Source organism: Marmota monax, unplaced genomic scaffold (assembly GCF_021218885.2).
Source record: "Marmota monax isolate L192 unplaced genomic scaffold, Marmota_monax_Labrador192_F-V1.1 WCK01_AAM20220418_F8-fsc00046, whole genome shotgun sequence".
Taxonomy (NCBI): domain Eukaryota; kingdom Metazoa; phylum Chordata; class Mammalia; order Rodentia; family Sciuridae; genus Marmota; species Marmota monax.
In genome coordinates this window covers 11,263,763-11,324,282 of record NW_026692486.1, presented here as the reverse complement: position 1 = coordinate 11,324,282, position 60,520 = coordinate 11,263,763, and the positions used below count along the sequence as shown (strand labels likewise).

The 60,520-nt window shown below is 36.2% G+C and overlaps 1 protein-coding gene across 2 annotated transcripts; it reads right to left on the bottom strand.

Annotated features, from left to right (window-relative positions):
* Nucleotides 1–302: 302 nt before the first annotated feature.
* LOC124091925 (calcium-activated chloride channel regulator 4) lies at nt 303–30,055 on the bottom strand. 2 transcript variants are annotated; one of them, XM_046443148.1, is made up of 14 exons: nt 29,897–30,055; nt 25,543–25,683; nt 25,253–25,400; nt 20,856–20,964; nt 20,042–20,219; nt 19,390–19,608; nt 17,160–17,387; nt 14,745–14,922; nt 12,911–13,017; nt 10,385–10,600; nt 9,597–9,864; nt 7,693–7,863; nt 1,194–1,447; nt 303–845 (listed from the first exon to the last, which is right to left on the bottom strand). In XM_046443148.1, the coding sequence occupies exons 1-14, from the start codon at nt 30,053–30,055 to the stop codon at nt 405–407; spliced, it is 2,817 nt and encodes a 938-aa protein (XP_046299104.1). In that variant the 3' UTR covers nt 303–404. The 2 variants fall into 2 exon arrangements, with proteins under 2 accessions (XP_046299104.1, XP_046299103.1); XM_046443147.1 differs by having other exon boundaries at nt 303–853; nt 1,205–1,447.
* Nucleotides 30,056–60,520: the final 30,465 nt, after the last annotated feature.

The following is a 60,520-nucleotide window of genomic DNA, read 5'->3' as shown; positions in this document are numbered from 1 at the left end:
GGTATAATGCCATCAGTTTATACCAATGGCACCAAAACCAGTGAATTTCCACAAATATCATTTATTTGATTTTTTGTAATTATTAAAAAACTACTTAAATTGACAATTTTAACTTTGTCATGAAATTTGAAAATATTATTTCTGAACATTTTGCATCAGAAAAATAATACACAGCTGGGGCATCAATAAGAAAAAGGTCTTTATTTATCACTACATATGAAAAATCAAATGAATGAATAAAAGTATTAACTTTAGTATTGACAGTTTTTCACAAATTCATGCATGTTTATATTTAATCACAGTATTCTTTTGAGACCTCTTAAACTTATCTTTTATAAGTATAAATTCATACAGGCTGAATTTAGAATTTAAAAATTATCCTTTACTTATATGTTTTTGTTTTTTTAAAACTCAGTTGTAGGTCTTTTTGAAGAGTTTCTCTTCTTTAAGATACAAATAGTGGTACTTAAAATAATACTAACAACCACAACACACCCCACCACTGATAGCACCACTGTAGAAATATTTACTCCAGAATTAGGATTAGGATGACTTTCACCAGGATTAGGATTTGGTTGGCCTTCATCAGGACCAGGATCTGCTTGAGGGATAAACAAAGCCACTTGTGCAATATTGGATACTTTTGATGTCAAATTGCTTTTGTCTACACTTTGAATGGCAATGAATATGTGGGTTATGTTTTCTTCTGAGATGTTTCCTGGTTTAAATGCAAAGGTTTCCTTGGAGTTCGCCTCTTTTGGTGATAGATCGGTAGTGTTCACTTGAAGTGCATCATCAAAATTGTCTCTTAGATCAATGATACTTCCACTTATTCTTATGATATACTCTTGGACTAAGAAAAGAGTTACAGGCAGTTTAGTAACTGTAGCATAGATACCATATAAATTTCTTTCCATTTACTCTCAAAAATGTTGTTTACTTATGCATAGTGTATACTCACAAAAAAAGTTACTGCTTTTTAAATAAACCTGAATTCTGACTTTTAAGCTCTGCCAAATGCTACTATATTTTAACCATGTTAAAATATCTCCTATTTGATTGATTGAAAAATATCAGATTATAAAATTAAAAGTTCAGTGAGCTGTCAGTCAAAAACTGTTCTTCCCTAACCTGCCCATACACCCTTGCTTTTGCAATGAGCACCTTTAACTTAAGTTGAAACCACATGATACTTTATGCTTACCTGTTCCGACATCAAAATTATCTCCTGGCGCTGTCCATGTTAGGTTGATCTGATCCCGCTCAGATGTGGCATCAAGGTCTGTGATTTGACTTGGAGGGAACAGGTCAGGCAAGGGAACATTTGTAGAGTCTGGAACTTGTGATACCACAAATGCACCTCCAGATGCTGTTCTGCTGAAATTCTCCAATATTGTCTGAGTATCCTCATTAGTTTCGGGTCTTGGTGGGTTCACTTCAATTACCCCTGCATTAAAAATTCACTAGTTCAAAGTTAGCAAACAAATCACCTTCTTCATCCCACTGGTTTTTCCCCGCTTCATATGTATAGTCAAATTTTTACTAAGTCTTCTGACAGAATCATAAGCACCAATTGCTGGGATAATTCATGTTTTAATATCCTTTAGGATAAAAAATTGTTCTAAAATGAGGACTACACTAAACAAGAATAAAGCTATATAATAATTCAATAATTCAATATATGTCTTTAAAAAGTGTTGCTTTATTTCTCAAATTATCTTCAGGCTGGAATATACCTGCGGAAAAGCCAGTTTCCTTCCAACCACTCCACGCTGCAAGTGCTAAGGAATAATATTTATGATGGTATTCTAATTGCTAAGAAAAAGCCCCTAAAAGTCACAAGAGAAGTAACTATGCAAAGCAAAGTTAGCAAAGAATAAATTCTTCATGCTTATCATCACCTTGTTGTACACATTTTTTCTTTTGATTTAATGAAAACATTAATGACAAAAGGACAGTTAGTAAAATAACACTCTGAATACACTTTGTGTTAAAACTCATAGGAAGGATTGTTTTTACCGAAATAGACTTGTAGATCAGTGGTAGAGAATAGAGGACACAGAGAAACCCACATAAATACAATTATCTCATATTAGACAAAGGTGCCAGAAACATACATTGGAGAAAAGATAGCCTCTTCAACAAATGGTGCTGGGAAAACTGGAAATCCTTATGCAGCCAAATGAAATTAAGCCCCAATCTCTCACCATGCACAAAACTCAACTCAAAGTGAATCAAGGACCTAGGAATAAAACCAGAGACCCTGTGCCTAACAGAAGAAAAAGTATGCCCAAATCTCCATCATATTGTATTAGGTCCCAACTTCCTTAGTAAGACTCCTGTAGTGCAAAAAATAAAATCAAGAATCAATAAATGGGATGGATTCAAACTTAAAAGCTTCTTTTCAGCAAAAGAAACAATCAGTGAGGTGAATAGACAGCCTACATTTTGGGAGCAAATTTTTACCACACACACATCAGATAGATCAGATAGATTATATAATCTCTAGGATATATAAAGAACTCAAAAATATTAACACCAAAACAAAACAAAACAAAAACCCCAATCAGTAAATGGTCCAAAGAACTGAACAGACACTTCTCAGAAGATGATATAGAATCAATCAACAAATATATGAAAAAATGTTCAATATCTCTAGCAATTAGAGAAATGAAAATCAAAACTACCCTAAGATTTCATCTCACTCCAGTCAGAATGGCAGATATTAAGAATACAAACAACAATATATGTTGTAAAGGATGTGGGGGAAAAGGCACACTCACACATTGCCAGTGGGACTGAAAATTGGTGCCAATATGAAAAACAGTATGGAGATTCCTTGGAAAACTTAGAATGGAACCACCATTTGACACAGCAATTCCACTCCTTGGTCTATACCCCCAAACAGCATACTACAGTGAAGCAGCCACATCAATGTTTAAAGCAGCACAATTGACAATAGCTAAATTGTGGAACCAACCTATATGCCCTTCAGTAGATGAAGGATAAAGAAAATGTGGTACATATACACAATGGATTATTACTCCACATTAAAAGAGAATAAAATCATGGCATTTGCAGGTAAATGATAGAATCGGAGAATATTATGCTAATCGAAGTAAGCCAAAGTCTAAATATTTTCTGATATGTAGTTGCTGATCCATAATGGGGATGGATGGGGGAGCATGGGAAGTATGGAGGAACTCTAGATAGGGCAAAGGGGAGGGAGAAGAGGGAGGAGTTTTGGGGGTAGGAAAGATGGTGGAATGAGATAGACATCATTATCCTAAGTACACATATGAAGACACGAATGGTGTGACTTTACATTGTATACAATAAGAGACATAAAAAATTGTGCTCTATATGTGTACTATAAATTGAAATGCATTCTGCTGGGCCTCCATAACCATCTTTAGTTGCGGCAACTGCCAGTTTAGAACATCAGATAACCAGGTGGTATTTTGTTTATATTGGGATCTGTTAACATTGTCCTTCCCCTCAAAGGTGAGGTATTGGAACCCTACAGGGGCACTACAAGCCTATAGGGTAAACATGGGAATGCCTCAGATCCACAGAGCTGGAAAGGAAGATACCCGAACAACATGGAAAGACAAGGGAAAAAAGTGCCCCAAACAAATCAAGATACCACATTATTAGAATCCATGGCCAGAACAACAGATGAAATTACAGCAAAGGAGTTCAGGCTGCACATAATTAAAATGTTCTGTGAATTAAAGGATGATATAAGAGAGCAAATATGAGCAGCAAAAGATCATTTTGACAAAGAGTTACATAAACAAATTCAGGAAGCAAAAGTTTACTTCAATAGGGAGATAAAGGTTCTAAAGAAAAACCAAACAGAAATCCTCGAAATGAAAGAAACTATAAACCAAATTAAAAGCTCAATTGAAAGCATAACCACCAGATTAGACCACTTGGAAGACAGGACCCCAGACAATGAAGACAAACTATATAATCTTGAAAAAGAATGTAGACTGCACAATGAAAATGGTAAGAAACCATGAGCAGAACATTCAAGAAATATGGGATAGCATAAAAAGACCAAATTTAAGAATTATTGGGATAGAGGAAGGCATAGAGTTCCAAACAAAAGGAATGAACAATCTATTCAATGAAGTACTATCAGAAAATTTTCCAAACATGAAAAATAAATTGTAAAACCAAATTCAAGAGGCGTACAGGACACCAAATGTACAAAATCACAACAGATCCACACCAAGGCACATTATAATGAAAATGCCTAACATACAGATTAAAGAGAGAAACTTAAAACCATGAGAGAAAGGAATCAGATTACATACAGGGGAAATCCAAACAGGTTATGTGCAGATTTTTCAACCTGGACCCTAAAAGCTAAAAGATCCTGGAACAACATAGATCAAGTTCAGAAAGAAAATGGATGCCAACCAAGAATCTTGTAACCATCAAAATTAAGCTTTAGATTTGACAATGAAATAAAAACCTTCCCTGATAAACAAAAGTTAAAAGAATTTACAACTAGACATCCTAAAGGCTATCTATCTACACTAAGCCCCAGGCCATCATTCTAAATGGAGAAAAATGAAGGCACTCCTTCTAAAAACTGGAACAAGACAGGGATGCCCTCTTTCATCACTTCTATTTAACATAGTTCTTGAAACACTGGCCAGAGCAATGAGACAGATGAAAGAAATTAAAGGGATATGTATAGGGAAAGAACTTAAATTGGCACTATTTGCTGATGATATAATTCTATACCTAGAAGACCCCAAAAATTCCACCAGAAAACTTCATGAACTAGTAAATGAATTCAGCAAAATAGCAGAATACAAAATCAACACCCATAAATCAAAGGCATTTCTGTATATCAGTGACAAATCCTCTGAGAGGGAAATGAGTTAAACTACCTCATTTACAACAGCTGCAAAAAAACAAACAAACAAACAAAAAAAAACCCTTGGGAATCAACTTAACAAAAGAGGTGAAAGATCCATACAATGAAAACTACAGAACCCTAAGGAATGAAATCAAAGAATACCTTAGAAGATGGAAAGATCTACCTTGCTCTTGGATAGGCAGGATTAATATTATCAAAATGACCATACTTCCAAAAGCACTATACAAATTTAATGCACTTCCAATCAAAATCCCAATGGCATTCCTCATAGAAATAGAAGAAGTAATCATGAAATTCATCTGGAAAAATAAGAGACCCTGAATAGCTAAAGCAATCCTTAGCAGGAAGAGTGAAGCAGGTGGCATCATTGTACCAGACCTTAAACTCTACTACAGAGCAATAGTAACTAAAATAGCATGTTATTAGCACCAAAACAGACTGGTAGACCAATGGTACAGAATAGAGGACACAGAGACTAACCCACAAAAATCACAATTAACTTATATTAGACAAAGGCACCAAAAAACATGCATTGGAGAAAAGATAGTCTCTTCAACAAATTGTACTGGGAAAACTGGAAATCCATATGCATCAAAATGAAATTAAACTGCTATCTCTCACCATATTCAAAACTCAACTCAAAGTGAATCAAGGACCTAGGAATACAACCAGAGATCCTGCATCTAATAGAAGAAAAAGTAGGCCCTAATCTCCATCGTGTGGGAATTTGCCCCAACTTCCTTAATAAGACTCCTATAGCACAAGAATTAAAAGCAAGAATCAATAAATGGGATGGATTCAAACTAAAAAGTTTCTTGTCAGCAAAATAAACAATCTGTGAGGTGAACAGAGAGCCTACATCTTACGAGCAAATTTTTACCCCTCACACATCAGATAGAGCACTAATCTCTAGGGTATATAAAGAACTCAAAATTTAAACACCAAGAAACAAATAACCCAATCAATAAATGGGCCAAGGACATGAATAGACACTTCTCAGAAGAGGATATACAATCAATCAACAAATATATGAGAAAATGTTCATCATCTCTAGCAATTAGAGAAATGCAAATCAAAACCACTCTAAGATATCAGCTCACTCTTGTCACAATGGCAGCTATTGTGAAGACAAACAACAATAAGTGTTGGCGAGGATGTGGGGAGAAAGGCACACTCATACATTGCTTGTGGGACTGCAAATTGGTGCAGCCAATATGGAAAGCAGTATGGAGATTCCTTGGAAAACTAGGAATGGAACCATCATTTGACCCAGCTATCCCTCTCCTTGGTCTATACTCAAAGGATTTAAAAACAGCATACTACAGGGACACAGCCACATCAATGCTTATAGCAGCACAATTCATAATAGCTAAACTGTGGAACCAACCTAGATGCCCTTCAATAGATGAATGGATAGAAAAAATGTGGCATATATACACAATGGAAATTACTCAGCAATAAAGGAGAAAAAATCAGGGCACTTGCAGGTCAATAGATTACGCAGGAAAAGATAATGCTAAGTGAAGTTAGCCAATCCTAAAAAGAACAAATACCAAATGTTTTCTCTTATATAAGGAGGCTGATTCATAGTGGGGTAGGGAGGGGGAGCATGGGAGGAATAGATAAACTCTAGATAGGACAGAGGGCTGGGAGAGGAAGGGAGGGTTCAGGGGTTATCAAGGATGGTGAAATGTGATGGACATCATTATTCAAAGTTCATGTATGAAAACACGAATTATTGTGAACATAAATTATATACAATCAGAGATATGAAAAATTGTACTCTATATGTATAATAAGAATTGTAACGCATTCCACTATCATGGGAGCAAACACTGATTTTCATTTTGATGTGAGCTACTGATGTGTGTATAACTTCTGGCTGTACTGTAGGAATACTTCAATTCACTGGGAACATGCTTTCTTGCTGGTATTTTAGTAGTAGAAATCTGACAATGAACCTTCTGAGAAACATGCTTGGTGTATTCTGTTGCTTTATGTCTCATTTTAAATTGAGCATTAAAGGAATGGATTATTGTAGTTGTAACTTTGCCAATATATTTATCTAGAGACCTGTTATCATTTCTGCCTTGAGTGAAAATTTTGTCCCAGGAAAGGCAGGATTGCAATTTTTTTCTAACAGAAGGTATTTCCGTAGTGTATTCTTGGTTATCAAAAATACTCATGTAGCTTAGGGATTTTAAACTGGTGAATATTCATGATACACAGAAAAGCCCGATGCACAGTATGATTTCAACCACACAAAATGAGATATTGTATACACACATGCAGGTTCTGAAAGGACATGTCCAGCTAAGCTACTTGTGACTCCATGACTTTGTTCTTTGCTTGTGTTTTTCTGTTTCCTATAATGTGCATATTAACTTTTAAAATATAAAAGCAGTTTAAAAGCAAACAAACCAGAAAACACCATTACAAATAAATGTTTATTTTTAATAGCACATGTAATCTGAGGGATAAATTCTGCTTATACTTAGGCTCATAACATATTGATTTGTTTTCATGTCCTGAGATAAAAATTTGGCATATTTTTATTGATATCATGAAGGTTTCTCAAACTGACATAATGCTAGCTAACAGTTTTTAAGTGTTTACTAGGTGCCAGGCATTATTCTAAAGCCTAGATTAATTTGGAGACAATTAGCTAAGAACTTTATTCTAGAATTGGGAAAAGCTATATTTTGAGTTGTAAGATGTTTGAAGCCTCAATTATACCAAACCCCCAATATTGTTCTTCTATCTATGCATGAATTCAGACACCATGAGCTACTCACCATCTACCACCCAGCCTGGTATATAGGCAGCTCTATTCAGTGGGTGTCGCAAGCTTCGTCTGGCAGAGTCTGTTCCTCCATGAGCTCGCACTTTTAAGTTATATCTGCCATTTTCTGAATAAGATGTAAAGTACCTGGAGTAGACCCCGTCATCTTTGAAAGAATCAGCACCTTATCATAGAAATGAAGAAATAAATGATTGTAAATACAAAGAGAAATTCATGCATTTTCCAAAACAACAAGCTGTGGCCTCTATAACATGTCCTCTCAACCAAGCTTCATATTTAGGGTTTGACCTTCTGGAGAATATTTCCATTATACTCTGTCAGCTCAAAATATTATTGAATTGATACTCAAGATATTTTTGTACCTTTATATCCATATACCACATATACACACATTTAAATTTGTGTATGTATAATAAACATAAATACCTCATATTTTTATCATTTATCAATTTAAATATATTTTATGGTACTACTCTTATCATTTCTCTGCCATTTGCTTTGTTTTCACCTTAATTTATCTAGTCATATTAATTTATCTAGTCATATGTCATCCTTGTATTTAAATAAAAAAATGTCCACAATATGAAAAAAAGTGACTTTGTGTAGCATCTAATTCTCACTCAAGCCAAGTACAATTATTTGTTTTGCTTTATCTTCAACAACTCTTTCTTTTTCTTTTCTCTGGTCTTTGATGATCCATTAATTTTCTGTTCTGACATAGAAAAATCCCATCTGCTATTGGAATAAAAATTGGAGGATTTCAGGAACACTATATCATAAGTATACTTCTTGATAACACTAGCATTCCTGTCACCTGTTATATTGCAAAACATGTATCTTGTGGAGTATAAATTCTAATTCAGAGTGTACTAAGTGAGGTCCTTGAACCACCATTATCTGTATCTCTATAAGTGTAAAGATATTTAGACATGTAAATTTCTCATACTACCTAGGGAAGGGCCTTGGCATTCCATATTTTAATCAAACTCTCCAGATGATTCCCTGTATGCTAAAGTTTGAGAATGCCTACACTAAGCCATTGTTAATCACCAATGTCTTCTTAAGTGAAGGCATTTCAAACTAGATACTTCCCAATTAGCTAAATATTCATCTGATAAAATGCTAAGAAATCAAACAAGATATAGATAGGTTTTATATACTGCAGATAGTTTTGTGGAAAGGGAAAGAAAAAGCAAAGGACAGTGGTCCCTGAAGAAGGAATTGAGTTGCACGTAAGAATAATTAGCCAACTCTAGTTGAAGACAGTATTATCAAAAAAGTGAATAAATTACATTGTGGAAGGTACTGATTCAAAGCTGTAATAATTCAGATGTGAATCAAATTGCTTCTTTCCTTGCTCACTGACCTCTTATCAGAAGCCAGCACAGTTCCTTCTTTCCTACTTGTAACACCTGGTATCTGATGCCCCAGTGAGGAGCCCTCCTTTCTTCAGGTAGCTCCTGCTGCCCCTGCGCCTCAGCTCTCAAAACTCTGTTATTTTTTTTTTTTCAGTTGTTGGCAGTTACTCTTGCTTCTCTCCCTTTTCCTACCAGGGGCCCAGGTAGTACCACTAGATCTCATCTGACTGCTTGTGCTTAACCGTCTCTAAGCAGACTTTCTTGATGATGTTCCCCTATGAAACACTTGCCTGGCATTGCTGATGCTGTCCTCAACTGTCTGAATGAGATCTACTTAAATGGTGAAGGCCAATAATAATAACAACAAATAACATTTATTGTCAACATTGATTACAGGTTTTATCTGATAGAATTCCCTGCAGGTTCTGCTATTTCTCCATTCCTTGGGTATCTATCTTACTGCCCCATTTTGACACAGGACCCTTACCATATCCTGAGTTTTGAAAATATAGGCTTATTCATAAAACCAGTGAATTACCTGCACCATTGTCCAAAAGTTCCAAAACTTGTGTTTTTCCACTGTTTGATTCAATGATCGCAGTCACACTGGCTCCAAGAATGGGGAGATACCCTTGGAGAACTTGTGCATAGACGATCATTGGGCTGGGGAAGCTGTTTGTATCTTTGTTCATTTTAGCATTCACTGTGATTGGAGGCACAGAAGAACTTGCTGCCCGAGAAGTTACTGTCATGGTTAGTGTTTCTGTGTTTGCTTTGGCCTGAAGACTGTAAGTCCAAGTGCCCACCTAAAATTTCCAGTGGAAAGATAGTAAGTTTCCAGAGTCAAATCATATTCTGGTTTCTATTATTCAAATCTACAATAAATCTTTAGAAGTATGAAGTATGATAAACAGGGTTTTGATGGCTTGAGGTTTTAAAATGGTGTGAGTTGGGGTTCAGGCAGGTACTCTGATTATTGTCATGTATGGTGTCTGTATTTTATGACATCCTCATCTGGAAAAAGTAATTACTGGACAGTCTGCCTTTGGTCTTATTCATTGACCTCAACAGCAGTCTGCACACTAACTGCACAGAGTCTTCCCATAGTTTTTCCTGAGAGTTCTTGTTAGACTTTCTCCTGATGCAAGAGTTCTGTGTTTCATTTTCCTGCTACCTACTATAGTTTTTAGGGTCACAAAGTCAAGGAGAGTGAATCACAAAATAATTTTGTAGATGATATGATCATAAATACTCACACTTATGACATTAAACAATTTATTTTCAGCTTTCAAAAATTCAGAGGAAGTCTAAAAACTGATTACTTACCTGTGCAGTTCCTGGAATGCTGAGATAAGCCATTTTGGAAAGAGTGTCCCGTGTGAAAGCTTCTGTCAGTGTCCCACTGGGATTCCAGAGTGAAATACTGGGAGGCTGTTTTTCCCATGTGACAAGAAAGAATGTTTCCTTTCCCACAGTGCTATCGATTATTACAGTGTCATTCATCCAGAGATCATTGTCCAGGGTTAATCCCTTACTTTCGAGCTGTTTAGATATATTTTAAAAATCAATGATTATAGAATAGAATAATTTTATTCTTTTTCTTTTAAAGATCAGTCTCAATTTCTCATCTAAATACAATCTTATATATGGCCACCTTACTCTTGGGATCTTTCTGAAACTCATTGATATGTAGCAGTTGTTAGCTAGAATGTGTGGAAATAGAGGATCTGAGAGAAAAACAGGATATAAAAGAGCTGTAGATCAGGAGAATGAAATTACAGTTGGGGACAGGAAGTGATTATTTTTTTCCCAGATCCATACTAGTCTTTACTATTAAAGGGTACTATAGACAGCGAAGGACTATTGGGGGTATGTATGTGTGTGTGTTTGTGTGCATGCATGTTTGATTACCCTTAGTTTACCCATTTTCATGATGATCCAAGAAATGATGTTTATGGATCATTCGAGCATTTGACAGAGAGTGAGAGCTTTACAAATAAGGACCATAAATCATTGGGAAAAATGCTCTCATGGATATTTTCCTGATCTGAAATCTTGAAATAGTTTTTCATACAGGATAGAGAGTGAAGCTTTGGAGAGCAAACACAAAAGGGGAAACTGATGTGTACAGGATGGAATCTTGAGACAAGACCAAGTAAAATGTAGGACCATCTCAAGGAGGAACTTTTAAGAAGCTATTCAAGTCTTTGTGGGTAGCACATAGTCTAGGAGAGCCCTCTTTTGCTTAATTACTATTTTTTAAAGTGACAAAAATTGTATAAGTTTATCATGTACAACATGATGTTTTGAAAAGTGTACACATTATGGAAGGGCTAAATCAAGCTAATTTACATAAGCATTACCTCACATCCTTGTCATTTTGTGTGTGTGTGTGTGTGTGTGTGTATGTTTGTGAAAGGACTGAAGTCCTCTCAATGAGGATGTCATTCATGTTATTAAGTATCATCATCATGTTTGTATGATAGATCTTTTGAACTCATTTCTATTTAACTGAAATGTTGTATCCTTGTCTAACATCTCTCCAATTCCTACATTCTACCAGTTGTTGATAATGATCATTCTACTGTTTGCTTCTCTGAGTTCAACTATTTAAGATCATACACTTTTGTCTTTCTGGGCCTGGCTCATTTCAGGTAACATAAAGTCTCAGAAGGTCCAACTTGATCCATTCACTACATGCTTCCTAAGTTGAGCCTTTTCAGAACAATAAGAAATCTCATCTCTACTTCAACTTACTCCACAACAAAACACACCCTCATGCTGATAAAAGTGAGTGGATTCTACTTGAAGCATCATTGTTATAAAAATCTTCATCTCCTATTAAGTGAATATGTCTTTGATTTAAGAAAGTATTATTATGCTGTAAAATCTCCAAACCAAAATGTAGCCACAGGCTACAGCATCTATGCTCTACTTATTGTTGGAAAATAGGTCTGTCTAGGTGATCATGATAAGTTTTAATGTAGCGAGTAACATGATGAATAGAAAAACTGAACACGGAAGTCTTGACATAAGGAGGTATGATATAGACTTTTGGAAAGAAGAGAATTTTTTTAAGATTTTGATGGAAATAGCCTATGTTGACATCATAGATGGGATCTGAATTAAAGAACAATTGCTTAATCAAAGTTCTTGAATCTAAGTTACAAAAAATGATGGTGCTATTGTAACATAGATGAGAAAAAGAGTTGAGTTCAGAAGAGAGGTGAGTAAAATAAAATGCCAGCAAAAAAATGTGGTTGAAAAGGTGGGAGAAGCCCTAGCCTTGTAGATACAGAATGATCTTTCACCCTTTCTTTCTCCTGTTTATTTCCAAGATACACTTCTTATGTTTCCAAATTAGGCACTTGAATTCATTTGTCTAAATTTATTTTATAAGAGTGAAGGATAAGGAGAGCTTAAAAACATGAGTTTTTTAAAAAATACATTCATTCTAAAATGGTTGCTTTTTTAAAATGAAGTCCTTTGATGGAAAATGTATGTAATTAGGTTTTAATATTATTTCTTAACCAAATTCTATGGGAATATGAAAAAAAATCTAAGCTCTCTTACCATTTATTTTACTCTTTTTTTCATTTTCCTCAAAGGTTTATTATATTTTTTTCCCAATTCTGCTCTTTCTTTTTCTTTCTTTTTTTTCTGGTATTTTCCTCTGATTTTAGCACTCAATTGGGTTGATTATTTCTAGGATAATTTCTATTTCTGGCAAAAGTTTTGATTTTAATTAGAAATTTACTTTGAGATAAACATAGAACTCAAAACTTAAGACTACAAATTCTTTTCAGTTATGGTAAATGCAAGCAGAAAAGCCCCAGTAGTGGGAACTCTGACCTGAAATGACTTCTGGGTGGGATCAGCATTTTCTGATGTAAGGGCCCCAAAAGCATCAATGAGGCCATTGTTCTCAGCATTATCTGAAGCATAAATATGTTTTCCTCCTAAAATGTAAATGCATTAGTTAGTTTGCTTTCTAGAAAATAAGTACATTTAGTGATTAATAAGGTAACAGTTTAAACAAAATCAGTTTCAGTACATATTATTAAAATAGACTAATGTCAGATAGCTATAAGATTTAATTCTGAAATGCCAATTTAAAAATATAACTAGGAAGCAGAAGCTACTTTAATACCTCAACATCAAAATATCAGCTACCTGAAATACATCAAATAATCATGGATGATGAAAGAAAATGTTACAGTTCCACGTGGTTAAGCTTGCAGTCTTTACACAACCCTTTTGGGGAATTATTCAGTTTTATTTAGGATATAGTTCTATCAAAGTGGTTTTTATTTTTTTTTTCTTTTTTTTTTTTTTTTTTTAAATTTTTATTGTTGGTTGTTCAAAACATTACATAGTTCTTGATATATCCTATTTCACACTTTGATTCAAGTGGGTTATGAACTCCCATTTTTACCCCGGAATTACAGTAGAGGGGGTAGAGAGAGAAGAGGGGAGGGGAGGGGAGGGGAGGGGGGATAGTAGAGGATAGGAAAGGCAGCAGAACACAACAGACACTAGTATGGCAATATGTAAATCAAAGTGGTTTTTAGATATTGCAGACAGAGTAGATCAAACAGAAAATTAGAAGATAATATATAAATTAGAAAGATATTATGTACTAAGGTATCCTGACAATCATTGACAGGAGATAGAAGAAAAGTAAGTAGTAAAGACAAGTTCAAAAGGTACTACTACTCAATGGAATACTTGGAAGTGATTTAAATTTTGCATTTGCTATAAAAGCACTTTGGATGGGCATGGCAACTCAGGCCTGTAAAACTAGCTACTTGGGAGGCTGAAGCAGGAGAATTACAATTTTGGAGCCAGTCTCGGCAACTTTAGAGATCTGTCTCAAACAAAACACCAAAAACAAACAAAACAAAACAGAAACACCTTAAAATGATGAGTTTATACAACTAACAGCAAGCTTATATTTGTGCCATTAAAGCCAATTTGATAAAATATTTAGCACTCATGTTGTGAATTATATTTTTTCTGTTATGTTTAGAAGATATTAGAAACATAATCTGTTTTCATCACATCTTTGTATCTAAAATAACAGCTACTATTGTTAATATTTATCTAGAAATTTCTCGTTATTTGGATCTTTTGGCTGAGCTAATGTCAGTTGTTGCTTTCTACCTCACAGCCTGCTTCACAGATGGGCACCTATGCTCTGGCCTCACAGGAATACTATTGCTTCTTCAAGGAAATATCATTGCTTCCATCACATTGTCCTCCAACATGATTTTTTTGGTTCATTGCCTGATTATCTTCTCTTACCCTCTTTCCTTCCCAGGGAAATTTAATACCTTGTTCAAGGTCTAGCTCAGAAGTCACCTAGTTGCTGAGACCTCCTTGCCCCTATACTCTACAACCTTGGGAGAATTGATGGCTTCCTCTGCACACACAGAATTTTATTCTTGGATAGTCCTACTGTTATGAAGGAATATTATATGATTATGATCTAATTTGCAGTTTTATTTGCCTCTCCATACAACTGAATTCTGAGTACTGTGAGAACAGAGATTGGGTCTGGTTTGACTGTGGTTTCCAACTCTTGGCCCAGGACTTGCAAACTAGGAGTTTAAGAGAAGTTGTTGAGTTGTCAGCCTCTTTATATACATTGATATTAAAGGTCTAGAATGTACAGGTCATGTTTTACCTGTTTCATTGCTCATCTGTATTACTGCTTGTTCAGCAGATGGCCCCAAAGCAATTAAATGAATGATGGCCCCACTCTGTTTCACAGCATCAACACATCTCCCTGTAGTTTTGTCCTCCCCATCTGTCAGCAGCACTATTTCAGATCCATCTATTTGGGGGTTTAGCTTTTCAATCACCTGAAAGCATAATTCAGAACACAATTACCATCCTAGATCCAAAAGACAAAAGGGAAATTAGATGAGAAGGAACCAATGGTTAACATATAAGGAAAGCATAAAGTTCCTTGGAAAGAGGTGAGGAAAAACTGGATTATTCTAAGAAATGATAGAATCTGGTGGCACTGGAGAATTGCAAAGGAGGAGGTATGAAATATGGTTGGAAAATTAGATGATGGCTAAATAATTCAAAGCTTCAAAAAATATAAGAGAGTTGTAATTTGTTTTAAGCACAACAGATGCTACTGAAGGATTTGAAACATCATCTTTCAAGTCTTAGTTTATATGTCACTTTTTAGGAAAGCCTCAATGGTCTCTTTTTCTGCAGTGATTCCTCCTTTCCCAGTTACTCAAAATCACCTTGTTGGGTTCTTTCACAACACTGTCTCCATAATGTGCATTACTGTTTGTATTCACCTATATGGTAAAATCTGTTCCCTATACAGCAAATACCACAGAGGGAAGCAGCTTTGATTGGCCCATACCAGCTAGACATTAAATACATGTTGAATAAATGAAAACATAAACAACCTTATGTGCTGGCTTTAATTATCCCATTTTACTAATGAGGAACTGAAGGACTAGAGAGGTCAAGAATCATGTTTAGGGTACAAAGCTAATAGTGACAATTGATTTGAATGCAGACCTTCATTTGATAAATCTACACTTAAAATTCCATGTAATTCATAAAAGAGACTATATAGGGTTGTGAGGGGCAGAAAAAGCTACAAGGAGAGAGATTTTGAAGAACTAGTAGAATTTTAACATGTCAATGTGGGAAAGAAGGATGCATTTTAGGTAGAGGATTTGCATGTTTATAGGTACAGGGACAGCTAGCATACAGTGAGGATTGGAGAAAAATGTGCACAGTAAGTTCTTGGGATATAGAGCATCAGGAGGGGAAAACAGAGAAAAAAGGCTGGGAGATAAAAGAGGGCAATCTTAGTGTTTGTAGACTTGGAGAAACTTCAGACTGAGGAATTCAGACAATTTATAGACTGTGAAGGAGTAGAGAGTGTTTCTAATTAGGGAAGTGACAATTGATACTAATGCTGTGTTAAAGATGACAATTTGCATAAAATTTACTCTATAATACAGTAAAGATCATTATAAGTATGTAACTGAAAAACTTCACTTCATCTTCAAAATGATCTTATGAGATTGGCATTCCCATGTCCTCTAATTTATAGAGACCAAAACATTTGCCTAAGATTACAAAGCTAGTAAGTGGCCAAGCCAGTACTCTGACATGAAAGTTCATACCCTAACTTCCAGGCTTACACTAGATAGGATTAATATTCAGTATACTCCGTCTGCTTTAATAGATAGGTGTAACTTTGCTCTGTCCAAATGCCACATAAACAAAAAGGAGACTTGGCCTAAAGTGGAATCACACCAAGTATTTTGCTTCATTGTCCCCAAAGTTGATGACTTTTCTGTCCATATACTCTTTTTTGCTTGCAATTTTTAAATTTTTTTATTCTAATTTGTTATATATGACAGCAGAATGCATTATAGATCATATTATACATATAGAGCACAATTTTTCATATCTCTGGTTGTATACAAAGTATGTTCACACTATTCGTGTCTTCATACATGTACTTAGGGTAATGATGTACTTCTCATTCCATCACCTTTCCTACCCCCACACACCCTCCCTTCCCCTCCCACCCCTTTGCCCTATCTAGAGTTCATCTATTCCTCCCATGCTACTCCTTCCAACCCCACTATGAATCAGCCTCCTTATATCAGAGAAAACATTCAGCATCTGTTTTTTGGGGATTGGCTAACTTCACTTAGCATTATCTTCTCCAACTCCATCCATTTACCTGAAAATGCCATGATTTTATTCTCTTTTATTGCTGAGTAGTATTCCATTATGTATATATGCCACATTTTTTATTTACTTAACTGACGTATTTAGCACCAACTCTCCTATTGTAACAAAAGCAAAGTCCCTGACTTATTGGGTGTATAAAGTAGTGGCATTTTTATACTTATTTATTCCCCCACATTTTATTCATTGATTTGCCAATCCATTAAAAATCAAAAGAATTTTTTCTGTGGTCCTATGTCTCCTAAGATTAATTATGTCATAATTAGGCTGCACATATATGCAGCAGCACTTCACATGAAAATATTCTGAAAACAAATAACCAAAAAAGAACAAAATGTATTTGAGGTATGCTTTTCACCTGAAATGCAGCTTCAATTCCAGAGCAGATAGAAGTTCCTCCAGAAGCTTGCGTAGGTAAACTCTCCAAGAGCTTGTTTCTTTCACTGTTACTTTTTATTTGGATTAGCTCACTTTTAACACTGGCTACACTATCAAAGTGAACCATCCCTACCCAGGATCCATTTTCAACAGTCTGTAGTAGGAAATATTTTGCTGCTTGATTCATTCGATTGAGGCGACTGGAAGTCTGAATAAAAAAGGATAAGAAAACAAACAAGTGGTTTTCAAATGAAATAATAGCTAATAATACAAAATGAGTGCATGAACTTTATTGGTAAGAAATCTCTACCAATATTAACTGGTAGTATTGAAGAAAGCAATTATTCAATTAGTAAAATTGAAAAATATGACTATGTGTATTATGGAACTCATACAGTAGAGTAAGGAGCTCATATTTTTTTTAACTAGAGCTGATTCCTGCAGCTAAACATTCAAGTTAGAGATGGAAGCTAGGGAGGTTGATTGAGTTGCTAGTGATGATACACATTTCAGAGCCTCTCTAATTACTCCTGGGAGTCTCTGTGCCTGTTGTCCTAGGATGAAATCACACCCCAGAATTCACAAATCCAACAGACTATCTTGACTTCCACCCAGGAACTGAAATGGTCCATTCATTGGGGACTATTCTACCCAAAATGTGAAACTTCCTTGAGCTAAAGCTAAATACCGAGAAGCCCAGTACTAACCCCCCTACTTTCCTTTTCTCCAAACCTTTCCCACCACTTCTTTGACAATGGATCAATTGGAATTGGTTTTTTGGTAACCCTTCAGTACTTACATCCTTCTTCCCTGGCATTGGATTTCCAAGGATATATACATTTGTTTTTACCATCCCTCATCACCATCCTTCCTCCCCCAAACTCATACCCAAGTTTCCCTCTGAACTTCCTGAACAAATTATAGGAAAAAAACTACTATACCCCCCAATTTTAGTGCTCTCCACCATTTTGCTTTGACATTAACACTGAATTTGCCAGAAACCTGTCTATGGGAGACTATTCATCTGCCAATCGGTAACCTCTTCTCTCCTCAGTGACATTTCCTGACCACTTCATGGGCTACTGTCTAGCACTTTGCTGCTCTCTCTGAAACTGTGTGTTATTGTGGTTTATTTCATTAATCTGTGTCTTTCTCTGCCCTTTTTCAATAACCACCCATATTCCATTTGCTGAAGCTTTTATTCCTGGCCTTCAGCATGCTTTGTTCTGCCTCAAATATGCAGAACATATGTTCTGGGTGCTTTATCACATTGCATCTTCTTGTTTTAGTCAATTAATTTCAACAATTATTATTTATCACCTTATGTGATTAACTCTGTTATAAGCTAAGGGGGAAGGTGCTTCAGACAAGATTCCACTTCCTAGAAGAACTCCCAAGCTAGTTGGAAAAGACATGTGTGATTTCAATATAATACACAGTAATAGAAGTATGCATAGGGCAGTGTTGGGAATCAACGGATAGGCCTACAGCAGCCTATAAACCCAGAGCATCTCCTGGGTGAGTGCCTCAATTTTGTAGAATAAATATAACTTGTTCAGGTAATGAGAAAAGGGAGAGAAAATTTTTATGTTGGACTCTGAACTTCTGATAACATGGACATATATTCTCAGAGCCGAATACAATGCTTTCCATTCACCAAAATATAATGGAATGAATGGCTGCCTCTAGATAGATATTCTTTATAATGATTTTTCTTTGTGTTTTTGAGCATAAAGAGGTAACTTGTATAGTTGATACAAATAAAATAAAGGCCTGTTCAGATTCTGCTGAAAGCTTTTATTCTTTGAATTGGAATGGGGTTTAGTATCTACTAATCCACTCTGTCTTCACATCTCTGAAGCATTTTCAGTACAAGGACCATGGTTAAAAATAATTTCATCTTTCAATCTCTAGTTCTAACATTTCAAATAAAGCTTGATTAAAGGATTTCAGAGCTTTTCCAGTTTCTAGAAAAACCCATCCATTTTCTGGAAAAAAAAAACTAGAGATCCTCAGATTAGTTCTTTACTGACATCTTGATTTGGTTACAATATTTTGCTGCAACAAATGAGGTCATGATTATAGGAAGTGATGGTGTTTTATGTCACCATGTGATTTAGAATAACCCAGGTACAGGTAGAGTTCAGTGTGTTATTAGCATTTAATTACTTCCATGCCCACATTGAGAAAAAAAGGACCCATGAACTTACAGTCATGCTTCCAGACTTATCAAGAACTAAGCACAGAATTCTTTCACTGGTCCTCAACAATGAGAACACAGGTGGAGGAGGTGGTGCTGCCATGGGTGGGGTGTTTTTAAAATCCTCAGAATTGCTGATTACCTCCCAGGTACTTCTAAAATTGCACTTAATGTTTTGTAAACTTGGAGCTTCTTGGTTATGGTTTTCTTCATTACAGAACTCCAACACCTAAAGGATTAATAAAATGAAAAAATAATTTACTATACCCTGCACTAAAAAAGCCTAACTACAAAACTGGAAGAAATTTAAAATACACCCTGAAAATATGCTTTTATTGAATAAAATATAATGAATGAGAATCAAGTAGCTTTACCACAATAGTGATAATGATAACGGATAACATTATCTGAGTTCTTTACATATGTCAACCAATGTTCAAAGAATTCTTTCTTAATATATCTAATCCTTATGTCACCTGGACAGATATATTAAAATAGGGTATGTGGGGCTCAGGATGTAGTTCAATGGATAGAGTACTCAGTTAGCATGTATAAGGCCTTGGGTTTGACCACCAGCATCACAAAATAATAAAAATAAAAATGAATAAAACTAGAAATGCCCTTTGATTATAAATTCTGAAAATAATGATTGACATACTTACAGAATCAATGCTTTGCATGAACATTATGGATGCTTTTTCTGTTTGAACTTTATCAGGGAAGAATTGACAGTCCTTTTCATACAATTTTGTTGTAGAATTAGTTCTGCATGATCTAGTTATACAACTGCCTCCTTGACACTTATAAACTCTATTTTTGCCAGTGATACCTGTGGAACACCTGAAAAATATGTGACAGTTCATTTTGAGGCAAATTAGTCATTAACAGTTTGTACTTGTGTTACAAGACCCTATCCCTAGCAGGACATTAATCATTGATAACACACTCAATTTTAAGTGGATTCCCCCAGCCACTTTGTTCTCCTAATCTCAGAATCAAGAGAATAGTCTATTATTAACTACCATGCTACACTGATATTCCAAAATAACCTTTATTTATCTCCAAGAAGTTACTAGTTGGTTTCTTGGAGTGTTTTCTTTCTTGCTCAGCCCACATTTAGCAGTATGTATTCATTTTTGTTTAAACTTATACAATAGAAATAATTTTGATCAACATGTAGTTAGTCCATCTATGTAGTGTACACTCTTAGTCTAAATGAGTTCTGGAAGTTATGGTAGATAGGTGTAAAATACATCAAAATATCAGTCAAATAATTGCCATCAAAGTTATGTGTATTTTAGAAAGTCAACCAACTACTCTAAGATAAATTTCCCTTAAAAAGAGGCAGTTTTGTAGTGTAGCATCTAGTATTTTCATTGAGACAAAAATAAATAGTTATCATTTGAAAGAATGTGAAATAGGAAAATCAACTAGCTAAAAGCCCGAGGTCGTCTAAGAGAATATAAATAGCCATGCCTTGTTGCTTCAATTTTCTTTGACTTAGCACTATAGTAAGGTTGATCTTCATTGTACTCATCAAACACTCCCCAGCGGAGATGAGCCCACTCATGGACAAACAGTCTACCTGTAGGAAAATATTTCAAATGCATGATCATAATTCAAGTGACAAATTTTATATCTAAAAAATGTTAAGGTCTTCTCATTATAAATTATATTTAGATTGAGGATCTCCATAACTCCTAACATTTTTGTTTCTAAAAAGAGCTTATGGCATTTAATGAGTATATTGTTAAATAGTATATTGTATTTTTATTTTCCTATATGTTAAATCAACAAAACTTTTAAGGAGTATATGCTATGGTCAAAGTCAATGAAGATTTGGATATTGGTAGTTTATGAGTAAAACGATAGTACAACGGCTTATGGCTCAAACTTTAACTCTACCAACAATGTAATCAGACATACAGTAATACTATTGTATTAAGATGCCATGAGATGTAATTAGGAGAATTTTGTTTAAAAATACTCTTGAGAAAGTGGTAATAAAAATATTGATAAATAGTTATTCTTTACACATTAAACTTTAAAATTGCTTGTTTGAGATGTGGGAAAATAGGACCTGGTTAGTGGGAATGGAATTATAACCTTCAGTAAGGGAGAGAAAAGCCCTCATATCAAGTGCTACTAAAGACATTTGGTGAATTTTTTAAAAAATTAAAACTTCCTGCATCTGTGACTGTCTTCTTAGACAGGTCCACTATTTGACTTCTACCCTCCTCAGGTTGCTCTGCTTCCCGCACCCACCTGAAAAAGCAGCCCTTCTGACTTAAAATTCCATTGCCATTGAAATCATGTCATTTCAGCCTACTTTGCTCTCATTTCTAATAGAATTCTACTGTGTGTGTGTGTGTATGTGTACATATGAGCATTTTTAATATCTGCTATGGCAGCCTCTAGCCTTATCAAGTTGCTGCCTAGTCCAAATGATCTTTATAGACACTATACTACTGTTGTTGGTATGAAATTATGTAGATTTTGAGGGCTGTCTTTCTAATCTTTTTTCCCAAAAGCCTTGTTGTTTTTAGAGGATGGTTTAGAGAGTGTGAATTTCCTTTTTATAAACACTTATATCAAATTACATAACAAAGAACTGTCTGAGAGGATAGGTAGGACTGTCAGTAATGGAATAGGTCTAGATTATAGGATATAAGGAAGGATCAAGAGCTGAAATGGGTAAATTGGATGTAAAAATTGTAAAAGTTTTTCTTTTGTATTGCAACTATATAGAGGAGGTGGAAAGTGGACACGAGTTTGAATGACCAAACAAAAAATAGAGACTTCAGTTGCTCATTAAGGCATCTGAAAATTGGAGTGAGAGGAGTGGCTAGAGATCTTGAGAAAAATGGTGGATTCTTTAAAACAGCTACTATGGGAAATGAGAAAGGGAACTGAGAAAAGCCAAGTAAGAATATTGTTAAATAGATTTGAGAGCATAACTGAGCTTAGAAACTGTGTGTTTGTAATGATGCCAATTAATGTTACACTTAAACAGTCTGGGAAACGTGTAATAGAAGCAAAAAAGAGGCAAGATCATACAATATAGGAGATGTAAATTAGGATAAGAGTGGCTGGAGAATTGAGCTATTTGTGCTGGTGGTTGAAGTGACTAGGTTTGCTGGACATGCCAGGGTAGAAAGAAGGAACATCTAGAAAGATGAGAAAGATTAGAAGGGCCAAAGAGAGCACTTCTTGTCAGGATAACATATGGGAGAGAGATGAGATTGGGATGGAGAGTATTATGGAGCTTTCACAATTAGAGTAGGAAAGTGGTCCAGATATTGATGACTAAGGCAGCTGTGTTGGCAGACATGAAGACTTAATGAACACTCACTGAACAGGCAATAGGAGAGGGAAAGGCAATTCTGAGTCTTCAGGTTTCATAAAACTTTTCATTGAATAGTGACCTATGAATTGGACTCTCCTTTAACAGAAATTTTCATTTTTGCCTGTAAAATAATTTATTTCATTCATCTGAACAAATTATCTTAACATTTAGATTGAACTAGATGAAATTTCCATTTTTAATAGGCCAAATGATCAACTATAGACAATTTCATCTGGTGCAAGCAAATAGTTAAATGATAATATCACCAACTAATAGCCTATACATTTTTCTCTTGATCAGTAAGTGGCATCATGGCTCTCTCCAGCTTGATACACATCAGGTTTCCAAGTAACATATGTGTAATTGATTAATATACAAATGTAAATCAACTTAATGAAAGAAGTGAAAGACCTCTACAATGAAAACTACAGAACACTAAAGAAAGAAATTAAAGAGGACCTTAGAAGATAGAAAATCTCCCTTGTCCTTGAATAGGTAGAATTAATATTGTCAAAATTACTATACTACCAAAAGTACTATACAGATTTAATGCACTCCCAATCAAAATCACAATGACATTCCTCATAGAATAGAAAAAGCAATCATGAAATTCATCTGAAAAAATAAGAGACCCAGAATAGCTAAAGCAATCCTTGGCAAGAAGAGTGAAGTAGGTGTCATCACTATACCAGACCTCAAACTATATTACAGAACAATGTTAACAAAAACAGCATGGTATGGTACCAAAATAGATTTGTAGACCGATGGTACAAAATAGAGGACACAGAGACAAACCCACATAAATACAGTTATCTCATGCTAGACAAAGGTGCCAAAAACATACATTGGAGAAAAGATAGCCTCTTCAACAAATGATGCTGGGGAAACTGGAAATCCATATGCAACAAAAAGAAATTAAACCCCTATCTCTCATCATGCACAAAACAACTCAAAGTGGATCAAGGACCTAGGAATTAAACCACAGACCCTGCATCTAATAGCAGAAAAAGTAGTCCCAAATCTTCATCATGTCAGATTAGGCCCTCACTTCCTTTATAAGACTTCTATAGTGCAAGAAATAATATCAAGAATAAATAAATGGGACAGATTCAAACTGAAAAACTTCTTCTCAGCAAAAGAAACAATCAGTGAGGTGAACAGAAAGTCTACAGAATGGGAGCAAATTTTTACCACACACATATCAGAGAAAGCACTAATTTCTGGGATATACAAAGAACCCAAAAAACTTAAAACCAAAAAAACACAAATAACCCAATCAGTAAATAGGCCAAGGAACTGATCAGAAGATGATATACAATCAACAAATATATGAAAAAAATGTTCAACATCTCTAGCAATTAGAGAAATGCAAATCAAAATTGTGCTCTATATATGTACTAAGATTTTATCTCATTCAGTCAGAATGGCAGCTATTAAGAATACAAACAATAAGTGTTGGTGAGGATGTGGAGAGAAAGGTCCACTCATACATTGCTGGTGGGACTGAAAATTGGTACAACCAATATGGAAAGAAATATGGAGATTCCTTGGAAAACTTGGAATGAAACCACCATTTGACCCAGCTATTCCATTCCTCCGTCTATACCCAAAGAACTTAAAAACAGCATACTACAGGGACACAGCCACATCAGTGTTTATAATAGCACAATTGACAATAGCTAAATTGTGGAACCAACCTAGATGCCCTTCAATAGACGAATGGATAAAGAAACTGTGGTATATATACACAGTGGAATATGACTCAGCATTAAAAGAGAATAAAATTATGGCATTTGCAGGTAAATGGACAGCGCTGGAGAATATTACACTAAGTGAAGTAAGCCAATCCCCCAAAAACAAAGGCCGATATTTTCTCTGATATGTGGATGCTGATTCATAATGGGGGTGGGAGTGGGTAGCATGGGAGGAATGGAGGAACTTTAGATAGGGCAAAAGGGAGGGAGGAGAAGGGAGGAAGCATGAGAGAAGGAAAGATGTTGGAATGAAATGGGCATCATTACTCTAAGTATATGTATGAAGACAAGAATGCTGTGACTCTACTTTGTGTACCACCAGAGACATGAAAAATTGTGCTCTATATGTGTACTATGAATTGAAAGGCATTCTGCTGTCATGTATAACAAATTAGAATAAATAAATAAATTTAAAAATATATATCCAAATGTAGAGAACTGGAAAATCAAAATCTTAAAAGTATGACATAAAAAAAACATTTTTTATGTGCTCTGTCCAAATTTCTGAAGAAATTCTTGTTACTGTATTTTGTACATTTATATGAATTCTCTATTTTGATATTCATAATATTTCCACAAGATCAAAAACTCCACTGTTCACCATTTCACCAGACATAAGCACACAGTATGTGGTCACTTGTTTAAGTTCACACACAGCAAATAAACAGAAGAGCCAGGATGTGAACCTAAAGACTTCTGCTCCAAGGCTGGTTCATTAAACCCAGGAACAGAGATGCTTGTTTAAAATGAGATGTTTAAGCCAAATTTCCTACCTGATGGTCCATATTCATTTTGTTTTTTTCCCAGTATGAAGTCAGGGGTGAAATGAATATACTCTGCTTTCTCTCCACATTCTGTGAACTGCCTGGTGTAGGGTTCATCTCTGCCTGGGAGGGCTGGTGCTGCAACTCTAACATCAGCCTGAGAATATTTCAAAAGATCATTAAAACATGAAGAACACAAATGGCAATATTTAGTTAGACTCTGAAACAATCAATTTGTGGCAAAACTGGGAAACATCTGAAAATATTCTTTTTCTCTTAGAGAAGTTTTCAACACTTACCTGATCGTAGCTCTCATGTTTTGGCCTCTTGTATTCAGGACTTCTTTCCCAATTCTCAGGAATTAATATAGAAACATTTTTGAAAAAAAATCTTTTCTGTGTGGCTTCAAACAAGTAGGTAGATGCTGTAGTGACCATGTCCTATTTCAATGAAAAACAATATGTGAGTATTGCTGAGCAAGAATGGACTGACAGAGCAGAGCTTATCTCTGACATCTCCCCCAGTACCTGTCAACACAAAAGCACCTGCTTGATGATTACCCACCATTCCATTTCTGCAATCTTTCAAACTCAAACTAATGCTTTGTCCTACACATTGAAAGGCTTCTCAGTCTTCTCTTCTCTTACCCCGAAAGGCGAGTGCTTATGCATTTTGTGTAAAGGAACTGATTAATATGAATATGCACATGGACTTTGGGGTAATTTTCTTGGTCCCAGTACTGGTGTTAGTACTTTTTGGTTCACAGATCTTGGTTGATTTATATAGTGTTCTGAAGTTCAATTTCCTCACCTCTTTAATGGACCATTGCTACATACCTATCTTTAGGGTTGTCATAAAGATGGGATGAATTAAAAGTACTGTGCCCACAAGCAACCCTAAAATTGCTTGATATCATTACTAAAAATCTGAGTCAAGAACAGCTTTAATGGATGCAAGCTAAGGAGGACAGTCTACAGGAATATTATCATTTCTGTTCTTCGTGTTTTAATGATCTTTTTAAACATTCTCAGGCTGATGTTAGAGTTGCATGGAGGAATTCTTTCCCCACCCTATCCATAGGGAAGGTAACAGGATTGGGTGTCAATGGGTAGGGTTATGGAAAAATCCATAGTAGAGGTAAAATTTTGATTGTGAAATTGTGGCTCTGCCATTAACCTGAAATAATTTCACCTAATGTTTAGTTATAAAGTTACTAAGCCCAAAGTTACGAAGCCCAAAGTTACAATGATTAATAAAAGAAGTTGTCTCTCCACAGACTTTACTCTCTAGTGGGAGAAATTGATGGGTAAAACACATTTAAGGTGTTTTATTCTACATGATCAAGACCCTGAATAATTCCAAAATCCTGGGTAATGAATGGTAATGTCAGCTTTTTCATCAGTTTGAAATAACCCTGTCATCAGTGTTGTTTGTTTTTCAAGACAGGCTCCTCTGTGATTATTTCTGCTTTAACATAAAGCCTACAATAGAACTGTTCCTCAGGAATTTGAGGGCTTCTTCCTGGCTATCTGTAAGAGAGTCCAATGTGCTGACTCACAGGTACTACAAGAAGTCAGTAACCTTATTTGTTCATAACCATGGTAAGTCAGAAGGCCAGGGTTCAGAGAACTAAAGGCCCAGTGGACCAGCTGAGAATTAGGAAAACTGGCTTTGGAGAGCTGCAGAGTTGATTTGCTGACTTAATTCCGATGAAAGAATTATCTGTGTTTCCTAAGGATGCTTCTCTCCTTTTTCTCTCCTTTTTTTTTTTTTTTTTTTGGCAGTGGATGGAGGATTGGGGGAGTTGATACTTAGGTCCCAGAAGATTTTTACCTTCTGCTCAAAGTGATGGCTCTCTTTGCATACAAGAAGAAAATGTATTTACTGGTTCAAATTGAGTTATATATTGAACAGGGTTGCTGTGTATGATTGTGTGTGTAGGGCATTGTACAGCTCCAAGGGATTGCATTTATATTGGTGTCTCAATAGTCCAAGTGGGCTGTCTTGGATAATGGTGGGCTCTGAGGTCTGAGAGTGGTGTCAGAGACTCTATTAGATGACTGTCATCCCCAGAGTATCCTGGAATAACTAATAATTGGACACTGAGTTTTTGGAAGCAAAACCCCCCATAATATTCCTTAATAATATTCTACATTATTTCTCAGAGTTCCTATAATAACCTAGTTGAATCCAGACGATGAAAGTACCAGTGTTTGCAAAAGTAATTACTCTCAAACTAAGAAGAAATATTTAAAAACACAGAAAAGAGTAAGTTGAAAATTGAACATCTCAGGTATTCCTAAGAATAGACTTAAGACCACATCGGTTTATAAGTTTTTAGGAAAGAGTATTTGGGTTTGGGTTTTTGCCATTTTATTCAAGTCAGAATTTAAACCCAGATCTATCAGTCTTCAAAGCTCATTACCAGGATCTCAGTTCTGATTGTATTTAGTATGACCTGGGAAAAGCTACTTATCTTTTCAGAACCCCAGTTTTATTTTTCTGTGTAATGTGGATATGTTTCACAGAGTTGCTTGCTATAAATGTATGAACTTTGTTGAGGGCTGAGAAAATGTCAAAAAACATTGTGAAATCTAGGCTTGTCTGCAAGGAATTGAATTTACCATTTTGGTGTTCAATAGAGGACCATGGTTAAGAAATTTTTATCCCAACAAAACAGTTTATCAGATACTGATTTCTGAGTTCAGAAATGTTTAAAATTCAGATGAAAGAATTATCTGTGTTTTCTAAGGATGCTTAACTCCTTTTTTTTGGGGGGGGGGTGAAGGTTGCGGGGATATGATACTTAGGTCCCAATAGATTTCTACCTTCTGCTCAAAGTGATGGCTCTCTTTGCATACAAGAAGAAAATGTATTTACTGGTTCAAATTGAGTTATATATTGAACAGGGTTGCTGTGTTTGATTGTGTGGGTAGGGCATTGTACAGCTTCAAGGGATTGCATTTATGTTGGAGTCTCAATTAGCCCTGAACACTAAGAACCTATCATTAATAATTAGCTGTGCTATCTGGTCTAACCCATATTCCCTAATAAAAAAGAATATTTACGTTTTCTGGAATTCAAAAGGTACCAATAAGCAAACACCTCTAACTGTAACAGAATTTATAGAGAATGAACAATAAATAGCAACCATAGAATCACCAAAGAAGGCTTCAAAAGTAGCATCAGGACACAGTCCTGGAAATTAAATACGAGGAATAAGTACATATAGATGTCATGTACAGAGAAAAACTCACATCACAGTAAGCCCAATCTCTGTACTATGTGAGATTTTACGGTTGAGAAAAACTTTAGAAAATCAAAGTCCTTCATTTAAAATCAGGGTACTGGAGCCTTTCTCTTCTGTTTACACCCACCTAGTAACTCATTTAATTTACACACTGAGGACCCTCAAACTTTTACATACACACAAATTTTTATACTAATTTCAGTTTCCTGCCTCTTTAACTTGGATGTCTAATAAGCATTTTAATTTCAAAATACTCTAAACTAACTCCAGATCTCCTAACAACTTTCCCACTTACCCCTTCCCAATTGATAAGACTCCCACCCTTCCAAGTATTTAGGCAAAAGTGTAGAGCCTTCCTTGATTCTTACATTTCTTTCTTACCTTCCCCTACTCACACACATCTAAACCATCAGGAAATATTGTCTATGATGCCCTCAGAGTATGTTCAGAATCATACACAGTAACTCTCTTTACCACAGTCTAATTGTCCTCATCGCTATCACTACTCACCTGCTACAACTTTCTACCTGGGTCCTTTTATACCTCTATGCTACAATAGCATTCATACACAATTGAGTGACAAGTGCAAGCCTTTCTCCATTTCTTCCATACCACAGCCAGAGCCATCCCAGAACATGTAGGAGAGTGTACACCTCCTCTGGACAAACTCTTCCATGGATTCTCATCTCAGAGAAGATGCCAAAGTCTTTCCTGTGGTCTGAGCCCTGCTTCCTCTCTAACTTCAGAGAGCCCTTTGCTTAACTCTGTTCATCCATATGGTTTCCTTGGTCACAGCAAGCATCCTCTCACCTCCATGCTGTGCCGATTTCACAGGTTGTCAGTGGACTCTTCCCTCACTTACCTCCATCTCTGTTGAAACATCACCTCATCACTGAGGTCTTCCATGATGATCATACATGAAACTAAAATTCTCCCCTGATTCCAGTCCCACCCACACTCTAAACTCCCTTTCTGGATTTGGTGTATTCCACAGCAACCTGCTAACACCTGACCTGCTTGCTAAATTACTAATTTTTATTAATTAGATCTCTGAAAAAAATATACACTCCATGAGACCAGGGGCTTTTTTTCTTTTATTTACTGCTCTTTCCTCTAGCATACCATGAGTTAAACACTTATTTAAAAAGAGATAAGTACAACTACTAATTTACAGAGGAGGACACTGAGGATCAGGGAGGCCCTGTGCCTTATTGTAGGTGTTGTGGTAAGATTGGGAAGAACTCCATCTAGAACCTCCACCTTTCTCTGCACATCCCAACATTCCCCACTGCACCACACTGCTATTGACCTTCATGGAGCATTCAGAGTTTCTGTAACAATTATTCACCATTAACATTTTTTCTTTACCATAATTCAAACAGAAGAAATTCCATCTATCTTACCTTTAGTTGTTCAATTAGTTTTCCATCTTCTGGCACACCAGGATCTATAGCAATGACCAGGTCTTCATAACCATTGTCATTCAGCCTCACAAGGGAAGTGTTTGACCTCTGCAGCAGGAATAGGACTAAGAGGGAGACCAAACCTCTGAATAACCCCATTGTTCCTCCCTGGTTCTTCAAAAGGTTTCTTTCATCTTGTGTCTCTCCATCTATATATACCTCTAAAAATTATCAGTGTTGACTTACTGTGGGATGTTGACTGTTTAAAGGTCAATATTACATGTATGGGGAAATATTTGACATCAATTTACACATCAGTTTTATTGTATGTTACTATCAGAGTGATCAAGAATCATAATAGAGGGGCTGAGGTTGTGGCTCAGTGGTAGTGCACTTGCCTAGCATGAGTGAGGCACTGGGTTCGATTCTAAGCACCAAATACAAACAAATAAATGAATAAAGGTCCATTAATAATTAACAAAAAATTTTTTTAAAGAATCATAATAGAAATGAGATCTTTCTACAAAGTGCACTGCACACTTTCCTCTTAAGACACATTTTTATTCTTCCTAATTTTGGTTAATTTCCTAAATATAGACATAAACTATATATTCTGTCAAGTGGAATGTGAATATTCATAAAAACTCATAATAAAATGAGCAGTCCCTGCAGTGTTAATGCTACTCTTTAGTGCTACAGAGGAACAGAATTATCTGGATTGTTTATCATCTAAATAATAATGGTGTAAATAATGGAAGAAAATTTAAGGCATTAAATTTAAATAACCCCAAATTAGATAAAATAGATTTGAAACTCAAATTAAAGATATTAATGACTTTTATAAACTGAAGATTTGATAAAATCAGTTATTAGTATTAACTAAAAAATCCTTTCCAGATTTGAAATGAAAAGAATGTTCTAATCCAAACATATAAAAACACCTGGTAATTTGCTGGTTACTATTTTGGCAGATAAATAACATTAATAATTCACATTTATTCATTGTTTACCAAGGCACAGATTCATTCCCTTAGTCAACTTTCTAATGTAAATACAAATAGTATCTTATATATGGATAATCTGAGGCATATAGAGTTTAAATCTTTCCAAGATCATAGAGCCAAGTAATTTCAGAATCAGGACCTAAACCCAACATTCTTATACCAGGTACCAGGGATCTAGTCACTCCATAATGAGGCAATATGGTTTTATAAGGCAAATACTATAATAAGTTTTTTAAAAGGAGAAAAGGGGTCAGAATTGGAGTTATGATGATAAATCCAGAAGTCTTATCCTGAAGTTGAAAGAGCCAGGATACATCAGAACCCAAAAGAGGACTGAAAATAGACTAGGAGAGAATACATGTATGGGAAAATATTTGACATCAATTTACACAACAGTTTTATTGTATGTTACTATCAGAATACCCTCCAAAGTTTGGATACAGGATACAATGTATACAGGATACAATGTTGGATTCTTGGTCACATTCCCAAGATATGGGCTTTGTCATATTGCCCAGAATTTGCCTTCTCAGGTGGCTCCTGTGCCGTCCTTCTATCTCCTTGGGAATCTGGCAGGATATTTCTACATTCACAGATATACTGTGTTGTTGAAGATTCTGGCCAGAGCTCTTGCAGTGGCAACCTCAGGGAAACTGTGATGTAGGTAGAGGATAGGGTGTTAACAAATACATCCTATGCAGGCTTGCCCTGGTAACCTCCCTGAGCTGCCTTCTTATTACTCCCCACCTCTCTTTCAACTTGCTTCAAGCAATTCAGGCACAATCTGAGCCTATGGAATTGGTGCTTAGGGAATTGTTTCGGCTAAGTGGTTGCCTGAATGACTATCAGTAAAGCCAAAAATAACAACACATCACAATGCTTAAACATAATCTTGTCCAAGGTCTTTGGAACACTGGAGACACCTGGGGGACTTGGATCCTCTCCAGTGTTTGGTGAATTATCTAGTTAAATTGAGGAAGTGCTATTACCTCCTCAATAAATTTGGGAAGGTCTTTGTAATATGTTCATAAGGGATAGACTTCTTTGTCAAAGCTGTTGGAAAATTCTTCCTCTGAGCACTGGCTCTGAGCATGTGCAGCCTGGCAAATATTTCTAACAATCCCCTTCCACTAGTTCCTCATATTTCAGGAAACTTTGAATTAGACTTGACTTATTTTCCATCCATCTCCCTGGCTGAGTTCTATTCTCTTGGTAGAGAGGGAAGTGGGTAACTGCTCCAGTGTCCCCCAAGGCATCCCTTTCCATGACTAGTCCACTTCTTACATATTCCCGAGTGGTTGGTTTAGCTACAAGCCCACTGTCTCCATCAGACCCAGCTCAGGAAGGCATTCAGGCAGAGGCCAGCTCCTCACAAGTTATAAAGGACTGTGCTTAGTGGGTCAGAACCAGATCCAACTTAGGTAAACAGATTGGCTAGCATCACTTGAGAGGCTTGGATTTTCTTGTTCTGACTGGGTCAAGGAAGGGCTTTGAAAGTGTCATTTTTTTTTTTCAATTCATTTTCATGTGTGACAGAAAAATGTACCCAACATATCAAACTTGTGTTTCCACAGATACTTCTGGTAAAATGACATCAAGTTTGTTTTTATTTTCTTTTAAAATAAATAGAGTTAAAGAAAATATTAGGAAAATAGTACCAATGGTTATAGGAGCATTGTCACAATGGTAGCAATGGTGGTCACTGGTTGTACATATAGAATTGTATGTACAATTTTAAACATTGAACACAATTTTGTAATATAAATTAACTATAACTTAAGAATCTATTATTGATGAACATTTATCTGCATTCAGTGAATTATAAAATGTAAGGAAAGCTTTCCCCATGCCTTTGCTCATCCCAGAAATTATGCATCTAAAAAGAAAAATTTGGAGGTTTTGGTTGTTATTGGTGGTGCTTACATTTCATTAATTTTTCTTTTATTATTAATTATTTCCCTTGTTACTTTATGATTTCTGTAATTCTTTAGCTGCTTTCCCTAGTTAATTAATTAGCTTATTTGTTTATTTTATTGTTATTTAGGAGTAAATGTTAAAATACGTACACTGAATACTATTTTGGCCACATCCCTCAAGTTTTTTACTTGGCGGGGAGGCACATCCCCCCAAGTAGAACATGTTCCAGTGTAGACAGTCTTTTTTATTCAACTAATATACTTAACGTTTGTTTCCACATAGTTTTTAAGATGAATTTCAATTTTGATTTTCTAATTCTACACCAGACTTGGGGTGTTTGGTGCATTTAATGCTGAGATTATTTTTGCTAAAATCCTCCCAGTGTCCTTGAATATCATACATAAATTTAGTTTTGGTTGTGGTCATTTTTATTTTAGCTTCAATATTATCTTTAAGTTTATAAGTACACCATTACAAAATTGGTAAATGTTTTATTTTTTAAATATAAATACTATACATTTTCCTATAAAAAATCTTTTATGTCTAATCTATTGATTCAACTTTAAAATACATTTTTATTTATTTATCAGATCATAACTCAAAAAGGTAATCAGTATAAAAGTTAAATTAATTGATTTCAGTATGCTCAATGCAATCTATATGCATGTATGGAAATATCACAGTGAAATCCATTAGTATGTACAACTAGTGTGTGTTAATACAAAATAAAAGGGAAACTGATTTCCGTGAGTAACAGATTCTGTGATACAATAATGACAGATTGGGTGAACATTCAAGATATTAGGAAAACTTACCTTTGCTGTGTTAATAATTTTCTACTCCCTTTATATCTCTAACAGACATTTTATTGACTCAATAACACTTTTTTTTCAATAGCCATAAAATAAACTTATTGGTACTTTCCCATGTTACATTTATCTTCAGAGAAGTTGCTTATATATTCCTCAAAGGGAGAATGGAAATGCCAAGTGCAGAAAATGAGATGCTAGTTTTTCTTTTTTGTTTTGTTTTTAACATCCTATTCCAGTTTTTTTTTTTTTTTTCAGATGAACAACACTGAATTCTCCTGGGAGAGTCAGAACTTTTGATTATCATGGTGACAGAGGGATCTTCTGTCATAGGACTTTAAAATCATGGATCAGTCACATTCTAGGAGAGTAAGAGCCACTTTCTTTCATTATGACAGAAAGATTTATATTTTTATTGAAGTAGGCATGTGGTCTGTGATTTCAATTTTCATCTCCTAAAGGAATCATATTTATGAGATTGTTAGTTTTTAAAAATGGGAAGAGCTTCTATTTGCAAAGCCTAGTTACTCACCCTTCTACACTTTCTGAAAGTGATATGGATTTCAGTTATTATAAGTTATTCACCATTAACACAGAACCTGGGATATAAATAATCTGGAATTTATCTAGGAAACTTAGTTTCTTCCTCTTTCTATTTGGATCTGTCCATCCTCAGTGTATATCTCCTGCTCTGGATTCTGTGGGTTGCGCATACATGGTCAGGGTCCACCTTCAAGAGGCAGATCTGGAAACCAGTTTTCTTTATCTCACCAGAGCACAATTAGCATGAGGTGTGATTCCCTTTGTACATAGTGAGATGAGCATCTGCCTTTCAGACAATGCCTTTGGAGTGGTAAAGAAAGTGTCTTCGTGATTTTCAGACATGAGGAGAAGCATTAGAAACCCCAACTGTGGCTTTAGATCAAACCACACTTGTTAATTGAAGTTTACTATATATACAATTAATGTTTTGATCATTTGCCTGACTCTTAGGTCTATTTCCAAATTAGTTCCAAACTCTGAAAGAAAATGGTTGTGCTTTGTTCTTGCCAGTTTAAAGCCCCAATTCACTAACATAAGGAACAATGTGAAATCACATCGTTCTTACTGTCCATTTCCCCCTCCTCCCTTTATTCTCTTCTTATTTCTTAGATTGCTACATTTCAAATACTTTCTATCTATTCTACAAAGCTATAGTTTAGCTCTTTCCTGTTCCTCCCAAACTTTCACCCTCAAATACAAGGGGAGGTGATTACATTTACAAAGGGCCACATAGTCTTACATAAACAAAGGAAATCCAATTTCCTGTAGGTTCTCTCTGTGGGAATGGACTGCTGGAGGTGATTGCATTTTCTCTCTCTTTTGGTTGAGTGTGCTCTGGTTAACCAATATCTTTACATTATTAACTGAATGGTACAAAAATCTCAAGTTTCAAAGGTTTTTCATGTATAACCGGGCAATGTGGCAGCCTTCTAAAAGATTTCTTAGCCAGCAATATTTTATGGCTCTGACCTATCTTACACATCATCCAGTGGTATCATGTACAATACCACCTTTGCTTTTCAAATTCTTCAAGAGCGTATCATTACTTTAGGTTGTCACAATTCCTTACTTGCTATTCAGAACCCATCATAATCTGCTTCCAAGTTATATTTCCATGATTATCTCAAAATACTACATATAGTAAGCCTCACCCTCCTGTCATAGCTCCTGATATATTAATGTTTTTTATTTTTACAATTTTTTCCACTATATGTCCTCAAACATAGCCATATTTGCAATGCTGATTTCTTTTCAATAACCAGCTCAAGTTCTAATCCCTTATGAACTTTTCTGAGAAATCCAGGCTATCATTCCCCTTCCCTGAACTTGTATCCTTTATACCATAAAGGGATTTTTCTACAGAGAAATCCCCTAGATTCAGGTAAGGAGTTGAGGTTTTGAAAAGACACATGATAAAGTTTTAGCACTAGAAATTATCTGAGAGAGCTTCTAGTGCAAACACTGACTTGAAGTTGAGAGCCCAGATGTCCCAGGAATGACTAACTTAATACCAAAACTTAGACTGGAGACTTGTGACTTTTAGCCCAGTGTGATCTCCTCTCATGGCTTCCTGCTGGTCAGTGATGCAAAGCTCCTCCTGATTTTCCCTGGTCACTCTCATTTGCTAATTCTGTTACACCTGCTGTATCTGAGTTCAGGGCATTCATTTCTTCTTAGAAATTGTAAACTTAGAGGATACTAATAGAAATATTATGACACATGAGTCTTAAAGAATTTTTCTTCATATAATCAAAAGAATGAAGAAGTCATAGGAGAAATAACCTTTGAACAAACTTGCTTTCAGACAGAGTTTGTCTGAAGAAATTTATACCAGGAGTGAATATTTACAAATTCATTTATTCACCATGATCCCTCCAATCCATTCTTGGGCTAGATCAAGAATCTTGAAAGGATAGAGAGAACTAATATTTACTGAGCCTACATGAGTATGTCAGATACTCTGATAGTCACTTTACATTATTAATTCATTTAGTTTTCATAGGTGTCATCTACCCTTTTCTATAAATGGTGGAACAAAGATTCAGAGATGTTAAGTGAACTATCCAAGTTTGTATGTCCAGGAAAGTGGAGAAGATGGGATCTGAACCCATTTATCTGTCTCTATGCTATCTATTAAATATTTACATTATGCCTGACAGTTATACCTTGGGGTATGGTATTCTGCCCAAGTCCCCTCATATCCTCTTTCCTGTTCCTGTGTACTTCTCCCTGCTTAAATATGCATTTTCTTTCAAGGGTCCACACCTGCAACTCTTCTTTGGACAATAACCCTCAGGCTACTGACATTACTTCATGTGGAGAGCTAGAAGTAGCTTACTTCCATAGAGGTGGTCCTTAACCAATGCCAGAGAGTGCAGGGATAGGAAATCTCAGTGCCTTTTCTTAGATTAGAACAAGTTCTAAGGTATGACAGAGACCCCTGTGGATCAGCCTCAGTAGGACTTTGTAATCACATCTCTGCCTGACTTTCTTTTTTACTGCCCTTTCCCCTAACTCCCTATTTTTTCCCCTAAAAACTTCCTTTGTAAATTGCTATACATAAATTCTTGTCTCAAAGTCTGCTTCTGCTGACCTCAACCTAAGATAGGGTGTTGAGTTTTAAAATATAGAATGACATTTATTAAGCTTTAATGTATGTCAAGCACTGTGCAAGTGTTAACTCATTTGATCCCTCAAACAATCTCAGAAGTGGACAATATCTCTCATTTTACAAATGAGAAAACTTGCTTAAAGTCATACAGACAGTAGTTGTTAGAACCAAATGGAAATTCTCCTCTGACACAAAGTCATCTTTTATCCCTTATTCTGCATTCCTTGAGTACACATCATTTTTCCTGGTAAGGAGTCCAATTCATATCTGGTCATACCATCAATCTGAGGAAGAATATTAAAAACAAATTATTAAAATTCCAGTGTAAAAAAAACCAAATTCTCACAATTTTACATTTTTTTTCCAGATCCAGAAGATCTAGTGTTTTGTAACTCAGAAGAAATAGAATTCTTGTCTGAGGAAAACATATATAACAGGTCATGTGGGCTTTAGACTAATCCCTTAAATATTTATGCAGCATATATTCTGCAATAAGCTAAGAAGATAAAACGTTCTTTCCCTTAAGAAATCTCCAATGTGGTGGAGGAATCTGGACTACAAAGACCTATCATATAAACTGATGAATACCATAATAAAAAGCTATAACAGCAAGGAGAATGGAACAAGGATTCACACCCTAGTGATTCCTTGGGTGAGTCAGAACTGGTGATAAAGTTGAGAAATGATGATTTAAGCTGGGTCATAAAGAGTAGACAGGATTTGGGTAGTTTATCAAGTATTTTATTGTTATATTTTTTTTATGAAAGAAGAACAGTACCAGAATTGTACTTGAAAGAGGGACCAAAATGACAGATTTAGAAAATGGCCCATAGGTCTACTTCTCCAAATTAAATTTATAAAACAAAAATATATATTCCCAAGTACTTCCTTTGATGAGTGCAAGACCAGTGCTTCTTTCTCTGATTGATTGCTATCGTGGGCAGAGTCACTGTAGTTTTTAAAATGACTCAGAATAATTGTATAATTAGCATGTTTGTTTCCAAGTAGTGATTGCTTATGTTCATAGTTATTTATAGCTATATCTAATGTGTGATCCTAAAATTGAGGTTTTAAATTTTCAAATGTTTCTAATATGGAGATGAGAAGTTGGAAATGTTTATGGCAAGAGTGGATAAAAGAGAGTGATTTCCAGCCTGTGGATTAAGAGAACCTGGGAGACTCAAGTTTATTGAGTTTAGCCTATGCATATGTGACTCCTTTTCCAAGTTAAAGATACTAGAATTCTCATATTGTAGGATAGCAATAAGACAAAGCAGTTGAGAGTACAGGATTTAAAGTTGTGTGGTCTGAGTTCAAATTCCATTTCCATCACTTAGTAAAAAGGCAAACTTATCTAAGTTACTGTATGGCAGGCCCAAGATGGCTATAGTTAGGCTCCCTTACTGAGGCTTCCAGCAGGGTAAATTTTTAGTATGTAGCCAAGGTCATGAACACCTGATTCAGCATATGTACTTAAGGTCAGAAACATTTGCTGTGAGCATGTGCCCATTTATATAACCTGATGGCAATGTGCTTTCTTTGGCCTGCATATAAAAGGGGCTTATGGAAAGACTCAGAGGGCTGGGTAACAGAACATTGGAAATTAGGGGACTACTACTACCTCTGAATAAAGCATGTCTACTATCCCAACTGTGCCTGGCATCTTCTTCCACCTGCTGGGAACCCAAACTTATTTTCCAGGGTCTGAGTGCTTCAGTTTCCTCATCAAGAGAATGGGAACTATAAATCCTGCTTCAAAGAGTTTTAAAATATAAACAAATTAAATATAAAACAGAACACTGTAGTAAGTGCTCAATGAATACCAATTGTTACTATTATGAGTTGGGGAAATAGATAACCATCTTTTTTTTTACATTGAAAAATTACTAGATTGTTTCTGAAAGAGCTACAGTTTGACATCAGTTATGATTCTGCATACAAGGACTTTGGAAGTTGCCAGTTGTTAACAGAATGCTGAATAGACTAGAAAATCAACAATTCTTCTTGGCTCTGTCTGACAGAGGAGAACACAGAGTAAACTGGTGTCCCAAGTAGGGAAAGCCACACGGGGAGTCTTCTTACTGGAGCAGAGATGAGTGCAAAACACCTTGCAAACTGATGGCAAGGTGGGAAAACTTGAACTGTAATTGACAAAGTACTGGAAGCTCAGTATGGCTAAGTCTGACAATCAAAAACTCCTGGGTCAGCCAATCAGAGTTTGACCCACACTTTTGCAAATTTTGCCTTAGGGACTCTGACCAAGTTCTTACAGTAAATACCTGGTGCTTCTATTAGGAGGAGGGGAAACACCATTTTGGAATATGCTAAAGCACTTTTTCTTAATAAGGCGTGCCCTCTGGAGAAACTAGTTATCCAGAGCCTACCCTGCTGGAAATCTTGTCCTAGCCTGTCAGGAAGAAAGGACAACACCCAATTCAGATTAGGCCTAGCCTTTGACATGGAGAAAGGAAATACACAACTCAGCTCACTCTAGCTATCCTGTCCCAACAATGGTGGGGGACAAAAAGGCTGAGACACACTTGTGACATTCACAATCTAGAGTCAGAGATAGGTTCTAAAAGACTGAGGCCTAATCATTGGATTATAGAACATCTCGCTCTATATACCTCATCACTATGTTTCTAAACACCTATTTATGTTAGTTCCTTTTATCCAGGACATCATGTCAATCTATCAAGAAAAAATTACAAGGCATAATAAAAGGCAAAAAACAATTTGAAAAGACAGAAGAAGCATGAGAACCGGATATGACAGGAATATGGGAATTATGAGGTCAGAAATTTAAAACAACTATTATGCTAAAAGATCTAGAGGATAAAGAAGACAACATGTGTTAACAGAAGAGCAATGTAATCAGATTGAAATTCTGAGAAAAGATAAAAATGTTATGCTAGAGGTCAAGAACAGTATAACCAAAATATAGAATGTCTTTGGTGGATTTATAAGTAGATTAGACACAGCTAAGGAAAGAATCTCTGAATTTAAGGCTATATCAATACAAATCTCCAAGTCTGAAAACTAGAGAGAACAAACAAAAAGAAAATGAACAAAAAAAAGGTAAAAAAAGAAGAGAATATCCAAGGACTATAGGACAAACGACATACATACTGTATCACTAGATGTAATTCCAATCATTGTATAATTCCAATCATTGACATTCTGGAAGAGGCAAAATTGTGGAGGTATTACATATATTACATATTACATAGATTTTTCAGGGGTTATTTCAGGAAAGAGATGACTAGTTCAGAGCACAGAGGATTTTTAGGCTGTGAAATTACTGTGTATGATACTATACTGGTACACACATGGCATTATATGTTTGTTAAAACCCCTAGAATGTACAAAATCAAGACTGAGTCCTAATGTAAACTGTGGTCTTCAGGTGGTAATGATGTGTCAATGGAAGGTCACCAATTGGAGCAAATATACCACTCTGGTGAGGGATGTTGTTTATGGGGAGGCCATACATGTGTTGAGGCAGTAGATGTATAAGAAATGTCTAGACATTCCTCTCAATTTTGCTGTGAAATAAATAAATTAATAATATTTGTTGTGAAATAAATAAATTAATTAAATATATATATATATATATATATATATATATATATAGTTAGGGATCACTATTCTATAACAGGCTCTTATTTACCTGAAGAAGCTTATCTTGGTTTGGATTACCCAGGTCCTTTACTCTTCTTCTTTCTCCCCATTTTGCTAGCTTTTTTGTCTGTATTTCACATATTAGTACCAAGGCCTATATGTACTCATTAGGAGTGTTTTCAGTTATAAAATCAAATTCATAGTGGCTTACTCAAATATTGATTTATTATCCATACATGGCAGTTCAGGGCTGGTGCAGTGGCAAAATGATTGCACTAAAGACACAGTTTCTTTCCAAATTTCTTCTCCATCAACCTTGGATTGGTGGCTTTTACTCACAATCACAAGGTGACTGCTGCAGCCACAGACCCCATATCTATACTATTCCACAGGAATGTGGTGGCCCCAACAATGTCTGTTCTTTCATTAGAAAAGCAAGAGTTTGACCCAAATCTCCATAAGATGTCAACTTGGATATAATTGGCTAGACCTTCTGATTGTGTACATCATGCTATTCAAAGGACGGCCTATGGGCCAGATCCCTTAGCCTCACCTGTTGGTTTGTTAGAAATGCAGATTCTCAGCTTGATAGTTTGCGTAGGGAGGTAGAATGTTGGGAATCCCTAGCCCTACCCATTCAAGGAAGAAAGTAAGAAGAGCAGTAAGAAGAGAGAGGAAGAAACATATTTGGTGATTCAGTTTAAAATGAGCTGAGTTTGAGACATCAAAGGAACATCTAGGTAGAAGAGACCTTATCTATCTGTCTATCCAATTATACACATGAGCACACACATACATTTACAAAATCAGTAAGCATGTAAATAAATATGTGTGTGTGTGTGTGTGTGTGTGTGTGTACTTTTTGGGAAAAGTTTCCAGAAACAGAGATCTGGATTAATTAGGCTAGAATGTGGTATATATGTGTGATTATAAAAAAATGTTTATTTAGTTCCTTCGATGAGTCAGGCTCTGTGTTGAAAGTTGGATAGGTAAAATTCTTGGCAATGGACATGTATGGCATCTTGACTCAGGTCTCAAAGTCTGCACATTCACAACCAGAATTAAATATGATTCAGAGAGAGATATAACATTGTCACTCATGTCCCACTGTATTGTCTCCTCTTTCTGTCATAACTTTTTATCATAACTTTGTAACTTAGAATCATGCAAATTTATCATCTTATGATTCTGGAGGTCAGAAATGGGTTTCATTGGCCTAAAGTGTCCTTGGGACTGGTTTGGAGGATCCAGGGGAAAATCATTTCCTTGCCTCTTCTAATTTCTAAAGATAAACTGAATTCCTTGGCTTATTGCTTCTTCCTCTGTCTTCAAAGCCAGCAGTATAACATTCCCAGTGACATACTTCCTTCATCCAAGTCTCACATCTTACAGTTTCCATTGCCTCCCAGAATCCATTCAGCTGTCAATGGATTAATCCATTGGTGAGGTTAGAGCCTTCCTGATCCAATCACTTTCCCAAAGCTCCACCTCTGAACATTGCTGCATTGGGGACCAAGCCTATAACACATGAGTCTTTAGGGGACACTTCCTATCCAAACCATAATAGTGTTCATTCACTTTCCATGTTTAAATATCTCTCCATTTTATCATGATGTTTGCTTACCTGTCTCTCCAAATTCTGACTTAGTCTTTGTCCCACCCCAAGAAAGGCTATAAAATCTTCCTTAATCTCCTAGTTCAAAGAAATCTGTCTCTTCTAAATTACTGGAGTGCTTTTATCAGGCCTGTTCATTTGCACTAGTCACACATTAACTTATCAATCCTCTTGGTTATAACAAATAGAAATTAAAATTGATTCAAGAAATTGAGTAGAAGTTATTGACTCAGTGAATGAAAAGAAAAGTAAAAAGTGTGTTCACTTGTTGGGAAGCAGGGAAAGGTCAGATTAAGATGCAGCTAATTTCAGAAACAATACAAATCAGGCATTTAAATACTCTTTCTCCTTCCTTTGTTTCTACTTCTTTCAGGCATGTTCATTCTTCTTATAAAGGTTGACCTTGTCCATATGGCAATAAACAGAGACAATAACAGGAACTGAATTTTATTATTTACAGTTTCTTTTAACAGTCAACTGGGTGGGAGGGAGATAACAAGATTGTCTCATTTGGATCAAATGCCAATCCCTAAAGCAATCAACGATGACCAGAATGAGGGGACCATGAAAGAAGGATGGTTTCCAAGGTAACAGAGATCTAGATGAAGGATACTTGTCTCCTCCAGAAAGAATGTAACCTGAAGTTACCTACTATCATTTTTTATATGGTACACATGTTTTATATCCTCAGTATGCTTATATCCCACTGTTGCTTGGAAGTATCAGTAATGACTTATAGTTTCCCCTCTTTTATAATTAAGAATTTTTAGCAAGTGCTTACTGATTTATTTATTATGTAGAATTCACTGAGTGTCACTAGAAAAAAAAAAGAGGGACCACTAGGTTAGGAATCTGGAGAGCTGAATTCTGGGTCTAACTTTGCCACCTCACTGGGCTTCTATAATATGATGTAGCAAAAGAAAGTATTAGAGTAGATGATCCTGAATTCCTTTTCAGTTCTTAAGTTCTATTAATTTATCAGGATCACATTCACTAATTCTTATCAATTATTGGTTAACTGATAATATTCACCCCTACACAAAATTTTAAAAATTCTTAATTAGTTAATTAATTAATTAATTCTTGCAGTTAGACTTCTTGGATGAATCAGAATTCCACTCACATCTATTTCTTTTAAGCTGCTAGCACCCTTCTTCCGGATTGCTCATATACACAGCTTCCTCCTTTTTACCTTTTGTAAATCTCTGGCTGTATTTTTTCAGTCCAGTTCACAATGCCCCCTCTTGACCACCTCCTTAAAGGTCAGCTTTGCTCAAGAATTGATTCTTGGCTCCCTGCTTGCCTCCCTCTCTTGTTGCAGTTGCTTATTTCACTCTGGCTCATGTTTCCATTGTCCTTTGTAAGCTGATGATGACCAACTTCATGTCCAGCCTGGACTTCTCAGCAGCAACCCTTGCTGCAAGAGGCAATGGAATAGTACTTTTGAAGTGTTGAAAGAAGAAACAGTGAGATCTAGCATCTTTAATTATCACTTAAATATTAGGGTTAAGTAAAAATAAGTCAGATATTTTAGCCTCATATGACCTAACACACATGCTAAAAGTATTTTGGGACCTGGATTCCAGGCCAGTGGTAGAGTGTGTGCTCAGTAGGCCTGAGGCTCTGGGTTCAATCCCCAGCCCTTGAATCACTATGAAAAAACACTCTTGGAGGAAATTCTCCAGAAAGCAACAAAATAAATCTAAGAAGGATCAATAAGATGTGATAAAAATTTAAATGTCAGTAAATAACAGTAATTTTTTGTCTAAATAATCAATGAACAAATATGACAATAAATTTTTAAATAAATTGTTAAAACTCTAAAAACTACCAACATGAGGCAGATTGGTAGTACAGTCCAGAGAGAGCTAAGAGACTATTAAAGCATTTTTATTGGAAATAAGAGGATAAGAGAAAATTGGCTATTGATGAGCTTTAGAATTCTGTTTTAACAAAAATAAATAAGTGAATAATAAATATAAGATTACATCATAAGTTGAGGAAGTCACCAGAAGGATAAAATCACATTGTGTGATTTTCAAACCAGCAGAGTAAAATTCAATCTGTTCAATGGAAATTAGGAAAGAAAGGAAATAGAAGAAACAGAAAGGAAATCCACATAATTGTGTGTGGGAGGGGGTTGTTCTTTATTTTGTTGTTGTTGTTTTGTTTTGTGTTGGTATTGAAGATTTAACCTAGCGGAGCTTTACCACTGAGCCACATCCCCAGCTCTTTTTATTTTGAGAAAAGGGTTTAAGTTGCTGAGGCTGGCCTTGGACTTGAGATCTTCCTGCCTCAGCCTCCCAAGTTGTTGGGATTAAAGATGTATATTAGTATGCCCAGCTGTAATTCGATAAATAGAAAATGTGAAATAAGATGGCAGAAATATTTCCTTGAATTGGTTCAAGTCACATTTAGTAAGATAGAGACTCTAAGATTTTAAAAAGATGCAGTAATATATTGCTCATAAAGGCATTTAAAATAATAATGTTATAGCAATTACAAAATTATATATGTGTAAAACAAATTGTTAGAGAGGTGGGATGTTGGTAACAAGAAATAAAATGACAAAAATTAGTTGACCCTGAGAAAATTTATTTTGCCTTGTTTTAACTTTGCACAGTAGCTCACTAGCTTAAAGATTTTCCTCTGTCTCAACAGAACTTTGTCTCTATTTTGATTTCTCTCGATATAGTCTGCAGCACAATCTTTCAAACATAATCTTGTCTTGTTGCTGCTTTTGGCTATCATTACACATTGTATATATCACATATTATTCAAATCGTCTTGATTTGTATCTTGGCTATTTCCCTATTGTCTCCTTACCCTTGAATTTCCTGCCTTCTCTTCATGCTTGGAGACAAAATATTTACACTTTTCTAAATTCTAGCTTTCACTTTTAATGCCTTCTTGGCTCTTTCTGACTAAAATATCTTTCTTCTCTTTCTGTGTATCCTTCAAGACTTAGATGAGGTGTTTCCTCCTCCACAATGCTTTCTCCTTTTGGCTCCAGTGATATATCACATAGGGTGAGATTACTTTGCTTGTTAGTCAGTCTCCCCTGCTAAACTGTAAGCCATTGGGAGAGCAGGTACCAAGCAAAACCAGTCTTCAGCATGGTGCCTGCCATATAGTACAAATTATATTTGATGGATAAACTTGTCAACAAATATGTCCTTGGTGCTGGACACTGCTAAATGCTGAACAAGAGATAAGAAACAAAAATTTAGGAAATATTTTGTGCATAGTTTATTTAGCTCCAAGAAGGAATGAAGTTATTTTCTGAAATGTTAATTACATTGGGTGAATATTGTATTTAGGCAGCACTCTTGATTGCACATACAAGAAAACCAACTCAAGTAAGTATATGCATCTATAAAGGGTATTGGGCATGTCTCACATGGTATTGCAAAGGCAAGCCTGCCTGTTAAGCTCAAGTTCAGTGAGAACTAGGAAAATCTGGGAATGAATACAGCCAGGTATCTGCCCATCTCTTGGTCTATTGGCCTTACCCTAGGGGTTCCCCTTTCAATGGAGACCAGACCTGAACTTCACACCACACTGCTTTGCTGTCAGAGAGACGTTGATCTTCTTCCCTGGTTCTTGTTCAGAAATTCCTGAAGAAGAGCACTGATAAGCCTGTTCTGAGTCAGAATCAACTGAATCAACTGTCACCAGGATAAGACTCTTATCTGCTTGCCTCAGGTGCCTACCCTAGGTTAATCTACTGAAGCATGGATAGAAGACTCAGATTGCCACAGATATGAATATGGAGTTGATTTCAAACTTTGCTCCTTAGATGAGGTCCTCAGAATTATCTGAGGCTCATTCAAAATGAATAATCTTGGGGCCCTGGATCTAGAATGTGTATTTTAACTGGTTCCCCCAGGTGATTTGTGTGCACATAAAAGTCCAAGAAGCAGCTGTTCATTATTTCATACAAAGCTGTAGGACTGGTTTTAGGTTGTATCAGGAAGTATTGCAAGGAAATGGTTGCAAGTTCTTTTTAAGTGTTTAAAACAAACTATTCTAGAATGTTTTGGAATATTTTCTTGTAGGAAATTATACAGAGAAATAGTCACTAATTTTCTCTGGGATAGTCACATATGCAAAGAAACAGACATTTCAACTTCCTCTGTCGTTTTCATGACCCATTCACCTACTTTTATCTCACACTCTCATCTGACTCCTAGAAATCCTCATTTCTATACCAATGAGTTGCTTCTTCCTCAGGCCCCACACTCACTATGTTTTCCCCAGATGATGTTGATTACACAGTTGGACATTGATTGTGAAATCTACCTGGAGGCCCCATGGCAGTATCAATACACCTCTGGACTTGTATAAGAATGACCAATGTCAACAAGTCAGCAAATGTGAGACTCGGGTTCATCTGTACTAAGGGCTGTACCCATTGATGTGGAAGCTTTTCCTGGGAAGAACAAGGGAATAATTTGCTTGTGTATCAAGTTAGTAACAGGTTTCTTATATTTACCAATCTTCTCTTCCAGTACATTCCAGGTAAAGTCTAGAAAATTCTTATTGACAGGAAGGAATTTGTTCTTTGGTTGAATGGAAGAAATATTTCCAAGAATCAGTCATTCTCTTTATATTCTTTACATATGGGAACTTTAAAAAATCAGATTGTGTCTTTGCTACTAGTCAAAAACAAAGATTGATGACAGACTCCGAAGAATTAAAGGACAGTTACAAAGGAACATTGACTTTTTACAAAGAGTTGTTTATACCACTTATAATTAATGAATTAAAGTATAATTTTTTTCCTTGTAGTGCTACTTTTTGGTTAATGTAATCCTTTTAGGTGATTTTTTCTTAAGACAGAGGAAGGGTAAGAAATTAAAGTATCTGAAATCACTTTTGGGATTCAGATTAAAATCTCATTAGGTTCTTAAACCTTCAACCCACAATGATAAGGATTTGGCAAGATGCCAGGTCTCCTGATTTGAGAATAGTTTCTTTAATGTAACTTTATTTAACATATTTTTATGGAGGAAGATAGAGTTAGTTAGGCTAATCAGTTTTAAATACAGAAGAATTCTCAGAGTATTTATCTATATGCAAAGAAAAATTAATTGAGAGTTTCTCTGGATAATGAAACAGACTTCTACACTGTGATAAAGGAGAGATTATGCATCTGTCTTCTCCAGTTTTTCCTGCCCTATCTAAAGATCATAACTACCAAATACTTTGTGTCACTTCAGAAAGAAATTGCCAATACCCTGAAAAGGAAGTTGGCCTGCCAGGTGAGTCCCAACTGATTCTCCTCTTCTCATTTGAGTGCCATTGAATCCATGACTTACAGGACACTTCATGGAAAGTAAGAAATGATAAACAGAGATTCCATATTGCAAAGAACAGATCAACGTAATGCCATTGAGCTTGGCTGAATTATTATATGACCTGTAATTTTCTCTAGTAATTTAAAGGAACATAGCTAACTGTTGGGCGTCTTTGCTGAAACATTTCCTACATGCTTGGACTGTTTCCAAGTAACAGCTATCCATTTGAACTAAGTAACCAGGTGCCCTCTTTTTTGCTCCAAAGATTTACTGGACAGCAGCTAAATTGTTTCTTGTTTAGAAGTAAATCCTTGAAAGAACTCAGGATCAACCTAGACTGCAGATTATCCAGGAACCAATATCAAGTCAGTTTTGCTGCAACTTTTTCAATCTAGACCAAATTCTGAAACAATTCAGTGACTGATTTTCTGAAGACTGAGACTGTCCTAGGCGAAAAGCATGCTGGTTGTCAAACATCAGTCTGCTGTTGGCAGAGAAATGCATTCAGCCTATCTGTTACTCCTTGTTACCATTTAAATGAATGTGTGGTAGCCTCATTGTCTGGAATTAATAAGGAATAAACAATGTCACTGAATTTTCCAGATAAGTCATTTAGTCTGGAAACTGTCTTTATGGCTATCTTTCTAAAAGAAGATATCAGAACTAGAATTTGAATTTTCTGTTTCTCAACATGTTTTGGCCTTTGTACTATGTAGGTTCTTTCTTTGTTTTATGTAAAAATATTTGTTCTGGGCTGGGGTTGTGGCTCAGTGGTAGAGTGCTCACCTAGCATGTGCTAGGCCCTGGGTTCGATCCTCAGCACCAATAAAAATAAATAAATAAAGGTATTGTGTCCAACTACAACTAAAAAATAAATATTTTTTTTAAAAGTTCTGATAATAAATAATACTTGTTTGTAAAAAAAATTGGAAAACATTGTAAAGTTTAAAGAAAGAAATGTTAATTACCTATTATTTTATATGTATACATGCATGCGCGCGCGCGCACACACACACACACACACACACTCTTTTCCTTAAACCATCAAGACTAAACTATATATTCAATCATTTAAAAATTGGACATTATATTAAAAGAAATCCACCAAAGACTGTTTCAGAATGAGAATGATGAAATAGATGATGAAAGAAGTGATGAGATGATGAATATTGACTTAGTGCTTCCTCTATGCCAAGCACAGAGAAATAAGTTAACTTGCCTAATGTTATATAACTAGTGAGTGGATATTTATTTTAAAGCATTTTATGTCAGTAAATTATTTAATAAATCCCATTTAAACGATTGATTAGAATTTCATCACACAAACACATCAAAATATATGATTATAGTCAAATATTGAGATTATTTTCAATTTGGCATCTTCCAAATAATGTTATGAACATATTCATTAGTAATTTGGTTATTTCTTTGTGATATGTATCTCGACATAAACTATATGTGAAGGGGTAAGTGTTTTTATGGCTGTTAACATTATAAATTGCTTTTTAGAAAGACAGTGCTCATTTATAGTCCATGTGATAGCATGTCCCTCAGCACACTAACTAGTATTTACACTAAAGCTACCTTTGTTAGTTAGAAAAGTAAACATAAATTAATTGGGTAATATGATTTTGTTGTAGTTGTTAAACATTGAGATTGTTCATAGCATACAGAAATTAGGACTAGAAGATATTCTTACTCTCAGATGAAGAAAGCAAATGAACTAACATCAATGCTAGTCCATAGGATCTTCTGTTTGTTATTCTTGGTTACCTTTGTGGTTGCTTATTATTCAGGGCCACTGATTCACAACTAGGTAGTCATATTTGATGCATGGGTTTCCACATAGTTTTGATCCACTCTAGAAACAAAACAGAGCAACAAAACAAACAAACTAGAAAACTATGTTATGCTAAATTAACAAATTGCATTGACACAGAACCCAGCATACAAACAAAGCAAAACAAACAAGGTAGGCAATCAACCATGCATGTTGTTAGCAGATTTGATTGACACACAGTACTGAAGTTAATAGCTGTGTTGAAACAGTCCCTTCTGTGAGTCAGTGGGGTTTTCCCTTTATTTCCTGGTTTGTGGTTTTTATCTTAAATAGATAAGAAAGGTACAAGGGACATCCGGAGAAATATAAAGTATTTCCTCATATGGAACTTCATAAAATGTTTCTTGCATATGGAAACATTAAATGTAAAATTTTTTCTGCAAATGAAGGATTCCTGCATATGGAACTTAGGCTAAATGATAAGAAATTAGATCTATAGTGAAGGTATTTAAAAATTACTTTCTGAAGAGTAAAATGCAAGAAAAATTGGTTAATATGTGATTTTATTTAGTTATGTCAGAAACACTAAAATGTTACTAAAGTTCCTCTGCTTTCCTCTAGAAAGCTATTGATGACCTTGTCTGCATCAGTGACTTTCATTTTATCTCCCTACAAATGGGCCTCATTTACACAGAGATGGATCCATGTATAGGAGTGGTTCAGAACTGCAGAACTGCCTGGGTTCAACATGCTGACTTTGTCACTAAATAGTTTCCTCAATTTGTTGAACCACTGTTTGCCTCAATCTCCTGATTCATTAAATTCAGTTGATAATATTGCTATCATCATAATGTTTCTGTGAAGAGAAATGAGATACTCTAGCAGAAGCTTTTAGAGTAGTGCCTGGCACATAGTAAATGTTCAGTAAATACTAAGCTATTATTGTTACTAAATAACAATGAATATTCTTATTATTCTAAGTATGATAATCATTTCTAAGGAAAGTAGGTGGATTCCTCTCTCTCCATCAAACTAATGTCTTATGAACACCATTATTATAATTGTAACTATGTTTCTGGAGCTGGCCTGCCAATGAATTAACTTGAAAATGCTTCTTGGCTATGAGGAATAGGACACTTGAAAATTTGAGGGATGTGCAGTGTTATCCCAGGTCATGCAATCAGGCTTTTGTTTCCAGAGAGGTAGTATAATAAACTGATTAAAGAGGTTGGTCTGCAGAGCAGTATTCAATCAAGACTATTCAATTTGCAACCAAATGAGATTGCAGGCAGATTATTCAACTTGAAGTCTTAGTTGCCCTCAGACTTTGATAGGATACTTCTTCCTAGAGGGCCCTGCTCTGACCCTTTGCTGGCTATGACTCTCCCAGGTCTGGCTACCTGGACATCATAACTGGGCACTCATGAATCACCCTGTACTCAGAAGGATCCTATGCTTGTTTTAATGTTTTGCTGTAGTTGTCTGGAAATTTTTAATAACTTAATTGCTGAACTTTCAGTTTATAAGGGAAGCCTCGTGGCATAATTAGAGCTACGTGTTTACGTGTTTGCGGTTCCTTGTTGTGTCATTTGTATGTAGGTTCAGATGCTGCATGTGCACAGAATTCAGGTAAGCCCTCAATGCATGGGAGTTCAGAGAGACCTGGAGTGAGTACAGGCAAGCATATCAGTCCTGGATGGGGAAAGCAGGCTCCCTGCCAGCTAGAGAAGCCATGCTTCCAGCTCAAAACAGAACTTCCTTAAAGCACAGAAAGTATGCAGTGGCATTCTAAGAAACATAAATGACTGAGGAGTTCTCTCTATCTTTTCTTATTTGTGTTACCCGACGCCACCGTCCTCTGTCAGCCAACTACTTTAAACAATGAAGACATAGAAGGAAGGAGAAAGATAGAACAACCCATTTTTCTCTTTCCTGTCAACCCTTCCTCACCACCAGTAAACCAAAGGTAGAGAGCATTGTTAGAATATAAACATAAAAGTGAAATGAAGATATTTGAGGCAGTTTTGTGCTGTGTTTTCATTGTTCTTGCAAAACAAAGTACACATGAATGTATTAGCTGCAAAACACACATTGTGTATTCAACAATTTAAGTGTTCTTACATCTGCATTTTAAACTGTTTTACATAATGTTTTAGTCAGCTTTTTTGTTGTTTCGACTCAAAGACCTGACCAGAGAGATCCAACATGGCGGCGGGCGGGGAGGCAGCACTTTCAGTACCTCCTCAATAACAGGGTCAGAGAGACACATTGATACACTTAGATTCTACCTGCTGAGAAACTCCTAGCAAAATTCCACTGAAGAGAGACCAGCCGGGAATTAGTAAGATTTTTGGAGGTGACAGTTTGCCCCAGACTAGTGAATCTCCACCACGCAGTGCAGAGGTCCAGACCCGCCAGCCGCTTCCCACGCAACTCGGCGACCGTCGCCTGCCCGCCCGCGGCCAGCTAGCCTACGAGGAGCAGCTCAGCAGGAGCGGCGCAGGAACTCTAGGAAGAGGTCTCTAGCCAAGCCTTCATGAAATAGTGAACCGGGAACTAAAACCAACCAGACAGACCAGACCCACCCCTCCCTTCGGACACTCGGCAAGGAGCCTGGGGCCCGCCATAGCAGAGAGGTGATGTCACCGGAGTTCGGCTGACAGAATTCCTTACCAGCGGAATCCACTTTAGCAGGTGTGTGACTCCCACCCCCTCCAGATACAAGCAGCCAGGAAACCTCGGGAATCTCTCCGGGGGCGTGTCTGTAGGGAAGCAGAGGGGATTCCCGATCCCCAACTCCCCTTACCACCAGTGGCGACACCCAAGGTCTTAGCCACCAGTTTCCGGGGGCGTGCCCACCAAAGGGGTCCAGAAAAATTAAACTGTTGGTTCCCAGATCACCGCACCACAGCACTGGGGCTTAGATGAATGACAGAGAGAGTGCTCAGTCCTTCGGGAAATAGGACACGCGGTGGGGCTACAAGTGTAACCAGATCCTTGGGGAACCGCCCCCGGTGAACAGGACCTGGCTGGCTAGATGGCAGGAGGAAAGGGGGGAGGGGCCGGAGAAGTGAAAGGGCTCTGGACTAACAGGATTGAGAGACTCCCAGGAGCCACCTTACAGGGATTGCTGTCGGCACATAGAGGGCAGAAGCTTGGCTTGGAGGGCACAGCTCCACCTACTGGAAGAGAAGAAAATGGATCTCTAAGACTTCAATTTTTTCTTTCTTTCTTTTTTTCTTCTCTCTTTGTTCTTTTCTCCCCTTTTCCTTCTATCTTTCTTTCCAGTTTCAAGTTTTATTGTTCTTTCCATTCTCCTCTAATCTATCTATCTCTCTCTCCTTCTTTCTTTTTAAGAGCACCTTCCTTCCCCTACCCCCCAATTTTCATCGCAAGCATTACGTCTTCCATTACGTGTAATTATCTAAATGCAAATAGGTGAATGTTTCGAGGCTGTCTATAGGGCTCCTAAATACCTAGCTACTACCAACCCTGATCTAATCGCCTGTTAGTATCCCCCTTCAGTAGAGCAATCTTCTAAAGTAGCCAAGACATACTAACCCTCATACCATCATAGCACCTAACCTAAACATAAAGTCCTAAGAACAAACAACAAATCACTATATGCATACAGAATCTGGAAGCCTTTTATGAATTGAATGAATCAGCTTTAAAGTACAATAAAGCCCAACATTTCTAGGCATAGTGTCCCACCACAAAGGAGAGACAACAGAGATATACAAAACCAAAACAAATTTATAGGAGAAAGCAGAAACACAGCAGTTAAACAGAGTTGGAAAGTAACGTGAACAACATGAAAAAACAAGGGAAAAAAGGATTACAAACAATGCAGGACAACTTCAATCTACAGGAGGACCTAGAGGCATCAGAAAAATGGACAGAGAAAGAACTCAAGGCATACCTAACTCAGATGGAATGGAATATTAGAGAAGACATGAGACAGCAAGTCCAAGCAATGAAAGTATATTTTGAAAACGAATTAAATACACAAATTCAAATGGCAAAGAACCAGCTCTACCAGGAGATAGAGATTTAAAAAAAAATCAAACAGTAAAACTAGAAATGCAGGAAACCATAAACCAAATTAAAAGCTCAAACGAGAATATTACAAATAGACTAGATCAAGTAGAAGCCAGAACATCAGATACTGAAGACAAAGTTTATCAACTTGAAAAGAATATAGTCAACACAGAAAGGATGCTTAAAACTCATGAGCAATCTATCCAAGAGATATGGGATGTCATAAAAAAACCAAACTTGAGAGTCATTGGAATAGAAGAAGGTATAGAGGTTCAAACCAAAGGAATGGACAACCTATTAAATGAAATAATCCTAGAAAACTTCCCAGATATGAAAGATGGAATGGATTGCCAAATCCTGGAAGCCTACAGGACCCCAAACATTCAAAACCGTAATAGACCAACTCCAAGACACATAATTATGAAGATATCCAACATACAGAACAAGGAGAGAATATTAAAAGCTACGAGAGAAAGGAGGCAGATTACATTCAGGGGTAAACCAATTAGGTTAACGGCTGATTTTTCATCACAGACGTTGAAAGCGAGAAGATCCTGGAACAACGTATTTCAAACGCTGAAAAATAATGGATTCCAACCAAGAATACTGTATCCAGCAAAATTAAGCTTCAGATTTGACAATGAAATTAAAATATTTCATGATAAACAAAAGTTAAAAGAATTTGCAGCCAGAAAACCAGCACTGCAAGGCATTTTGAGCAAAATACTACAAGAAGAGGAATTGAAAAATAGTGCCCAAAACTAACAGTGGGAGGTATCTCAGTAAAGGGGGAGAAAAATAACCAAAGAGGAAAAACTAGCCAAACTAAAATAAATAAATAAATAAACATGACTGGAAGTACAAACCATATTTCAATAGTAACTTTAAATGTTAATGGCTTAAATTCACCAATCAAGGACATAGGCTAGTAACCTGTATTAAAAAAACAGATCCAACAATATGCTGCCTTCAGGAGACTCATATGATAAGAAAAGACATACACAGGCTGAAGGTGAAAGGTTGGGAAAAATCATACCACTCACATGGCCCTCGGAAGCAAGCAGGAGTGGCCATACTCATATCGAATAAAATCAACTTCAAACCTAAGTTAATCAAAAGGGATAAAGAAGGACACTATATACTGTTAAAAGGAACCATCCACCAACAAGACATAACAATTATCAATATGTATGCACCAAACAATGGTGCTGCAATGTACATAAAACAAACTCTCCTCAAGTTTAAGAGTCAAATAGAGCACAACACAATAATTATTGGTGACTTCAACACACCGCTCTCTCCATTAGACAGATCCTCCAGACAAAAGCTGAATAAAGAAACTATAGAACTCAATAACACAATCAATAACCTAGACTTAACCGACATATATAGAATATATCAACCATCATCAAGGGGATACACGTTCTTCTCAGCAGCACATGGATCTTACTCAAAGATAGACCATATATTATGCCATAGGGTAGCTCTTAGTAAATATAAAGGTGTAGAGATAATACCATGTATCTTATCTGATCATAATGGAATGAAACTGGAAATCAATGATAAAAGAAGGAAGGAAAAATCCTGCATCACCTGGAAAATGAACAATATGTTACTGAATGACCAATGGGTTACAGAGGACATAAAGGAGGAAATCAAAAAATTCTTAGAGATAAATGAAAATACAGACACAACATACCGGAATCTATGGGACACAATGAAAGCAGTTTTAAGAGGGAAATTCATTTCCTAGAGTTCATTCCTCAAAAAAAAGAAAAAACCAACAAATAAATGAACTCACACTTCATCTCAAAACACTAGAAAAGGAAGAGCAAAACAACAACAAATGTAGTAGAAGACAAGAAATAATTAAAATCAGTTTGGAAATCAACAAAATTGAAACAAAAAAAACCATTGAAAAAATTGATAAAACTAAAAGTTGGTTCTTCGAAAAAATAAATAAGATCGACAGACCCTTAGCCATGCTAACGAAGAGAAGAAGAGAGAGAATTCAAATTACTAACATACGGGATGAAAAGGGCAATATCACAACGGACACTACAGAAATACAGAAGATAATTAGAAAGTATTTTGAAACCCTATATTCCAAAAAAATAGAAGATAGTGAAGATATTGATAAATTTCTTAAGTCATATGATCTGCCCAGATTGAGTCAGGAAGACACACACAATTTAAACAGACCAATAACAAAGGAAGAAATAGAAGAAGCCATCAAAAGACTTCCAACCAAGAAAAGCCCTGGACCGGATGGGTATACAGCGGAGTTTTACAAAACCTTCAAAGAAGAATTAATACCAATACTTTTCAAGCTATTTCAAGAAATAGAAAAAGAAGGAGCTCTTCCAAATTCATTCTATGAGGCCAACATCACCCTGATCCTGAAACCAGACAAAGACACTTCAAAGAAAGAAAACTACAGACCAATATCTCTAATGAACTTAGATGCATAAATTCTCAATAAAATCCTGGCGAATCGAATACAAAAGCATATCAAAAAAAATTGTGCACCATGATCAAGTAGGATTCATCCCTGGGATGCAAGGCTGTTTCAATATACGGAAATCAATAAATGTTATTCACCACATCAATAGACTTAAAGATAAGAACCATATGATCATCTCGATAGATGCAGAAAAAGCATTCGACAAAGTACAGCATCCCTTTACATTCAAAACACTAGAAAAACTAGGGATAACAGGAACTTACTTCAACATTGTAAAAGCTGTATATGCTAAGCCTCAGGCTAGCATCATTCTAAAGGGAGAAAAACTGAAGGCATTCCCTCTAAAATCTGGAACAAGACAGGGATGCCCTCTCTCACCACTTCTATTCAATTTAGTTCTTGAAATACTAGCCAGAGCAATTAGACAGACAAAAGAAATTAAAGGCATAAAAATAGGAAAAGAACTTAAATTATCACTATTTGCAGATGATATGATTCTATACCTAGAAGATCCAAAAGAGTCTACAAAGAAACTACTAAAACTAATAAATGAATTCAGCAAAGTGGCAGGATATAAAATCAACATGCATAAATCAAAGGCATTCCTGTATATCAGCAACAAAATTTCTGAAATGGAAATGAGGAAAACCACTCCATTCACAATATCCTCAAAAAAAAAAAAATACTTGGGAATCAACCTAACAAAAGAGGTGAAAGATTTATACAATGAAAACTACAGAACCCTAAAGAGAGAAATAGAAGAAGATCTTAGAAGATGGAAAAATATACCCTGTCCATGGATAGGCATAACTAACATCATCAAAATGGCGATATTACCCAAAGTTCTCTACAGGTTTAATGCAATGCCAATCAAAATCCCAATGGCATTTCTTGTAGAAATAGAGAAAGCAATCATGAAATTCATATGGAAAAACAAAAAGACCCAGAATAGCAAAAGCAGTTCTAAGCAGGAAGTGTGAATCTGGAGGTATAGCGATACCAGATTTCAAACTGTACTACAAAGCAATAGTAACAAAAACAGCATGGTACTGGTACCAAAATAGGCAGGTGGACCAATGGTACAGAATAGAGGACACAGAGACCAATCCACAAAATTACAACTTTCTTATATTTGATAAAGGGGCTAAAAGCATGCAATGGAGGAAGGATAGCATCTTCAATAAATGGTGCTGGGAAAACTGGAAATCCATATGCAACAAAATGAAGCTGAACCCCTTTCTCTCGCCGTGCACAAAAGTTAACTCAAAATGGATCAAAGAGCTTGATATCAAATCAGAGACTCTGCGCCTGATAGAAGAAAAAGTTGGCTCTGATCTACATATTGTGGGGTCGGGCTCCAAATTCCTTAATAGGACGCCCATAGCCCAAGAGCTAATAACAAGAATAAACAAATGGGACTTACTTAAACTAAAAAGTTTTTTCTCAGCAAGAGAAACAATAAGAGAGGTAAATAGGGAGCCTACATCCTGGGAACAAATTTTTACCCCTCACACTTCAGATAGAGCCCTAATATCCAGAATATACAAAGAACTCAAAAAATTAAACAATAAGATAATAAATAACCCAATCAACAAATGGGCCAAGGACCTGATCAGACACTTCTCAGAGGAGGACATACAATCAATCAACAAGTACATGAAAAAATGCTCACCATCTCTAGCAATCAGAGAAATGCAAATCAAAACCACCTTAAGATACCATCTCACTCCAGTAAGATTGGCAGCCATTATGAAGTCAAACAACAATAAGTGCTGGCGAGGATGTGGGGGAAAAGGGTACTCTTGTACATTGCTGGTGGGACTGCAAATTGGTGCGGCCAATTTGGAAAGCAGTATGGAGATTCCTGGGAAAGCTGGGAATGGAACCACCATTTGACCCAGCTATCGCCCTTCTCGGACTATTCCCTGAGGACCTTAAAAGAGCGTACTATAGGGATACTGCCACATCAATGATCATAGCAGCACAATTCACAATAGCTAGACTGTGGAACCAACCTAGATGCCCCTCAATAGATGAATGGATAAAAAAAAATGTGGCATTTATACACAATGGAGTATTACACAGCACTAAAAAATGACAAAATCATGGAATTTGCAGGGAAATGGATGGCATTAGAGCAGATTATGCTAAGTGAAGCTAGCCAATCCTTAAAAAACAAATGCCAAATATCTTCTTTGATATAAGGAGAGGAACTAAGAACAGAGCAGGGAGGAAGAGCATGAGGAAAAGATTAACATTAAACAGAGACAAGTGGTGGGAGGGAAAGGGAGAGAGAAGGGAAATTGTATGGAAATGGAAGGAGACCCTCAATGTTACACAAAATTATATATAAGAGGTTGTGAGGGGAAAGGGGGGGAAAACAAGGGAGAGAATTGAACAACAGCAGAGGAGGTAGAGAGGGAAGATGGGAGGGGAGGGGAGCGGGGATAGTAGGGGTTAGGAAAGGTAGCAGAATACAACAGTCACTAATATGGCATTATGTAAAAATGTGAATGTGTAACCGATGTGATTCTGCAATTTGTATTTGGGGTAAAAATGGGAGTTCATAACCCACTTGAATCAAATGTATGAAAGATGATATGTCATGAGCTTTGTAATGTTTTGAACAACCAATAAAAAAAATTTTCCTAAAACTTAAAAAAAAAGACCTGACCAGAACAATTATAGAGGAGGAAAAGTTTATTTGAGGGCTCATGGTTTCAGAGGTCTTAGTCCATAGATGACTGGCTCCATTCCTCAGGGCTCTAGATGAGGCAGAACATCATGGCAGAAGAGTATGGCAGAAGAGTGTGGCAGAGGGAAGCAGCTCACATGATGATCAGAGAGCAGAGAGAGAGAGTGTTTCTACTTGCCAGTACAAAATATATACCCCAAAGGCACATCCCCAATGTCCCACCTCCTCCAGCCACTGAGTTACTTCTCAGTTATTCCCATAAAAGGATCAATTCACTGGGTGGGTTAAGACTCTCTTAATCTGATCATTTTTCCTATGAACTTTCTTGCATTGAGCTTTTGGGGGACACCTCTCATCCAAACCATAACACGTAACATAAAGATGAATGGTGAAATTCATATGAATTCTTTAAAATTATAATTTTTCTTTACTTTGAAAGACATTAAATGACAAATAAAAATACCATGACAAACTGAGATGCACTGTGGAAGAAAGTAAAAAGTTTTATATTATGGTAGCTTTTTGACACTTTTTTCCTGCTCTTTGAACAAAAGGTCATGCATTTTCACTTTGCACAGGGTCCTGCAAAGTACCTTGCTGGTATTGTCCTCTTTCAAGTTCACATAGCCAGGGAGCTATGTCCATCTGGAGTGCTCTCCAATTTCTAGAATGTATTTTTCAGACCTGAACTAAAATTCCCTGACAGGTAACTGTTACCATCCTCCTTCCACAGTCTTCATGAACCAGAACTGACTTTGGCACTAAGGTCAGTTCTCCCTGGGGCAGATAATCTGTAAGGTGTGCATACCACTGGGCTAGAAAGATGGCCAAAGGGCAGCTGTTGGTGTGGTGTGTGGACTGAAGGGAGCCACATTCATGTGCAGGAGGCACTTTGAGATTTTCACTTTGAAGTGGAGAAACTATGAATAAGAGGGGATACGTTCCAGCCAATCTTCCTGAGCTGTTATGTTCCAATATGACACTGAGAAGTTTCTGGGAAATTTAAATTTGAACTTGATCTTCCAGGTCTTTATGAAGGTGCACTTGTGAAGATAGGAAATACACACTTTAACCACTTGTTGGCCTGATTTTAATGATTGTATATTTAGACACATGGTATCTGGTTCTCTGCTCCACAACCCTCAAATATTAGAGGAGGACCTGGATGTGAAGCATTTAGCGCCTGGAACTTAGTAAAAACCCAGTAATTGTGACTATTATAATTATCAGATAAAATAACACATAACAGTGACAATAATATCACACCATTCTCTTCTTGGCCAAGACCTTGAAATCCTGCTCAACTCTTCCTCCACCTGCCTAGTCAGCGGGGCGAATGGTGGCAGTGGTAGCATTTTTGCTTTCTAACCCTCAGATACTAAGGCCTTGCTCTATAAATGGACTGGTTGTCTGGATCCTACCTTTGCCATTGCCACAACCTCCCCGTAGGCTCAGTGGCTTCCTATGCCTGCCCGAATCCTCCATGGACTTGGTGTGCCCTCTGCAGTTTGAATTGTGCTATCCAATGTACAGCTCATCATATTTTATAATCCTCTGTCCCTTATGGATTTGTAATTGCTTTGGAAATTTAGGAAAAGGATTTATAGCAAGTGACAATTAAGATAGGAAGATCATTTAACATGTTTTCTCTTTGGCAATTGTATTCCAGCAATTGGGTTAAATAGATTTTACTCAGTTACAATAATTATGCATTGCTTAGGATTTCCAATGTGAAGACTTTTCTCTCCTCATTATTTAGTTCTTGCCAGGACTAGTCTATTTTATCAGTTATGTGAAATTTTTCTATGAGCCTTCTTGAGCTCTGTGTTGGTGTTTTGTCTACTCTTTCTTAGTTTTAATGAATCATTCTAACATACATGCTTAAAAAACTAATTTATTTGGAAAGATTTTTGTATCTCTTCAAAAGTTGGAAACCATGTAGAATTATTTGGGGGCAAGTGAGATCTATTGATTCAATCTCTCTCTCTCCTCTTCTCCTCCTCCTCCTCCTCTTCCTCCTCCTCCTCCTCCTCCTCCTCCTCCTCCTCCTCCTCTTCCTTCTTTCTCTCTCCCTCTCTCTCTCTCTCCCTCTCTCTCTCTCTTCCTCAGTCTTTTGCTGTTGTTGATATCCCCAGATTATTCTCAGGTGAATTGTCTCTTTTTCCCAGTTCTCTGTATAATCCATATCTGTCTTTTTTTTCCCTCTTTTTTAATTGATTTTTTA

Excerpts from the sequence above, each read along its gene's own strand:
- LOC124091925 (XM_046443148.1), bottom strand. The coding sequence starts at position 30,055 with ATGGGGTTATTCAGAGGTTTGGTCTCCCTCTTAGTCCTATTCCTGCTG. Across the intron at positions 20,220-20,855 it reads AAGAAAATTGAAGCAACAAG|GTGTTCCACAGGTATCACTG; the intron begins GCATGGCTATTT and ends CATATTTTTCAG. Across the intron at positions 10,601-12,910 it reads CCACCCAGAAGTCATTTCAG|CTCGAAAGTAAGGGATTAAC; the intron begins GTCAGAGTTCCC and ends ATATCTAAACAG.